Source organism: Eschrichtius robustus, chromosome X (assembly GCF_028021215.1).
Source record: "Eschrichtius robustus isolate mEscRob2 chromosome X, mEscRob2.pri, whole genome shotgun sequence".
Lineage (NCBI taxonomy): Eukaryota > Metazoa > Chordata > Mammalia > Artiodactyla > Eschrichtiidae > Eschrichtius > Eschrichtius robustus.
In genome coordinates this window covers 59,361,962-59,434,050 of record NC_090845.1, presented here as the reverse complement: position 1 = coordinate 59,434,050, position 72,089 = coordinate 59,361,962, and positions in this window count along the sequence as shown.

The following is a 72,089-nucleotide window of genomic DNA, read 5'->3' as shown; positions in this document are numbered from 1 at the left end:
AATATGAATGTAAGAATCTACACCTTAAAGTTTTAATTCTGTGTCAGTTGTTAACAGTATCTGATAAGGCCCTTTTCAGCAAGCCTCTAAGGCAGTTTTTTTCCGGTGTCTTTTCCAAAAGATTACATCTCAAGTTTGAAGATCATGTAAAGACTTATTTTCATGCATGTTTTGGAAATGGAGCTCATACTTGTTGATGATAAAGCTGGAGATATCACATGAGTCCCTTGAAGTAATTACATCTGCTTGCAATATAAAATTCATGGGGTGGCCTATTGCTATTTTATAAGGAGATTACCTGCAGATCCCAGAGGGGGTTGATCTTCTATACATTAAAGGTAAGGGCAATACTTTAGGGTATGAGATTTCAAGGATTTCTGAGAATATCTTTAATTTTAGTTTTAGAATTCCGTTAGTCCTCTATTTTTCCTAATGATGGTGGATGAAAAGGCCAGTGACTATTCTGGGTAAAAGTTAAAATTTTACAGATTTTCCTGATAATAGTTCAGTAAAATGAATATCTCTGTTGTAGATAAATGGGAATTCCCTGGGATGGAAAAAGGAAATCAAGCAGATTTGTTGGGGTTGTGGAGCTGTTCACAGGGTTGTAGCTCTCCAGTAAGGAAAAGATTTAACCAACCCTAAGAATAAACAAAAAACAACTGAATATATTCATAACCTATTGCAGAAAACATTTGTATGAAATCAATTTGGAGGTGTTTAAAGGGCCTTTGAGGCTTTGGTTTCTGTCCATGTCCCACCTTTCCAGTTTTACCAGGATTGAGTTGTTGGCATGTAGGGCACATTTTGGGTCTTCCTTGGCAATAACTCTAACATTGCCCCACCAATGATGCTTTAATGTTGTTGCCAGGTTATCTCTGCTATTATAAGTAATGACATGAAGCATTTTCACTAAATTCCATTTTAAATTATTTGATGCTATCAGTTGGCCATCCTGAGAGTGCCAATTATTATCTTTGTGCAAAGAGCATCCTGACTTTTCTCATTTCATTTTCTCTAAATCAGGGACTTGTCTCTGACCATTAATATACAGCCTCTTTGAATTTTTCCAAGGTCTCTCTTTTCTGTGTGATTACAGGAGTAATTATCTTGGTTAATGCTACTTGTTTAGCATAGTGGTCCTCTGAAGCATTACCATAAGATTCTGAGTCTTTGTACTTTGAGTGGCCTTTTATTTATTATAGCAATGTCCTTAGGTAACAGCAAAGCATCTAGAAGTTCTTCAAATTGCCATCCTTTTTTTCCTTAGGTTTTTATCAAGGTTAAAAACCTCTTTGTTACCAAATCATCCCAAATTGGTGGACTACCCCAAAAGCACATCTGCTATCAATATAAATATTTGCTTTTACTTTCTTCCAGCTGACAGGTTTGGGTAAGGGCAATTATTTAATCATCTAAGATGAATTAATTTCTGGGAGCAGTCTATATTTTGAGTGACTTTAGGTGTGTGATGACATTTTTTAAAATGAACAAGTGAAACTAAGTCAGTGCTATCCAAGGGACTCTCTAATAGAATGATTTAAGACTATGCTCGAAGCACTGAGAGTTAACAGAATAATTTGGTGACAAAAAGGAACCTCTACTAATTTGGGCATTTTAGAGGAAAAATCTAAATTATAATTTTCTTCCTTTGATACATTATTTAACAAATTGTAGTAAAAGCTCTATGAATATAACTTTATTTATATGCATTTAGGCATACACAGGTATAAGAACAAACAAATAAAGTAATAGTGTAAAGCTTTAAGTATAGCTTTAAATTTTAACTAATTAGTTGGTCTACTTAAAGTAATATATGTCATCTTAAATTATCATTTGAATGATCTTTAATAACTTTTATACTAAACAGAAAATCACATCTCTTATTCTGCTCACATACCTCTAACTGCGATTACTGTACCTAGTACAATTGTTTACATTTATTAACATCTTTAATTAAAGTAAACAATTTGCTCTTTTTTCTCGAGACACAAAAAACCCTAGAGAACAGAAAGTTAAAAATCATCCAGTTACTTTTTCCATCTACATTTATCTTCTATTGTTCAAAAAATTTGAGAGTCAAGAACAGATATATACACAATATTATCCAAAACCATTTGTATATTTTGTTAATCTACTGACATTTTAAGAAATGGAGAAAAATAAAATTTAAGTTTAGTAACCAGTGTTTTTGTATTTTTTTCTTTTTAGCAACTGTTCAAGCATTTAGAGATTATTTACTAATTTACTTAGTAAGGTTAATTAATCTAGAAATTACAGTTTAGTTAATGCATTAAATCTTTATTAATTGTAGCTTTTAAAAATTAAACCCTTTAAATGACATCCATTACAATTATTTTTAGTTAAATACAATTTTAGAAATATAATTTTTATTTTTAAAGAAGTTATGGAAATAATGAAATATTATTTAACTCATAAAACTAGGTGCAGGCTATTTAGGAAGTTTAAATCATGAGAAATTTAACCTTAGTTCTGAACAAACCAAAATATTATGGTAACATTTTATTTTTGGTAAACTAATTGTTGATAGCAGAATCATGTGAAAACTTATGTCTTGAAATTGAAGCCTCTTCATATTACTTAATATCTATAGTTAAAATGGTTATTATATAAAAATGTACTTTTTATTGTCCACAAAAAAAAGCATAATCGTTTTGTTAATAATTTTTCTTTCCTTTGACAAGTTTTACTGCTTATCGGAACTAAATATTCCTAGAGTATGTACATAACAATTAAATAATTTTAGTCAGTTAATCTTTAAAGTCTCATAAGAGAGGGAAAGAGGAGAGAAAATGATACAGAAAGATGAGGAGGAGCCAGATTTAGACAAATAGTTATGTTTTCTCTGTAAAGTAAGAGAAGAAAGTTTAGATGTAGAAAAAGATATTTTTGACATGTACACATAATAGAGAGAGTATCATACAAATTTTGATGTAATTTGGGTTCTTGAGAATTTTATCAAGTTATATAACTAAAAAGCCTGCACTTATTAACCCCCAACATATGGAAATGAAGGAGATATTTCCCCTGCTAAACAAAATGACCTATATCTTTTAGACAAACACATTTCTTATGAATTTTTTTATTTCTGGTATGTAAGTTTTCTTTAAAATGTTAAGCCGAATGTTGAAGTTCATGTAACGGGATGACTTTCTAGTCAAATTTTTGTTTACATATCGTATCTGCAATTTTAGGCTTTAAATAATCAACAAAAAAGTGGGAAAAACATTAGGAATGTCAACATCAGAAGCTAATCCTAAGTACTATTTAGGAGACAGCCTCTCATATTTTGCAATAGCCTTAGCTAAATAATATTTTAGGGGAGCAGTTTTTGAGTCTGAATTGCATTTAGAAGCCCCTTCATACCAATTAAAGAAAGTAGACTATTGGACAGTCAGAGTTTGGTTTCCTTTTTGTTTTAAGCATCTTTCAAAGAACATTTGTCCATATCAAATTTCTCCCAAAGTGACCACTGTAATTCCAAATTTTCCTTGGTGAGATTGTGCCAGATTGCAAGATATGCATATTAGCATTCTAGTTAGAAAACAAAGGAAGCAGGTGTTTGGCCTGAAGGTGGTGCAGTTTTAGATGGAAAAGGCTCCACAAGAACTACACCATGTCCATAAGAAGGTACTTGTATGACCTGTGTATCCAGAGCTTGGTCAATGACCAGGAGTCATTGATCAAGGGCTGGACAAAACGTCCCGATTTTGGACAGACTGAACTAAATACCAGAAGTTCTCAAGGACACAAAAACAAGACTGAAGAAGTCCTTGTAAGGTTTTGAAATGGTGACCTGGGGTAAAGTTTGTCCAAAGGACACTGGTTTGAGAAAAAATTTTTTCTGAACTTCTCAGCCCTAAGGCTAGCATAAGGACAGACTTATTGGACCAGTACTCCTCCTCTCCCTATAGACTTTTCCTCTTATAAGCAAGCAACAGCCAAGACACTAGACAAGAATACAGACAGAAAAGGGGGCATTAGACAAACAGATGTTAGATGCTAGAAAATATTTCACAAAAGAACAATACAAATCTAATCAATAACCAAAATATCAAAGAGGGACATATTCCTAGGAAAACAAAATAAACCCAATGTTGAAAGGCTTCAGTGAAATAGTGGAGCCCAATTTAGCATGGATTTATCGCTCAGTCAACAGCATTTGGAACATTGTTCCGATAGAGACACAAGTGATCTCAAATGTACAGATTGTTATATATCAATACTAAAAGTCTCAGTCCAAGGGAATGAGTATCTCAGGGAAATCTTTATTGGTGCCTCAAATTCTGTCAATGCGCTTCAACCAAAGACCACCAGGGACACCTTGTAGTTAAACAAGTTGGGTTTGTTACTCATTGGAGCAAGAGAGAACACACACCATGTAGACCCATGGAGTATCTCAGTAAAATGATCTTAGAAAGAAACTATTATAAGACATGGTTTTTTTGTGTGATTTTGGAGAGGGTCAAAGCAAGTGGAGGTTTGCTTTAGATGTTATTGAAAATATGGGGGGCAATTTTATGATTGGGTAGGTTATAGGTGACACAGTCACCTTGATTTTGTCCCAGACAAAATTATGACAGAGCCTTGTTTTGCTTCATTTTGCCTTGGTCTCAGAGTAATCTTGTCTGGGATGGTATCCTATAAGATTGTTTATATCCAACAGGAGAACAAAATGGCCTGGCTGTGAGTGTCTGACTAGCTTGTAATAATATTGAGGTTGAATTGTGAATACGAAATCAGTTATGGACATCAGGGGCAGTTTTTTTCTTGATCAGTGTCAAGTATTATTCAATGCGCTGGCACACAGAGGTTAAAGAAAAACAAATAAAAACACCCCGATGTTCCCATTTTCATGGAGCCCAAATTCTAGTGGTGGAGATAGGGAGAAAAATAATGCTGGGTAAGGAGAAGACAGAATGATAAGGTTGGGGTACTATGTTAAACAAGGTAGTCAAGGATGGCCTATTTGACAAGACTACATTTGAGCAGAGATGTGAAGAAATTGAAAGAGACATGTATATTAAAGATGATTCTAGGCAGAAGGAAACTGGGATGATCTAGGCAAAGGCTCTGAGGAGGACACACACGTGGTGAGGAAGAGAAAGCATGCCAGTGTGGTTGGAGCACAGTGAGGGGGAAAATAGTAAGAGATGAGGTCAAAGAGTTTCTATGGACATTTTAATGACTTTGGCTTTTCTCCTCAATGAGTTTAGAAGACATTCACTTTTCTGAGCAGAGGAGTGACATGATTTTTGTGTGTAAAGGAATGGAAGACACTTGATTTTGTTTATAGACTGAGGGAAAGGAATAAGTGGAGAGAAAGTCTGGGGATAAAGGAGAGATGGAGAGAATGAGAGAGAGAGAGAGAGGAGCTGTGAAATTTTCAGAGATGCTTTTTTTTTCTAGCTGAGGATGTTCCTTTATATTCCTAGTTTATTGAGTGTTTGTACCATGATAAGGTGACAGATTTTTGCCAAATGTTTTATCTGTATATATGGAGATGATAATGTGGTTTTTGTTTATTATTCTATTGATATGGTATATTACATTAATTGATTTTGGGGGGATGTTGAACCAACCTTGCGTTCCTGAGATAAATCCCATTTGATCATTTTGTATAGGTTTTTAATGTTTCTGGATTTGGATTGTTAGTATTTTTGCATTTATATTTGAAGGATATAGTGATCTTAGTTTTCTTATCTTGTGATGTATTTGCTTTTGGTATCAGGGTAATACTGGCCTCACAGAATTAGTTGGAAAATGTTCCCACCACATCTATTATCTGGAAATTTATATGTATTATTTTTCAACTTTTGATAGAACTGAATGGTTAAGGTATCTGGGCCTGGGCTTTCCTTTGTAGGTAATTTTTTGATTACCAATTCAATCTCTTTACTTGTTATAGGTCTATTCATGATTTCTATCTCTTCTTGAATGAATGTTGCTAGTTTGTGTCTTCCTAAGAATTTATCCATTTCATTTGTTTTCTAATTTATCGGCCCACAATTTTTCATAGCATTCCTACTTTTAATTTCTGTAAGACCATTAGTAACCTCTCTTTCATATCTGGTTCCAGTAATTTGAGTCTTCTCACTTTTTGGGGGGTCAATTTAACTAAAGCTTTGTCAATTTTGTTGACTTTTTTTCAAAGAACCAGATTTTGATTCCATCAATTTTCTCTATTATTTTTGCATGTTCTATTTCGTAAATTTCTTTTTTTAATCTGTATTATTTGGTCCATCTTGCTTTAGGTTTAATTTTTACCATTATTTTTCCAGTGTCTTATTGTGGAAAATTAGGTTATTGATTTGAAATCATTTTTCTTTCTTAATATAGGCATTTACAGCTATAAATTTCCCTCAAATGGTTTATGGTATTGTTCAAGTCTTCTATTCACTTGTTGATATTCTGCCTAGTTGTTCTATCCATTATTGAAAGTGAAGTATTGAAATCTCCAACTATTATTGTTGAATTGTATATTTTTCCCTTCATTTCTATCAGTTTTTGCTACATGCATTTTAGTGTTCTATTGTTAGATGCATATATACTTATAATTGTTATATATTCTTGATGGATTAGCCCTTTTATCATGATAAAATGTCCCCTTTTATGTCTTTAACACTTTGTTTTAAAGTCTGTTTTGTCTGATATTAGTGTAGTCACTTCAGTTTTCTTGTGGTTGCTGTTTGTGTGATATTTCTTTTTCCATTCTTTGACCTTCACTATATTTCATTTTTAAATCTGTAGTATTTCTCCTGTAGAAAGCATATAGTTGGATCTTTTCTTAATCCATTCTAATAATTTTAGTATTTTGAATGGATTATTTAATCCATTCACATTTAATATTATTATTAATATACCTGGATTTACATCTGCCATTTTACTTGTTGTTTCTATGTGTCACATATCTTTTTTCTTTCTCTATTTCTCCTTTACTGCTTTATTTTGAATTAAGTGAATATTTTCTAATGTATCATTTTAATTTATTTAATGATATTTTTATTATATATTTTTGAATTATTTCCCTAGTGGTTACTGTAGAGCTTAACGTATACATTTATACTGATCAGAATCAACTTCAGATTTTCTTCATTCCAGTGTGATATAGAAATATGCACATATATCTCTATTCCCCATTATCCCTAATTTACGGTATTATTGTAATACATATCACATCTATAAATGTTGCAAATTCAATAATACATTGTAAAAATTATTACTTTATATAATTTTATGTCTTTTAAAGAAATTGAAAGAAGAAAGGAGAATAAGAATATATTTTTATCTTTATGTTAACCTTCTTATTTATTATTTTTGGTTCCCTTCATTTATTCTTTTGTGTTTGAATTGCCATATAGACTCATTTAATTAGCAAAATACTCCTTTTTCTCCACACCCAACCTTCTTTGTGCTGCAATTGGCAAATATGTTACAGTTCTTCATGTTATAGGCACCGAAAATACATTATATACATATTATTTTATACAATTGTTTCCTAAATCAGTAAAGGAAAGAAAGAGGAAATGATATGTATTTATATTATCTTTTATAATTACAAAGTTTCCTTTACTAGTGCTTATCATTTTTTTAAGTGAATTTGAATTACTATCTGGGGTCACTCACGTTCAGACTAAAGAACTTGCTTCAGTAATTTTTTTTTAAAGCATCTTTATTGGAGTATAATTGCTTTACAATGGTGTCTTAGTTTCTTCTTTATAACAAAGTGAATCAGTTATACATATACATATGTTCCCATATCTCTTCCCTCTTGCATCTCCCTCCCTCCCACCCTCCCTATCCCACCCCTCTGGGTGGTCACAAAGCACCGAGCTGATCTCCCTGTGCTATGCCGTTGCTTCCCACTAGCTATCTATTTTACATTTGGTAGTGTATATATGTCTATGCCACTCTCTCACCCTGTCACATCTTGCACCTCCCCCTCCCCATATCCTCAAGTCCATTCTCTAGTAGGTCTGTGTCTTTATTCCCGTCTTGCCACTAGGTTCTTCATGACCTTTTTTTCCCCTTAGATTCCATATATATGTGTTAGAATACTGTATTTGTTTTTCTCTTTCTGACTTACTTCACTCTGTATGACAGACTCTAACTCCATCCACCTCACTACAAATACCTCCATTTCATTTCTTTTTATGGCTGAGTAATATTCCATTGTATATATGTGCCACATCTTCTTTATCCATTCAGCCAATGATGGACACTTAGGTTGCTTCCGTGTCCTGGCTATTGTAAATAGAGCTGCAATGAACATTTTGGTACATGACTCTTTTTGAATTATGGTTTTCTCAGGGTATATGCCCAGTAGTGGGAATGCTGGGTCTTATGGTAGATCTATTTTTAGTATTTAAAGGAACCTCCACACTGTTCTCCATAGTGGCTGTATCAATTTACATTCCCACCAACAGTGCAAGAGGGTTCCCTTTTCTCCACACCCTCTACAACATTTATTGTTTCTAGATTTTTTGATGATGGCCATTCTGAAAGGTGTGAGATGATATCTCATTGTAGTTTTGATTTGCATTTCTTTAATGATTAATGATGTTGAGCATTCTTTCATGTGTTTGTTGGCAATCTCTTTATCTTCTTTGGAGAGATGTCTATTTAGGTCTTCTGCCCATTTTTGGATTGGGTTGTTCGTTTTTTTGTTATTGAGCTGCATGAGCTGCTTGTAAATCTTGGAGACTGATCCTTTGTCAGTTGCTTCAATTGCAAATATTTTCTCCCATTCTGAGGGTTGTCTTTTGGTCTTGTTTATGGTTTCCTTTGCTGCGCAAAAGATTTTAAGTTTCATTAGGTCCCATTTTTTAATTTTTGTTTTTATTTCCATTTCTGGAGGAGGTGGGTCAAAAAGGATCTTGCTGTGATTTATGTCATAGAGTGTTCTGCCTATGTTTTCCTCTAAGAATTTGACAGTGTCAGGCCTTACACTTAAGTCTTTAATCCATTTTGAGTTTATTTTTGTGTATGGTGTCAGGGAGTTTTCTAATTTCATACTTTTACAGGTATCTGTCCAATTTTCCCAGCACCACTTATTGAAGAGGCTGTCTTTTCTCCACTGTATATGCTTGCTTCCTTTATCAAAGATAAGGTGACCATATGTGCGTGGGTTTATCTCTGGGCTTTCTATCCTGTTCCATTGATCTATATTTCTGTATTTGTGCCAGTGCCATACTGTCTTGATTACTGTAGCTTTGTAATATAGTCTGAAGTCAGGGAGCCTGATTCCTCCAGCTCCATTTTTCGTTCTCAAGATTGCTTTGGCTATTCGGGGTCTTTTGTGTTTCCATACAAATTGTGATATTTTTTGTTCTAGTTCTGTGAAAAATGCCAGTGGTAGTTTGATAGGGATGGCATTGAATCTGGAGATTGCTTTGGGTAGTAGAGTCATTTTCACAATGTTGATTCTTCCAATCCAAGAACATGATATATCTCTCCATCTATTTGTATCATTTTTAATTTCTTTCATCAGTGTCTTATAATTTTCTGCATACAGGTCTTTTGTCTCCTTAGGTAGGTTTATTCCTAGATATTTTATTCTTTATGTTGCAGTGGTAAACGGGAGTGTTTTCTTAATTCACTTTCAGATTTTTCGTCGTTAGTGTATAGAAATGGAAGAGATTTCTGTGCATTAATTTTGTATCCTGCTACTTTACCAAATTCATTGATTAGCTCTAGTAGTTTTCAGGTAGCATCTTTAGGATTCTCTATGTATAGTATCATGTCATCTGCAAACAGTGACAGCTTTACTTCTTCTTTTCCGATTTGGATTCCTTTTATTTATTTTCTTCTCTGATTGCTGCGGCTAACACTTCCAAAACTATGTTGAATAACAGTGGTGAGAGTAGGCAAACTTGTCTTGTTCCTGATCTTAGTGGAAAGGGTTTCAGTTTTTCACCATTGAGAACAATGTTGGCTGTGGGTTTGTCATATATGGCCTTTATTATGTTGAGAAAAGTTCCCTCTATGCCTACTTTCTGCAGGGCTTTTATCATAAATGGGTGTTGAATTATGTCAAAAGCTTTCTCTGCATCTATTGAGATGATCATATGGTTTTTCTCCTTCAATTTGTTAATATGATGTATCACGTTGATTGATTTGCATATATTGAAGAATCCTTGCATTCCTGGGATCAACCCCACTTGATCATGGTGTATGATCCTTTTAATGTGCTGTTGGATTCTGTTTGCTAGTATTTTGTTGAGGATTTTTGCATCTATGCTCATCAGTGATATTGGCCTGTAGTTTTCTTTCTTGGTGACATCTTTGTCTGGTTTTGGTATCAGGGTGATGGTGGCCTCGTAGAATGAGTTTGGGAGTGTTCCTCCCTCTGCAATATTTTGGAAGAGTTTGAGAAGGATAGGTGTTAGCTCTTCTCTAAATGTTTGATAGAATTCACCTGTGAAGCCATCTGGTCCTGGGCTTTTGTTTGTTGGAAGGTTTTTAATCACAGTTTCAATTTCAGTGCTTGTGATTGGTCTGTTCATATTTTCTATTTCTTCCTGGTTCAGTCTCGGCAGGTTGTGCATTTCTAAGAATTTGTCCATTTCTTCCAGGTTGTCCATTTTATTGGCATAGAGGTGCTTGTAGTAATCTCTCATGATCGTTTGTATATCTGCAGTGTCAGTGGTTACTTCTCCTTTTTCATTTCTTATTCTATTGATTTGAGTCTTCTCCCTTTTGCTCTTGATGAGTCTGGCTAATGGTTTATCAATTTTGCTTAACTTCTCAAAGAACCAGCTTTTAGTTTTATTGATCTTTACTATCGTTTCCTTCATTTCTTTTTCATTTATTTCTGATCTGATCTTTATGATTTCTTTCCTTCTGCTAGCTTTGGGGTTTTTTTGTTGTGCTTTCTCTAATTGCTTTAGGTGCAAGGTTAGGTTGTTTATTTGAGATGTTTCCTGTTTCTTGTGGTAGGCTTGTATTGCTATAAACTTCCCTCTTAGCACTGCTTTTGCTGCATCCCATAGGTTTTGGGTTGTCGTGTCTCCATTGTCATTTGTTTCTACGTATTTTTTGATTTCCCCTTTGATTTCTTCAGTGGTCACTTCGTTATTAAGTAGTGTATTGTGTAGCCTCCATGTGTTTGTATTTTTTGCAGATCTTTTCCTGTAATTGATATCTAGTCTCATAGCATTGTGGTCAGAAAAGATACTTGATATGATTTCAATTTTCTTAAATTTACCAAGGCTTGATTTGTGACCCAAGATATGATCTATCCTGGAGAATGTTCCATGAGCACTTGAGAAAAATGTGTATTCTGTTGTTTTTGGGTGGAATGTCCTATAAATATCAATTAAGTCCATCTTGTTTATTGTATCATTTAAAGCTTGTGTTTCCTTATTTATTTTCATTTTGGATGATCAGTTCATTGGTGAAAGTGGGGTGTTAAAGTCCCCTACTATGATTGTGTTACTGTCGATTTCCCCTTTTATGGCTGTTAGTATTTGCCTTATGTACTGAGGTGCTCCTACGTTGGGTTCATAAATATTTACAATTGTTATAGCTTCCTCTTGGATCGATCCCTTGATCATTATATAGTGTCCTTCTTTGTCTCTTGTAATAGTCTTTATTTTAAAGTCTATTTTGTCTGATATGAGAATTGCTACTGCAGCTTTCTTTTGATTTTCATTTGCATGTAATATCTTTTTCCATCCCCTCACTTTCAGTCTGTATGTGTCTCTAGGTCTGAAGTGGGTCTCTTGTAGACAGCATATATATGGGTCTTGTTTTTGTATCCACTCAGCCAGTCTGTGTCTTTTGGTGGGAGCATTTAATCCATTTACATTTAAGGTAATTATCGATATGTATGTTCCTATTCCCATTTTCTTAAATGTTTTGGGTTTGTTATTGTAGGTGTTTTCCTTCTCTTGTGTTTCTTGCCTAGAGAAGTTCCTTTAGCATTTGTTGTAAAGCTGGTTTGGTGGTGCTGAACTCTCTCAGCTTCTGCTTGTCTGTAAAGCTTTTAATTTCTCCATCAAATCTGAATGAGATCCTTGCTGGATAGAGTAATCTTGGTTGTAGGTTTTTCTCCTTCATCACTTTAAATATGTTCTGCCACTCCTTTCTGGCTTGCAGAGTTTCTGCTGAAAGATCAGCTGTTAACCTTATGGGGATTCCCTTGTGTGTTTTTAGTTGTTTTTCCTTTGCTGCTTTTAATATATTTTCTTTATATTTAATTTTTGATCGTTGGATTAATATGTGTCTTGGCGTGTTTCTCCTTGGGTTTATCCTGTATGGGACTCTTTGTGCTTCCTGGACTTGATTAACTATTTCCTTCCCCATATTAAGGAAGTTTTCAACTATAATGTCTTCAAATATTTTCTCAGTCCCTTTCTTTTTCTCTTCTTCCTCTGGGACCCCTATAATTCAAATGTTGGTGCGTTTAATGTTGTCCCAGAGGTCTCTGAGACTGTCCTCAGTTCTTTTCATTCTGTTTTCTTCATTCTGCTCTGCAGTAGTTATTTCCACCATTTTATCTTCCAGGTCACTTATCCTTTCTTCTGCCTCAGTTATTCTGCTGTTGATCCCATCTAGAGTATTTTTAATTTCATTTATTGTGTTGTTCATCGTTGCTTGTTTCCTCTTTAGTTCTTCTACGTCCTTGTTAAATGTTTGTTGCATTTTGTCTATTCTATTTCCAAGATTTTGGAACATCCTTACTATCATTACTCTGAATTCTTTTTCAGGTGTACTACCTATTTCCTCTTCTTTTGTTAGGTCTGGTGTGTTTTGACCCTGCTCCTTCATCTGCTGTGTGTTTTTCTGTCGTCTCATTTTGCTTATCTTACTGTGTTTGGGGTCTCCTTTTCACAGGCTGCAGGTTCGTAGTTCCCGTTGTTTTTGGTATCTGTCCCCAGTGGCTAAGGTTGGTTCAGTGGGTTGTGTAGGCTTCCTGGTGGAGGGAACTAGTGCCTGTGTTCTGGTGGATGAGGCTGGATCTTGTCTTTCTGTTGGGCACGTCCACGTCTGGTGGTGTGTTTTGGGGTGTCTGTGGCCTTATTATGATTTTAGGCAGCCTCTCTGCTAATGGATGGGGCTGTGTTCCTGTCTTGCTAGTTGTTTGGCATAGGGTGTCCAGCACTGTAGCTTGCTGGTCGTTGAGTGAAGCTGGGTGTTGATGTTGAGATGGAGATCTCTGCGAGATTTTCGCCGTTTGGTATTACGTGGAGCTGGGAGGTCTCTTGTGTACCAGTGTCCTGAAGTTGGCTATCCCACCTTAGAGGCACAGCCCAGATGCCTGGCTGGAGCACCAAGAGCCTTTCATCCACACGGCTTTTGGGAGGTCTGACGTCTTGTGCCAGCGTTCAGTGGGTGTTCTGTAGGAGCAGTTCCACATGTTGATGTATTTCTAATGTATCTGTGGGAAGGAAGGTGATCTCCACGTCTTATTCTTCCGCCATCTTGCCCTATCCCTTCAGTAATTTTTGAAAACCAGATTGTTAGAAATAAATTCTCAGTTTTTGTTTATCTGGGAATGCCTTTATTTTGCCTTCAGTTTGAAAGAGTAGTTTTGCTGGGGTAGGTTTCTTGACTGACTTTTTTTTCCCTTTTGTACTTTGAATGTGTTATCCCACTGCATTTTGGCTTCTATTGTTTTTGATGAGAAGTCAGCTGCCAACCTTACTGAGATTCCCTACACATCCAGGAAGTTCAACTATTCCAAGTAGGATAAACATAAAGATACCCACAAATAGACACATCATATTAAAAATGCTGAAAGCAAAAACCAAGAAGAGAATCTTAAGAGCAGCAAGAGAAGAATGTATCTTATAGTGAAGTCTTCTTTTACACATGGATATCCAGCTTTCACATGTACAAGGGATGCTCAGTTAAACTCGTCAAATTCATTCTCATATTTAGCTATTACATTTTGCAGTTTTAAGATTTCCTTGTGACTGTTTTTATGAATTTCAAATATCTGAGGAAATTCTCCTTTTATCTATTTTATTCACCTACTCCTCTCTTTTTTTGAACTTAATAATTGTAATCATTTTAGTGTTCTTGTCAGTTAACTCTAATACTTGGACCATCTTTGGGCATATTTTTAATGTCTATTCTCTCCACTTTTAGTCATGTGCTCCTTTGTTTTACCTCAAAGCAATTCTTTTATAGTGAATGCCAGATATGGTATAAAAATATTGTTGAAAGTCAAGTTGGGATTATCTTCCTTTAGAAAAGCTTCAGCCTTCACTCTATTGGGTAGATAGATAGCATTGTGGCTGATGACCTTAATCCAATCAAAAACTATGCTATGTTACCTATGGGCTGCACTTCTCCTGGTAAGGCTCAGTATTCATTGGGTTTGCTGCAGGACTTCAAGGGCTTTCAACACAGTGCCTGGTGTAATTTGTATGGCCACTCTTCTAGTGGATCCTTAACTATAATTTTTGATTAATGTTAGTGCCATAACTCAGTGCTTTACTTTTTAGGATCTCATAGGATTTTGCCTCCTGCCCCAAGTATCCCTAGTATTTATCAGTTATACGAGGGGATACAGGCCATACATTTGAGATCTCTCAGCCTCCACCAAAAACTCTGCTAGTTTCTACATCCCCCAGCAGCAGCCCACACTACTGACAATACTGGATTGCCAGCTTTTCACCCATGCCCAGAATAAGCAAATACTACCAAGGTAAAAGTGGCTATAGAATTTTGCTCACTTCTTTAAGGTAATATTATCTCTGTATTTTTATCCCCCCCTAGTTCTTGTTGCCTCAATAGTTCTCTGTTGCATTCAAATAGAATTTTTTTTTTTACCCAGCTTTTCTGGTCATTCTAGATAGAAGTACTAGATTCTATGGTCTGCTGTATGCAGCTATGAATATGACCCAGTGTCTGCTCCATTCTTTTCTCTATATCTTTTCTTTACTACTAACTTTTGCTCCCTAATATACTCTACTCTCTCCTAACTTTGGCTTGCAGTTAGCTTGTCATAGCCCTTCATGGTTCATCCAGGCTTTCTTCATCATGATCTTTCAGCTTTAGTTCCTGTTGCTAACTGATTTCTTCTCTTGGGACATCCTAATTCAAATTCCTGTGAGAGAACTTAGTTGGCTTAGGTCATTTTTTGATGCCAGATTACATCTGTAATGCCTCATCTTTGGCTAGCCTATGTATAGATTGTCTTCCCTTAGTTAGGTGGCCACCTCGGTTCAATTAGTTATGGCTAAGGTGGGGAGGGGGCACATTATGTGATCCAAAGCATGGATACCTAATAGGACTTTGGAAGGGCATCTTCCCTTAGAAAACACTATGTGTGTGTGTGACAGATATTACAATTGACATGTGTAGGACAGAGCCCTAGCCTGCCAGTTTATCCTAGATCCCAATATCCATAGAAAAGGAAACATAGTAGCTTTCCTTTTGAAATGTCCTGATACCAAGACTACAGGGCATCTGTCATGTCAACAAGAGGATCTAGTGCAGGGATGTTGACAGCTGTGTGTAGGTTGGGCTAGATGTGGGAGAAGGGCTAGGAACTAAGCTGCCTTCTGTTGCTCTGAACTGTCATATCACTAGTTTTGCCAAATACTAGTGCTCAGTCACCAGACTTGTGTGGGTGAGGAAAGTAGATAAATATGATTCATTTATTCATTCAACAAATACATACTAAGAACCTACTGTATTCCAGGCACTGTTCAGGTGCTGGAAAACAGCAGTGAATAAAGCAGGCTAAAATTCCCTATATTTATGGAGTCTATATTCCGTTAAAAACTCCATAAGTATATATGGTGAATGAGAATAGTAGCAATTATTGAGCGCTCACTATGTGTTTGTTATCATTCTAAGCATTTACACGTATTAATTTATTTGTCTCATATTGGATAGATACTAGTATTATCATTATAATTATTATCCCCATTTTAGAGTTGAAAACAACTAGTAAGCAGCAGGGTTGGAATTCATGGTCAGGCATGGTGGCTGCAGATGCTCTACCTTAAGCACAAGGCTTAACTGACTGAATCATAAACTACAATATCCTGTACCTAGAAGTTCCCCAACTCTTGTCTGTGATGGAGAGGTAAATATATATTTATTCATTCAGTCATTATTTGCCAAATGCTTTATAAGTCCCATTTCATTTGGTCCTCACAACAACCCATGAGTAATGTACTGTAATTCCAATTCTATAAACCTAGAAATGGAAGCTTAATGTCTGGCCCAAGGTCATGCAGCTAGTAAGTGACAGCATTTAGATTTGAACTGAAATCCTATTATTCAAAAGCCAATAATTCTCTTTTCACTAAACAGTGCTACCTTCTATAGCTGTCATTTTACCTGAGAGAGACTGGGAATTAAAACTTTCTGAATTGAATTGAAGCAGCAATTGGAATTGGCTGAGTTATCAGGAGGACAGGTGGGAAAGGGACATGTGCTTACTACTCTGACAACAAAAAGGATGAGATGTGTTGTGGAGTGGCTTTGCATCACCAATATTCACAGATATGCTTAAGCCATGTTTTTAGACCAAAGAAAGGTGTATCTTTTTGTCTGTTTCTCTGTGGTCACAGGATGTAAGTAGGGGGGGCACAAGGTATTCTGAATCGCATTGACTGCCCTCAGCCACCAAGTTCCCTTTCTCTTCCTTCCCACAGGCCCTAAGTACTTGGCTTGATTTTCTCTCCTCTAAACTGCCCCTACCACTCTGTCCCTCAAGACACCACTCCCCACAGAGTTGGCAGTGTAGTGAGCCTTCCCCTCCTTTGCTGCTCTCCCTTAGAGAAGACCTTTGTGGTTGTAGGATTTTACAGTTATTCATTCCAAGTGTGTGGGTGGGCGGTTGGAAAACAGAGGGTTAGCATGGGAGAACATCCTGAGGTGAGGAAAGAAGGAACACTGCAAGGAAACCAGAAGGAAACTATGCAAAGAGGGCCACAACTTCAAGAATCTAATTACCTTGTTTTAACTGGGAGCTCTGCTTTACTCTCCCTGACTCTTTTGCAATACTCATGGTGGCCTTTTTGCATTCTAGCCCTTTCTTTTTATATCTCTGAGGGAAAGTTCATCAACCACCCTCCCATCACCCTGTGCCTGCGGTTAAGGTCAACCTCTTTCTCCATGAAACAGAAGGAGAAAGGGTGATGGGAGAACTAGTATTTATTGAGAACATACCATGTTCTAGGCCATTTGATTCTTATATTAGAGGAAGCTAAAGCTCAGAGAACTAAACTTGCCTAATTTCCTATAGCTAGTAAGTGATATAGTCAGGATTTTGATCCAGGACTTTCTTACCCTAAAGTCTCTACTGTCTTTCTAGTGTGCCATGGGGCCTCTCAGTATTTAGACCTACAAATACATACAGACTAGAAGAATGATTGTCAACTAGATGATAGAAATAGTGATCTTACATTTCTTCACATCTTGTGTGAGATATGAGTGACCTCGTTGGTCTTATTGGGAGAGTGAGGAGACAACCTTCTGGTCCCTGGATGTAACTAAGGGCTATTGTCCTCAGAACTTAGCATTCATAAACCTGATTGGTGGGAAGGAAGTGGGTGGGGTGCAATGAGCCAGGATCTGTTTAAGACCAGCCTCCCGGGGTAGAACAAGAGTTGCTGGACCCAGTCACAGATATTAAGTATAGAGAAGCTGTCAAGCGGTTAGCACTAGGGGAAGGAAGGCTTAAATACATATCAGTGATACTTGTTCAACTTTGTTTTTCCCTTAATATTCACATTTTATATATGAGTAAACTGAGGCTCAGAGAAGTTGTCACTTGCTCATAGGCATACGGCTTGTTAGTGGCAGAGACAGATTTTTAACTCAGCTCTTCCTGACTCTAGGGTTGTATAGCCACTGCTATACTGTACCGGGGAATGTGAGGTAGGAAAGCTTCAGAAGTCCAGTCAATTATACAGATCACTGGCCACTTTATAAGTGGCCACACCCCGACATAACTTATCTAAAGTTAAACCCTTACAACCCAATCCATCTGAAAAGTAAAAGGGAACAAGCCTGGCAGGAAATACGGTTTCTTAGGTTGCAGAAGTTGATTGCCACTGGTGAAGAGAGCCAGAGCAGGTGCTGGAGTTATCAAAATATGGAACCAAGTAAGAAGCAGTGGAGAGGAGGCACTACTAGGAATTGAATGATTCCTTAGAACCAAATGGGGTGATTCTTTGCTTTATGACCTGGTAGGGGTATATGATGTATAGGTAGGTTGGCTCAGATTAAAGGGCTCAGGGAAAAAAGACACCTTCCCCTCCTACCCTTCACTCTCACTCAATTCCTCTGGAGGATCATGTTTGGGGTGTCACTAAATTTGCCTACTAGGAACTTTAAACGTTTATCTTGGAGTTATTGAGTTGGTAATTGGCAGCTTCACTCTCCTACTCATAGCCAATGAACTGGAGATTTGGCGCAGCCCAACGATACTCACAGAAGTCCAGAAGTCCTTCCACAACATGGTCCAGTGTCTCATATTATATTTATGGGGCTGGGTGTGCCAATATGGAGTAAAAAGCAAAGTCCTTGTTGGGCTAGGCAAAGGAGGAAGTGATTGAAAATGGGATGAATCAGTTGGATATTTAGATCTGAGATCTACAGGATTGAGGACTTCTAAAAACTTTACACAATCCTAAATAATGAATCTCCATGGTTGCATTGAAGAAGGAATTTTGGTTAAAAGAGAATAGACAGCTACCCTAGGCAAATTCTTCAGTGGGAAAATAGATGAATTCATTATTATGTCTGTAGGAGCTGTAGCAAATATTCATCACAGTGCATCTAGCTGTCAATTTCCACATGATGAGCTGTGGACAGGTGGAACAAGAAGTGGTAGGGATGAGTGTATGTGAAGAGAAATCACAAACACTAGGATATGTATTTAGAATTAGATCATTTTTTAGAATAGAATGGTGCTGGCACAAGCAAATGGGAGTCTAAAGCAGGAGCTAACAAGAATAATTAGGATAAGGTTTCCACCACCAACAGGATGGCATCATGACCCTTGGCAGGTAGCAAGCTCATAATTAAGTTTGTCTTAACCTTCAAGTATGCCAGTGCTGAGTGAATGAGACTCCACCGATAGTCCCCTTTGAACTATAGTTAGGGCTTTTAAAGGGTGGACTAGAACTCTTAATCTCCCAACTTTGTTAATAAAGAGGAGTAATGGGATGAAACTAAATTACATTTAATAGAAATGTAAAGAACAGCATTTAAATTCAAATAATCAATTGCTCAAAGACCAATATGGGTAAGACTTGGATTAGTAGTAGCAGATTTGAAAGAGACTTACGAGTTTTCTTTGACTAGAGTTATAGTTTCTTTAACTTATAAGCTCATTGAATGTTCTGTGGGCAAGGTTGTCAAAAGGGCCAATGTCAACCTAAGCTGCATTAATAGAAAAATAGAATCTAGAGCCAGGGAGGAGATGGTTCTGTTTCCTGTGCCCTGTGCCCTGCTAAGACCAAAGTAGAATATATGTTAAGTTCTGGGCTGTCCACATTTCCCAATTAATTTGTGTTTTCTTTTGAGGTAACAGGAACGCCAAAACCAAGTCAAAGGCAGAATAAAAATTTGTGTGGGAAAACCAAAGTCCAGAAAGCCAGAAGTGTTCCCAAACTGAAAGTATACACGAGAGACAAGGTTTGGAGCTGGAAAATCAGGGCTGGTATGATAAAATCGTGCACAAAGGAGTTGGGAACAATGCCCATTGATGTTTTTATTGATTGACTGAGGCATAGCAAGTGGGTTGTTGAACCTACTTAACTCCAAAGCTATAATAGTCACTAAGCTGGGTTATTTTTTCAGGGAATATGTTGAAATACAAGTAAAAATGGGTAGGTAGAAATTCATAGTAAGGATAAAAGCAGAAGACAGAGCCCATAGATCCACTAAATTGAGAAAAAGGGAAGAGCCTGATGTAGGCACCCATGACTGGCTTTGGGAGATATCCCAGGGGCTCCAGATCTAGCTGGAGGTTAGTATTTGGGGACTATGTAGGAGCCCAGTGCCAACCATTGTGCCAGAAGATACCAGCCTGAGAGGGGAACTTGGGAAACTACATAGGATTGAGCTTAAAGATGGATCTATCAGAGGGCTCAGATGTTAGGGATCTGGAAAGGTCTGCATTTATGCAGGGGTGGTGATGTCAGTTGTGAAGTTAACTCATTGCTCCTTTCTATACCTGTAAAAGGTGGATATTTGTAAACCCAACGCAGACTATCAGGTCTCAAATGAGTGAGTGTCCTGAGCCCATTACTCTGGAAAGCACACACTCCCGGAGGCTGGGATCTTAGACCCAGGACATTTTGCATATATCTTTTGGAATCCTGGGACAATTAGGAACCTGTCTGAGAGCATCTGGGGCCCAAAATAAGAATCTTCAGACTTTACCACCTCTGACCATTTGCATGGAATTGGGAAGTTAAGAGGAATTAAATACATCTGCCAAGGGCTTGTCCTGAATCCTCTGACTCATTCAGTTGCAAGGGAGATGAGTGTGTGTTTTGTTTGTATGTGGAGAGGAGGGCTTGTGTAGAACAGAGACCACAATGACAGAGAGATAATCACAATGATTACAACAAAGATATATGCACATTTAGGGCTAATTTTGCCCTATAAAAGCAGGCTTGCATGGAATGGAGGAGAAAGATGAGCCTACATAGAAATGCATATGACCTTTTTATGCATAGCAACAACTCCCACTAGTGAATATGATCCAATCAATGTCATAGGCTTCTTTCACTGATATTAGCATTACCTCCTCTTTGCGGAAGAGAGGGGGCAGAGGGATAAGACAAGGGTGGAAACTTTTCCTCTACATAAGTACTCATCTGCACTATTCAATGCTTGAGCATACCAATGTTCAGAGGCATTACGTAAGTTTCTAAGATCAGAGTTAATAGGTATAGTTAGTCTTCAAACACATGTCTGTGTTATTCTAGACCCCAAAGTCTTAAACATGATGCTATACTTCTTTCACTGGGTCTGAGGGTGTCAGATAGGAAAGAGAAGTCCTGAGAAATCCAGGGGACGACCAAGATTTGCAGTTAGATCAATAAAGGGAGGGGCAGAGATGGTTGTCAGAAAGACCAGAAAACACTCAGAGGTACTAAGGGCTTTACATATGTTATTTCTAAGTTCCACTGCAACACAACAAGGTAGGTGTTAGTTAGGATAACTAACTCTTCTTGTGTGCCTGGGATTTATATGGTTTTAGCTCTGAAATTCCTGTGTCCAGGAAACCCCTCAGTCTCAGGTAAACCAAGACTGTTTGTCATCCTGTTAAGTCACTTTACAAATGAAGACCATGAGTCTTATAGAGGTGAATAACTCGTTCAATGCCATGAAATTAGTAAGAAACATAGAAAAGACTATCAACTCCAACAGCCAAGTCTTTTGGATTCAATATGCTGTCTCTCCAGTAGTTCAAGAAGGCTAAAGAGGTGGTCTGGTAGAGTTTGGTTGGCTTTGACATCATTTATTCATTTAGTAAACACTCATTAAACACCAATCATTATAAAAAGTGCTGGAAATGGCTTCAGGGGAGAGACAGACAGTAAACTGATTATAGTAAATTAAATAAAAACATCACATAATGACTATATGGACAAGACACCCTAGCAACACAGAGAGAAAGTCTGTATTCTTCCTGGAGGGATCAGAAAAAGGCTTCTCAAAGGAAGTAATATTTGAAGTGAGTCTTGAATGATAACTAGGAACTTATCAGGAGGGTGATTCAGTCTTAGGGAATCCTAGAAAGAAGAGGAAAAGGCAAAAAAGAACATGGAAATTTCTGGAATTTTCACAAAACTGAGAGCAGGGTGGGAAAGGAAGTGATAAGAGGAGAAATTGGAGATGTAGGAAAGGATAATTTATCCATTTCACAAATATTTACAGAGTATTTATTGTGTTCCACACACTATTGTGAGCACTAGGAATAGAGTAGTGAGCAAGACAGGCAAAGTCCTTAATCTCATGGAGCTTATGGTCTAGTGTAAGAAGATAAGCAATAAACAGACAAGAAAATAACAGATAGTTATGAGTGTTGTGCAAAGAATAAGATTAGGTGATATGATAGGTGGATCTTGACTTGAGTGGTCCAGGAAGGCCTCTCTGAGGAGATGACATTTAAGCTGAGACATAAATCATGAGAAGAAACCAGGCATGAGACATTAAGAAGGAAGAGCATTCTGGGCAGAGGAAACTGCTTAGGGAAAACCCTAAGATGGGAATGAACTTGGCATGTTTGAGGAACAGCAAAGAGAGATAGTAGGGCAAAGGGTTAGCAGGGGGTAGGAACAGATTATTTAGAGTCTTATATGTCATTTTCTTTGAATAAGATAGTAAATCATTGGAGGTACTGAGCAGATGAATACCATGGTCTGATTTGGATTTTAAAATGACTACTATGGCTGTCATGTGGAGAATAGGCTGTAGGGAGGCAAGAATGAAGCAGTTAGGAGGTTACTGTAACAGTCTAAGTGACAGATTATGGTGGCTCAGCCAAGTGTGGTAGTTGTAAATGTGGAGCAAAGTGCACAGATTCAAGACGTGTTTCAGAGGTCCTTGTAGACAGAACTTACTGATGGACAAAGAGAGTAAAGGAAACAGGAAAAGCAAGGATGAATCCAAGGCTTTGCCCTAAGCAACTGTGTGGTGTCACGAAGTGCCTCATGTTTCATGTTCAGTTTGGACTTCATTCTAAAGACAGTAGGAGTTTTGAAGATGTTTAACAAGGGAAGCAATATGGTCAGATTTGTGTTATAGAAAGAATACTACAACTAGGTGAAGAGTGGATTGGAGAGGCAAGAGACAAGAAGCCAGGAGCTCTTGTCTGGCATATGCAATAGGCAATTGCAATAGTCCAGAAGATAAATTATGCGTCTGAATTAAGACAGTGGCTATGGGAATAGAGAGGAAGGGATGGATTGCATATCTCCTAGACAAGTGGAAACCAGAGGACTTATCAACTAATGATAAGGGGTTGCTGAGTAAGGCAGAAATAGGTTTGAGACCCAGATCCACCACTTACCAGTTGTGTGAATCTGTGTTGTATAAATGATGAAGGAATAATTGTGATTTTAGGCAAACTTTACCTCTCTTGCCTTAGTTTTACACCTGTAAAGTAAGGATATGCTACATCAACGTGTTGTCATGAGAATTAAAAGTCTATCTATGAACTGGAAAAAAAAATGGAAAGAAGAAAATAAAGTGAGCCCCTTGTAGGCAGCATATAGTTGAAAAAAACTTTTTGTAATGCCACCTTTGTCCCCCACCTGTGAGCCTAATACATAGTAAGTACTCATAAATGTCTCTATCCAATGTGGGGCAGGATTATGCAGACAACTTATGAGGAGCTCAGTGTCTATGGGACACGTACCACAAGGGGAGAGGCAGGTTATGCCCTTGGGATGATTATTTAATGACTATGAACTGGTCCTCAGATATGTCCCTTACCAACTTTTCATGCTGTTGCTTGACTGGGCTTTGCAGAAATCCTCACCTAGTAAATTTATCCTTTGGATAAGCCAACCACAAGTGTGCTCATTTTTCTGAGGTGGTTATAGAGAACTTCTACTACTTAATCAAAACATGTTAAGATTAGATTGGCCCTAAAAACTCTTTAGGTAAGTTGTTAAAAACGTTTTTTACTGGTTAATCCCTTTGTTCCAATGCAGTTTTAGTTGGAACCTCCTTATACTACAGATAACAGCAGAGTTGCTCTGGTTGAAGTGAAGTGTGATGGGCCCAAAGTACTGTAGATCACAGTTAGAAAACCATTTACTTAGAACTTGTTGCTAGATCGCTCTTCTCCATATATCATTTAAGGAAAGTAAGTTCCAGAGAAGTTAAGTGACTTAATTAGCTAAGATCAGACATCTAGAAAGTGATATAGTCAATTCTATTCATTTGCTCCTCTACCAGCTGACTATTCCTCATTAATATGAAGCTTAGCTTGGCCCTCAGTTTAGCCGGCTGCCTCCCTGAGCCCCAGAGAGCAGATATCTGCTACTAGAAGATTGATTTTTAGGGGTTAGGAAAGATATGGGGGCTAAAGCACTGAGTAGGAAGGGAGAGATAGAATCTTAGCATCTGTCCTAATACTTGGGGATGGTCCTAGAAAGGAAGGAATCTCTATTCAAGACAAGAGTGTATTAACATGTCTCTGTTGTGTGAGAGTGAGAGAGTGAGAGTGAGAAACAGGAGAGGAGAGGAGAGGAGAGAAGAAGGCAGGAGAGAGTCCAGACACAAGACTCTAAAATCCTGTCCTCAATCAGCCTATGAGGTCCCAGAAGGAAATTGCCTAGGGGGAAGTGTGAAAAAAAGGAAGACTTGATGACCAAATCTTACTGTTGAACTCTAGTCCTGTTGAGATAGGCTAGACCTTATAGAGCCAGGAGAGCTCTATTTTTTCTCTAGAGTAGGCAAGTCTATGTGGCCTCCCTGATAGTTCCCACGTGGCTTTCTGAAAGATAGGCAGAGCAATTGATCCTCCAATGAGATGGCTATATGTTTTTTGAAAGAGGAAGCTGCAAAGCTGGAAGAGTCAAGCTTGATGGGCACTTAAAGCAATACTTCTCAACAGCTGATCTGCAGATTCTCCTTAAAATGATGGCATGTGTTTTAACTCTCTCACATTTTTTTGGATCCATGGGAGGTAATAGAAGTTTCCCTAGATTAATAGGGAAACCAAGGCCTTGGATGATAGAACACTAGTCAGCTGAAGTACGTATCATATTTGGAGAGAAAGTCACTTTCACATTGGGTCAAAAAGAGACACAATGACATGGGTTACTTGGGACTCATGCAAAAACAAAACAAAACAAAAGAGTTGAAAATAATAACAAATATTAAGGTTTCCTGTAAGTGAAATACCAGAAATGAAAGTGTGTGGGAACTATAGCCAAACACCTCTGAGATTATCCTTTAGCCTGTCATGACTCCCTAGCTGAAGTGGCCCATAATAAGGAATATGAGCTCTTAAAAATGATGTAATTCAAACGCCTAGGACCACATGAATATTCCTAGGATATTTCAGGCACTGTACTAAGGGGAGGAGACACTAACTGGCTAACACTGATAGGTAGACAGGGTATTATGCAGTATTTGCCATTTTTCCTGTTGATAAGAAACACATGGGAGGCCCTTTAAAGACCCTTTAAGGAATTCCTCCCTGGGGATTCTGATAAAAGAAAACAGGGCTTAGGAATGTGCATCACAATAGGCATCTTGGGTGAAATACTATTGTAGGGAAAAGAGTTTGAGACTGGAAAGTGAGATAGACAGGGATATCAGTTCTGGCTTCATTGCTAACTAGCTGCACATGTCTGAGTAAATAACTTTTCTGAGCTTCAGATTTCTCATCTATAAAGTGGATGTAATTATAATTGACTTTCCTACCTCACAGAGCTATTAGGAAGATATCATGCAATAATGTAAGTAAAAGCCACTTTACTAGAATTGTTAGAATGAAATGATGATGATGATAATGATGATGACGATGACTGTAGCAGTGGAAAAGATGTCAATAGATCTGTAGCATAATTTGTGTAGGCTCACTAAGTGAGGGGTTTGTTGACAGCAGTGAGAGCCCGGATTGCAGACAAGTCATATTATCAAGGCTCTATCTGACAGGAGTGGGTAAAAAACAGTTGGTAGTAGCCCTGGAGGGCATGACTAGACAGAACGGGGGTCACTCAGAGCAGAGTCTAGATTCAATAAGTAACTGGATTAAAAACTGTCGAAACCAAAGCAGGAAGGAAGACTAATCCCACCCCCCAACCTGCTTATTGAATTTTCCTCCCCAGTTCCAGAATTAGGTGAGGCAGGCAGAAGGAATTCATGACTTCAGCTAGAAGTGGCTGGGGGAGGGCGGAAGCTCACAGCTATCAGGATTTGATAGTCTCCTTCAAAATATTCACGCTCTATGCTCTGACTGCATTTACTCTGGGAGTTTGATCTTGATTTACTTTCCCAAGTGTGTTTCCCTACTGAGAGGAGAATAAGCTGATATAAGTTCTCATCTTGCTCAGGAGTGAGATATTGCTCATTGAAAATTAATAAATAGACTCTGGCTTATAAATTAGTCTCTGGTGGCTCGGTGAACATAAATCAATTCCTCGGGGTCCGATTCATCCCCAGGAAAGCTGTTGCAATGGTGTTTATGAATCTGTAAGTAAGTCTTAAATGGGATCTCTCAAGATGGAATGGGCTATCCAAAGGTAAACTATTGGGTGGGCCAAAAAGTGCCTTCGGTTTTTAAGTAAAAATAAAAGACACATTTTTCATTTTCACCAAGAAATTTATTGAACAATGTATTCACCCTTTTGTTGCACTACCTTCTGCCATTATTCAGGTAACTTCATAATTTTCCAGGGAACTGAAATTTTTTCCATTAAGAGAATTTTGTAAAGACCGAAATAAATGGAAATCTGAAGGTGTAATGTCTGGTAAATATGGCAGATGAATCAGAACTTCCCAGCCAAGCTGTAACAGTTTTTGCCTGGTCATCAAAGAAAGACGCAGTCTTGTGTTATCCTGATGGAAGACTATGCGTTTTCTGTTGACTAATTCTGGATGCTTTTCATCAAGTGCCACTTTCAGATGGTCAAATTGGGAGCAGTACTTGTTGGAATTAATCGTTTGGTTTTCCAGAAGGAGCTTATAATAGAGGACTCCCTTCCAATCCCACCATACACACAACATCACTTTCTTTGGATGAAGATCGGGCTTTGGTGTGGTTGGTGGTGGTTCTTTTCGCTTGCCCCATGATCTCTTCCATTCCACATTGTTCTAGAGTATCCACTTTCATCGCCTGTCACAATTTGTTTTAAAACAAATTTAAAATCGCATGAGGAAATATGGTCAAGAAGAGGTTTTTTCCGCTTAACTTATGTGGAACCCAAACATCAAAGCGATTCACATAACCAAGCTGGTGCAAATGATTTTCAGTGCTTGATTTGGATATTTTGAGGATGTTGGCTATCTCCCACGTGGTATAACGTTGATTGTTCTCAATTATTGTTTTCATTTGATCGCTATCAACTTCAACTGGTCTACCCGACCATGGAGCATTGTCCAATGAGAAATCTCCAGCACGAAACTTCACAAACCACTTTTGACATGTTCGATCAGTCACAGCACCCTCTCCATACACTGCACAAATCTTTTTGTGTGTTTCAGTTGTGTTTTTACCTTTCTTGAAATAATAAAGCATAATGTGCCAAAAATATTGTTTTTTTCTTCCATCTTCAATATTACAATGGCTACACAAAAATTCACCAACTTTGATAAGTCTTTTTAAATGCACACTGATATGACAGCTGTCACATACAATATAACAAAATTGTTTTGAATGATGTTAAAGACAACTAAGTGCTACTAGAACCATCTTACAGAAAAAAACGAATGAACCTTTTGGCCTACCCCATAGCTTAGGGTCAGTTCAACCATGGCTTGACCACCATACTGTGCTCAGTGGTAGGCATGTCTCAGAAGCATCTGAGAGGGCATCTGAGAAATTATATCAAACTAGAAGCATCATGAAAATTCACTTGGAAACTCATTTTAGTATCAATGGTGTGTACTCTTTGTGGGTATTGTTTGAAAACTGTTGTACAGTGGAAAATAAGAATTGATTTTGAGGGTAGAATATACCATGTTATAACTATATGACCTTGGGCATAGCGTTTGTTTATAACCATAAATGTTTATTTTAAATTTACACAGTACTTCTTCCTGTGTGGAGGAATACGTTCCTAATAAATCAACCTTCCTGAAGTGACAACAATAAACTCTGGGCCAAATGCAATAAAACAACTACCCAAAGTCTCTGGGGAACAAACAAAAGCAATTATATTCTGTAGGGGAATCTAAACTTGGAGGAAGTGATCAAATGGGGTAGGTTTCCCATTTTTATTACTTTGAACTGAGGGAGGCCAAAATTGTGGCACAGCACAGGATAGAGAAAATTCTTATGAAGGACTGCTGTCTTTCTGGCTAGAAAGACTAGGGGAAGGAGCTCAGGGTATAGGGCTTCCAAAGACTGAGGGGGAACCCAAAAAGAAAAATCCAGAGAAGAATCCACATTCTGTGTAAAAACTCTGCCAAGTCACTGGCTGAACCATGCAGTTTGAAACCGGTCTTGACTGAGATCTTAGCTGCCTCCCACAGCAGGCGTGACAGCTTGAAATTTGACTCTAACCAAATTTGAGTAATCTTCTGATAACTATTAGTAATAATTTGAGTCTAGCCAAGTTAATTGGTGGCCTAAATATTCAACACTATTAAGAGGCATATAAGAGAATCCAGAGCTCTACAATATAACATTTACCATGTCCAGGAAACAAGCCAATATTATTCTACATATAAAGAGCCAGAAAAGTATGAGCCACTTTCAGAAATAAAGGTGGCAATTCCAAGATCACCTGTATGTTAGAATTATCAGACAAGGACTTCAGAGCAGCTGTTAAAACTGTGTTTGGTGAGTTAAAAGAAAATACAATGAATGAAAATGTAGGTGGTATTAGCAGATATTAGAAATGTAAGATAAAACTAAATGATAATTTCAATGGAAAAACACAAATTTTGAAATAAGAGTTACTATGGAGCCAATAGCAAATGGAGATGATATAAGAAGAACTGAGTGAACTTGCAGACATATCAATTGGAATGGTCCAATTTGAAAAATAAGAAAAAAAAATAAACAAATTTTAAAAATGAAGAGATTCTCAGTGACCTGTGGAACAGTACAAAATTTTAACAGATGGGAATGAGAGTACTAGAAAGAGAAGAAAGAGAAAATGGGACCGAAAAAGTTATTTGAAGAGAAAATGGCTGAGAACTTACAAAATTTGGCAAAGGAAATCAAGTTACAGATTCATTCACCACACCAGACCACAAAGAAGATAAATATGAAGAAACCATGCTTAAATACATACGAGTCAAACTTCTACAGATGAAAGATAAAAAGAAATCTTGAAAGTAGCCAGTGCAAAATGACACCTTATATACGGGGGAACAATTCAAATCATGATATACTTCCATCAGAATCATTAAAGTGCTGAAAGAAAAGCTGTCAGTTTAGAGTTCTATATCCAGTAAAAATAACCTTCAAGAATGGAGGTAAAATAAAGATATTCTCAGATAAAGGAATTCTGAAATAATTAATTGCTAGACTACATAAAAGCTATATAGGATTCTTTAGGCTGGAGAAAAATCATGCTCGAGGGAAACCCGGATCTTCCAGACTAAATGAAAAACATCACAAGTATAAATAGGTGAATATCAAAAACTATTTTTTCTCTTAATTTTTAAAAATATCTTAATTTCTTTAAAACACACCTTACTGTATATGTACGTGTAACATTGTCTGAAGTGTACAACTTATGTAGATTTATATACATATGGTATAAAAGATTGAGGATTGCTGTGGTGATGTATGTATATGGTTGCAAGTTTTATATTTTCTGTGAGGTGGAAAAATATTAACTCCAAATACATGGTGAAAAGTTAGTTATGCATATCACAGTCCTTAGGGCACCCACTAAAAAAATGCAAATATGAATAGCAAAAAACCAATAGATACAATAAAATGACTCTCTAAAAGATATTTACATTGAAAAAATTCATAAATCCAAAAAAAAAAAAGACAGGAAAAGGAAATAGGACATAAACTAGAAGAGAGAAATAGGAAAAAATAAGAATAAAATAATACACTTAAACCCAACAATTTCAATAATTGCATTAAATGTTGATAGGCTAAGTGCTCCAACTGAAAGATAACGATTATCAAAATGCATTAAAAAAAGCAAACCAAACTACAAGAGGCACACTATAAATGTAAAGACACAGAAATGTTGAAAGTAAATGGATGCAACTGGTTATACCAGGCAAATAATAAGCATATGAAGGCTGAAATTGCTATATTAACATCGATAAAATAGACTTCAGAATAAAAAATATTACCCTAAAAGATAGCTATTTCAAAAAGATAAAAGGGTCTATTCATCAGGAATAAATAAGTATCATAAACATGAATATGATTAATAAGAAAGCCTCAAAGTACATAAAGGAAAAACTGACAGAGTCAATTGGACAAATAGGCAATCAAACCATTGTAGTAAGAGGTTTTAACACCCTTTTCTCAGAAATTTATAGTAAAAAGAAACAAAAAATCAGTAAAGACATAGAGGATCTGAACAACACTATCAAACACCTTGACACTTATATTTATATAATGGACTATGCAAAATCTTCTGACTACATATTCTTTTCAAGTGCTCATTGTGCATTCACCAAGAGAGACCATATACTACTGGTTCATAAAACAGTCTTTATAAATTGAAAGAGATTGAAATCATTTAGAGAATGTTCTCTGACCATAATAGTGTTAAACTACAAATGTTATAAGATAGCTAGAAAGACAATACATAGTTAGAAATTAATCAACATAGTTCTAAATAAAAAAGAAATCACGAAGAAAATTAGAACATAGTTTGAATAGAACAATGAAAATACTGCATATCAAAATGTGTGGGATGCAGCTAAAAGCAGTGCTTATATGGCAATTTATAACTTTATATGCTTAAATTGGAAAATAAGGGATGCCTGAAATTAATGAACTAAATCTTCACATTGAGAATCTAGAAAGAGAGAAACAAAGCAAACCTAAACTAAGAGAAAGAAATGAAATAATAAAAATAAAGACAGAAATAAATAAAATACAATAAAGGCAAAAGATAGAACAAATTAAGAAGGCCACTAGTTATTTCCTTCAAAAAATTCAACAAATTGATAATACCCTAGCTAGACTAAACACGAAAAATGAATATCAGCAATGAAAGCAGGATTACTAATACATTTCTTACAAACACTAGTATAAAATAATATTATGGACAACCTTATTCAAAAAACTCAGCAATTTAGAGGAAATGAAGAAATATATTTTTAAAAAACTCACCAAAATTGATATATTAAACACAAAATCTGAGTAGTTTTATGTCTATTAAAGAAAGTGGATTTGCTTTGTAGTATAGTCTGAATACAAGGAGCCTATTTCCTCCAGCTCCGTTTTTCATCCTCAAGATTGCTTTGGCTATTCAGGGTCTTCTGTGTTTCCATACAAATTGTGAAACTTTTTGTTCTAGTTCTGTGAAAATGCTATGAGTAATTTCATAGGGATTGCATTGAATCTGTAGGTCGCTCTGGGTAGTATAGTCATTTTCGCAATGTTGATTCTTCCAATCCAAGAACATAGTATATCTCTCCATCTGTTTGTATCATCTTTAATTTCTTTCATTAGTGTCTGATAGTTTTCTGAATACAGGTATTTTGTCTCCCTAGGTAGGTTTATTCCTAGGTATATTATTCTTTTTGTTGCAATGGTAAAAGGGAGTGTTTCCTTAATTTATATTTCAGATATTTTATCATTAGTGTATAGGAATGGAAGAGATTTCTGAGCATTAATTTTGTATCCTGTCACTTTACCAAATTCATTGATTAGCTCTAGTAGTTTTCTGGTGGCATCTTTAGTATTCTCTATGTATAGTATCATGTCATCTGCAAACAGTGACAGTTTTACATCTTCTTTTCTGATTTTGATTCCTTTGATTTCTCTTTCTTCTCTGATTGCCATGGCTAAAACTTCCAAAACTATGTTGATTAATAGTGGTGAGAGTGGGCAAACTTGTCTTGTTCTTGATCTTACAGGAAATGGTTTCAGTTTTTCACCACTGAGAACGATGTTGGCTGTGGGTTTGTCATATATGGCCTTTATTATGTTGAGGTAAGTTCCCTCTATGCTTACTTTCTGGAGGGTTTTTATCATAAATGGGTGTTGAATTTTGTCAAAAGTTTTTCTGCATCTATTGAGATGATCATATGGATTTTCTCTTTCAATTTGTTAATATGGTGTATCACATAGATTGATTTGCATATCTTGAAGAATCTTTGCATTCCTGGGATAAACCCCACTTGATCATGGTGTATGATCCTTTTAATGTGCTGTTGGATTCTGTTCACTAGCATTTTGTTGAGGATTTTTGAATCTATGTTCATCAGTAATATTGGCTTGTAGTTTTTTTTTTTTTTAGTGGCATCTTTGTCTGGTTTTGGTACCAGGGTGATAGTGGCCTCATAGAATGAGTTTGGGAGTGTTCCTCCCTCTGCTATATTTTAGAAGAGTTTGAGAAGGATAGGTGTTATCTCTTCTCTAAATGCTTGATACAATTTGCCTGTGAAGTCCTCTGGTCTTGGGCTTTTGTTTGTTGGAATATTTTTAATCACAGTCTCAATTTCAGTGCTTGTGATTGGTCTGTTTATATTTTCTATTTCTTCCTGGTTCAGTCTCAGAAGGTTGTGCATTTCTAAGAATTTGTCCATTTCTTCCAGGTTGTCCCTTTTATTGGCATAAAGTTGCATATAGTAGCCTCTCATGATCCTTTGTATTTCTGCAGTATCAGTTGTTACTTCTCCTTTTTCATTTCTACTTCTATTGATTTGAGTCTTCTCCCTTTTGTTCTTGATGAGTCTGGCTAATGGTTTATCAATTTTGTTTATCTTCTCAAAGAACCAGCTTTTAGTTTTATTGATCTTTGTTATTGTTTCCTTCATTTCTTTTTCATTTATTTTTGATCTGATCTTTATGATTTCTTTCCTTCTGCTAACTTTGGGGTTTTTTTGTTCTTCTTTCTCTAATTGCTTTAGGTGTAAGTCGAGGATGTTTATTTGAGATGTTTCTTGTTTCTTGAGGTAGGATTGTATTGCTATAAACTTACCTTTTAGAACTGCTTTTGCTGCACCCCATAGGTGTTGGGTCGTCGTGTTTTCATTGTCATTTGTTTCTAGGTATTTTTTGATTTCCTCTTTGATATCTTCCCTGATCTCTTGGTTATTTAGTAGTGTATTGTTTAGCATCCATGTGTTTGTATTTTTTACAGGTATTTTCCTGTAATTGATATATAGTCTCATAGTGTTGTGGTCAGAAAAGATACTTGATACGATTTCAATTTTCTTAAATTTACCAAGGCTTGATTTGTGGCCCAAAATATGATCTATCCTGGAGAGTGTTCCATGAGCACGTGAGAAGAAAGTGTATTCTGTCGTTTTTGGATGGAATGTCTTATAAATATAAATTCACTCCATCTTGTTTAATGTATCATTTAAAGCTTGTGTTCCATATTTATTTTCATTTTGGATGATCTGTCCATTGGTGAAAGTGGGGTGTTAAAGTCCCTTACTATTATTCTGTTACTGTCGATTTCCCCTTTCATGGCTGTTAGCATTTGGCATATGTATTGAAGTGCTCCTTTGCTGGGTGCATCAATATTTACAACTGTTATATCTTCTTCGTGGATTGACCCCTTGATCATTATGTAGTGTCCTTCCTTTTCTTTTGTAACAGTCTTTATTTTAAAGTCTATATTGACTGATATGAGTATTGCTACTCCAACTTTCTTTTGCTTTCCATTTGCATGGAATATCTTTTTCCATCCCCTCACTCTCAGTCTGTATGTGTCCCTAGGTCTGAAGTGGGTCTCTTGTAGACAGAATATATATGGATCTTGTTTTGGATCCATTCAGCCAGTCTATATGTTTTGGTTGCAGCATTTAATCCATTTACATTTAAGGTAGTTATCAATATGTATATTTCTATTACCATTTTCTTAATTGTTTTGGGTTTGTTATTGTAGGTCTTTTCCTTCTCTTGTGTTTCCTGCCTAGAGAAGTTCCTTCAGCATTTGTTATAAAGCTGGTTTGGTGGTGCTGAATTCTCTTAGCTTTTGCTTGTCTGTAAAGGTTTTAATTTCTCCGTTGAATCTGAATGAGATCGTTGCTGAGTAGAGTAATCTTGGTTGTAGGTTTTTTGCTTTCATCACTTTAAATATCTCCTGCCACTCCCTTTAGAGTTTCTGCTGAAAATTCAGCCCTTAACCTTATGGGGATTCCCTCGTATGCTATTTGTTGCTTTTCCCTTGCTGCTTTTAATATTTCTTTCTTTGGACTCTCTGCACTTCCTGGACTTGATTGACTATTTCCTTTCCCATATTAGGGAAGTTTTCAACTATAATCTCTTCAAATATTTTCTCAGTCCCTTTCGTTTTCTCTTCTTCTTCTGGAACCCCTATAATTCAAATGTTGGTATGCTTAATGTTGTCCCAGATGTCTCTGAGGCTGTCCTCAATTCTTTTCATTCTTTTATCTTTATTCTGTTCTGCAGCAGTTATTGCCACTATTTTATTTTCCTGGTCACTTATCCGTTCTTGTGCCTAATTTATTCTTGCTATTGATTCCTTCTAGCGAATTTTTAATTTCATTTATTGTGTTGTTCATCATTGTTTGTTTGCTGTTTAGTCCTTTTAGGTACTTGTTAAACGTTTCTTGTATTTTTTCCATTCTATTACCACGATTTTGGATCGTCTTTACTATCATTACTCTGAATTCTTTTTCAGGTAGACTGCCTATTTCCTCTTCATTTGTTTGTTCTGGTGGGTTTTTACCTTGCTCCTTCATCTGTTGCATAATTCTCTGTCTTCCCATTTTTGTTTAACTTACTGTGTTTGGGGTCTCCTTTTTGCTGGCTGCAGGTTTGTAGTTCCCATTGTTTTTGGTGTCTGCCCCCAGTAGGTAAGGTTCGTTCAGTGGGTTGTGTAGGCTTCCTGGTCTAGGGGACTGGTGCCTGTTTTCTGGTGGATGAGGCTGCATCTTCTCTTTCTGGTGGGCAGGACCGTGTCCAGTGTTGTGTTTCGAGGTGCCTGTGAACTTATTATGATTTTAGGTAGCCTCTCTGCTAATGGATGGGGTTGTGTTCCTGTCTTGCTATTTGTTTGGCATGGGGTGTCCAGTACTAGATCTTGCTGGTCGTTGCATGCTCTGGGTCTTACTGTTGGGACAGAGATCTCTGGGAGAGCTCTCTCTGATTGATATTACGTGGCACCATGAAGACTCCAGTGGTCCAATGTCCTGAACTAGGCTCTCCCACATCAGAGGCTCAGGACTGACACCCGGCCAGAGCATCAAGAACCTGTCAGCCACACAGCATAGATAACTGTGGTCAGAGTATACTACAAAGCTACAGTATACAAGATAGTATGGTACTGGCATAAAAACAGAAATATAGATCAATGGAACAGGATAGAAAGCCCAGAGATCAACCCATGCATATATGGTCACCTTATCTTTTACAAAGGAGGCAAGAATATACAAATGAGAAAAGACAGCCTCTTCAGTAAGTGGTGCTGGAAAAACTGGACAGGTGCATGTATAAGAATGAAATTAGAACACTCCCTAACACCATACACAAAAATAAACTCAAAATGAATAAACACCTAAATGTAAGGCCAGACACTGTAAAACTCTTAGGGAAAAAAGATAGGCAGAATACTCTATGACATAAATCACAGCAAGATCCTTTTTGACCCACCTCCTAGAGAAGTGGAAATAAAAGCAAAAATAAGAAATGGGACCTAAAGAAACTTAAAAGCTCTTGCACAGCAAAGGAATCCATAAACAAGACCAAAAGACAACACTCAGAATGGGAGAAAATATTTGCAAATGAAGCAATTGACAAAGGATTAATCTCAAAAATATACAAGCAGCTTATGCAGCTCAATATAAAAAAAACCAACAGCCTAATATAAAAATGGGCAGAAGACCTAAATAGACATTTCTTCCAAGAAGATATACAGATTGCTGACAAACACATGAAAGGATGCTCAACATCACTAATCATTAGAGAAATACAAATCAAAACTACAATGAGGTATCACCTCACCCTGGTCAGAATGGCATCATCAAAAAATCTGCAATTAATGCTGGAGAGGGTGTGGAGAAAAGGGAACCCTCTTGCACTGTTGGTGGGAATGTAAATTGATACAGCCACTATGGAGAACAGTATGGAGGCTCCTTAAAAAACTAAAAATAGAACTACCATATGACCCAGCAATCCCACTACTGGGCATATTCCCTGAGAATACCATAATTCAAAAAGAGTCATGTACCACATTGTTCATTGCAGCTTTATATACAATAGCCAGGACATGGAATCAACCTAAATGTCCATTGACAGATGAATGGATAAAGAAGATGTGGCACGTATATACAGTGGAATATTACTCAGCCATAAAAAGAAACAAAACTGAGTTATTTGTAGTGAGGTGGATGGACCTAGAAACTGTCATACAGAGTGAGGTAAGTCAGAAAGAGAAAAACAAATACTGTATCCTTACACATATATATGGAATCTAAAGAAAAATAAACAAGGGATTCTGAAGAACCTAGGGGCAGGACAGGAATAAAGATGCAGACGTAGAGAATGGACTTGAGGACACAGGGAGGGAGAAGGGTAAGCTGAGGCGACGTGAGAGAGTGGCATTGACATGTATACACTACCAAATGTAAAATAGGTAGCTAGTGGGAAGCAGCCGCATAGCACAGGGAGATCAGCTCAGTGTTGTGTGACCACCTAGAGGTGTGGGATAGGGAGGGTGGGAGGGAGACACGAGAGAGGGGTTATGGAGACATATGTATACGTATAGCTGATTCACTTTGTTATACAGCAGCAACTAACACACAATTTAAAGCAATTATACTCCAATAAAGATGTTTTTTTAAAAAAGCGGATTTATCATTAAAAACTCATTCATATATTTTCACTGTTGAATTCTATCAAACATTTAAGGAATAAATAATACCAATTTATTACAGAAAAGTTTTCAGACAATAGAAGATGAGGAAAGATTTCCCAACTCATTTTATGAGCCCACTATAACCCCAATAAGAGAGGTGATAAAGACCTTAGAAAAAGAAAAAAGGAGGAGGAGAGGGGAGGGGGAGGAAAGAAGGGGATGGTGGGAGGAAAGGTGGAAAGGAGGGGAAAAGGGAAATTACAGATCAATAAAACTCGTGAACATAGATCCAAACATCCTTAACAAAAAATTAGCAAATCAAGTCCAACAGTATGCACAATGGCAATACACCTTGACCAAGTGGGGTTTATCCCTGGAATACAGCTGAAATTGACCTGGGGACCAGGAGAACAGCTTTTCTATAATACAACCAAAACTGTAAAGAAAGATCCACGTGGAGTCTGATAGGAAGGGAGGAGAAGCAATCTGGTGAAAACCCAACTTCTCGTGGGAAACACAGAAGAGGAAGGGAATATCACAGGCTTGGGAATACAAGGTTGACTTTGCATTTTAAAATTCAATGTAATTCACTATATTGATAGAATAATGAGAAAAAACATAAAAATTATTTTCATAGATAGAGAAATAGCATTTGACAAAATTCAAGACCCATTCATGATTAAAGTCCCTCAGAAAAATAGGAATAGATGTAACTTCTCCAATCTGAGGGAACTATTAGTGAAACTACAGCTTAGATTATTCATAATGATGAAATACTGAGGACCTCTCTCTTGATATCAGAAAAAAAAAGAATTTCCACCCTCACCACTTCTCTTCAAGGTTGTACTGGAGGTCCTACTCATCATAATAGTGCAGTGGAAAAAAGGCATAAACTTTAAAAAGGAAGAAGTAAATCTTTCCCTGTTTGCAGATGACATAGTGCTTACATAGAAAATCCTAAATAATCTACATTTAGAAAAGCCTAGTACAACTCATAAGATTTAGCCCTGTCACAGGAAAAAATGCTAATATGCAAAAATGAATCACATTTTCATATAACTGTGTTAAACAATTTGAAAATGAATTATTTTAAAAAGATAAAATTTAAAATAGCACCAAAACCGCAATACACTTAGGACTTAATTGAACATAGGAGGTTCATGAACTCTTACTAAAAATATGCAGTGTTGCTGATAGTAATAAATGAAGGACTAAAGAAATGTGGAGATGTACTATTTTATGAATTGAAAGCCTCAGTAGTATTAATATGTTAATTCTTGCCAAATTGTTTTATAGATTCAACATAATTTGAATAAGAATTTCAGTCAGTTTTTGAAGAAATTGTCAAGCTGATTCTAAAATTTATATGGCAATGCAAACAACCTAGAATAATTAATTTCAAATATGGAAAAACAAAATCAAAGTTGGAGAATTTACATAATCTGATTTCAAAACTTAATCTAAAGCTAAAATAATCAAGGCAGTGTGGTAATGGTGAAAGGATATAGAGATCAATGTAATAGAAGAGAGTCCAGAAAACATACGTTCTCTCTCTGTCTCTCTCTGTCTCTCTCTCTCTCTTTTTTTTTTTTTTTTTACAAAGGTGCTAAGGCAATTCAATTGGGAAAGTAAAGTCTTACCAACAAATGATTCTGGCGTTCTGGAACAACTGGACATATGTATGGGAAAATGAACCTCAACTCTTCACACTATATACAAAACTTAACTGAAAGTGGATCACAGACCTAAATATAATAACTAAAATTACAAATCATTTAAAAGAAAGCATAGAAAAAAATCTTTGTGACTTTAGGGTAGGCAAAATTTTCTTAGATACAACACCAATGTATGATCTGTAGAAGAAAAAAACCTGATAATTAGGAGTTCATCAAAAAAAAATTCTCCTGTCTTTGAAAGACACTGTTAAAATGAAAGCCACACACGTGGAAAATATATTCAAAATAGCAAATGACTTGTATCCAAAATATATAAAGAGCTCTTACAACTTAATAATAAGAAATGAAGAAACCAGAAGGAGAGATCAAAATGGCAGAGTAGGAGGACGCTGGGTTCAACTACCCTCACAAACACATCAAAACTACAACTATATATAGAGCTGAAATTGGCCTGGGGACTAGGAGAACAGCCTTTCTATAATACAACCAAAACTGTAAAGAAAGATCCACGCGGAGTCTGGTAGGAAGGGAGGAGAAGCAATCTGGTCAAAACCCAACCTCTTGTGGGAAACACAGAAGAGGAAGGGAATATCACAGGCTTGGGGATCCTTCATGGCAAGTGAGGGGTCCAAGCCACATATTAGGCACCCCAGCCCTTGGGTCCAACATTGGGAAGATGAGCCCCCTTAGCTGGTTTGAAAACCAGTGAGGCTTACTGGAGGGCTGTAAAAATCTAAAACTCTTGTCTTGAAGTGCACTTGCACAGACTTGCTTACTCCTAGTCACAGAAGAGAGGCAGCAGATTGAAAACTACCTGGGGCTCTGGCCAGCTTGCCAGGACCACCCCAGTGCACTCTCCAGCCTGTACTGTGCTCATGCTTCAGACCCAATTGCTCTGGTGCCTCTCTTGACTAAAGTGGAGGCTGTTGTTGCCAACAAAAGTGCACACACTTGGGGCAAATGGAGACAGCACAAATCCCAGCCCTCCCTCTGGCTAGGGTGGAGGCAGCCATTACCAACCATTCTTTGGTACACAAACTCAGAAAGGAATGAGGCTAGCTCCAGGACAGAGACCACCATTGCAAGAGTGTCTTAGTGCACACTTGGGAGGGGATGGGGCCAGCCCAGTGGTGTGGCACCAATGCCTCCAGTCCCAACCCAGCCTCTAACCAAGGCATGCACACTGGGGAAAGTGTCAGACCTGCACAGAAGTGCAGTCCCAAGCCCTCAGACCCTGGCCACATCCCAAACTGAGGGAGAGACTGCCATCACATGCTGGAGAAACTCAAGTCCCTCAGGGATCTTGCTCCAGACCCTTAGGCCCTGCCCCTACCCCAGATAGGACAGTGACAGCCATTGAGCATAGAGGAAGCTCTGGATTACACCTAGCTCTGGTTCTAGCCCCTCCAACTCCATCCCTACCTCCCACAAAGGTTGTGGCTGCCACAACACCCCAGGGGAAGACGCAGCCTGTTCTCACTTCATCCAGCTCTCCCAAAAATGCCATTGGGCACCAGCAGACTGCATAGGGTTGCCCCTACACAAGGACACACCTTTAAGACCAGTAGAGATAACTGTTTCACCTAATTTCATATAGATACAAAAAGTTAAACAAAATGAGAACACAGAGGAATATGTTTCAAAAAAACAACAAGGGAAAAAAACTGAAAAACCCCTAATGAAACAGAGGTAAATAATTTACCTGATAGAGAGTACAAAGCAGTAGTAGTAAGAATGCCAACTGAAATGGGGAAAAGAATAGATGAACACAGTGAGAATTTTAACAAAAAAAATATGTATATATAAAAGAAACAGTCACAGCTAAAGAGTACAATAACTGACATGAAAAACACACACGGAATGAATAATAGATTAAGTAATACAGAAGATCACATAAGTGATTTTGAAGATAGAAATGATAGCTGTTGGGAAGCAGCTGCATAGCACAGGGAGATCAGCTTTGTGCTTTGTGACCACCTAGAGGGGTGGGATAGGGAGGGTGGGAGGGAGGCTCAAGAGGGAGGGGATATGGGGATATATGTATATATATAGCTGATTCACTTTGTTATACAGCAGAAACTAACACAACATTGTAAAGAAATTATACTCCAATAAAGATGTAAAAAAAAAAATCTTAAATACGTGATTACAAAAAATAATAAAAAATAATAAAAGGAAGAATATTAAAATAAATGTATCCACATCCTTATGTATATTTTATGAATAGAAACTTTAAATGGGTTCCATTTCTGTCATTTTTAATTTTTTAATTTTATTGGAGTATAGTTGATTTACAATGTTGTGTTAGTTTCTGCTGCTCAGCAAAGTTAATCAGTTATGCATATATGTATATCCACTCTTTTTAGATTATTTTCCCATATAGTTCATTACAGAATATTGAGTAGAATTCCCTGTGCTATACAGTAGATCCTTATTAGTTATCTATATTATATATAGTAGTTTGTATATGTCAATCACAATCTCCAAATTTATCCTCCTCCCCCTTTCCCCCCTGGCAACCATAAGTTTGTTTTCTACATCTGTGACACTATTTCTATTTTGTAAATAAATTCATTTGCACCAGTTTTTAGATTCCACATATAAGCGATATCTTATGATATTTGTCTTCTCTGTCTGACTTACATCACTCAGTATGACAATCTCTAGGTCCAACCATAGCATTATTTCATTCTTTTTATAGCTAAGTAATATTCCATTGAATATATGTATCACATCTTCTTTATCCATTCCTCTGTCGATGGACGTTTAGGTTGCTTCCATGTCCTGGTTATTGTAAATAGTGCTGCAATGAACATTAGGGTGCATGTATCTTTTCGAATTATGGTTTTCTCTGGATATATGTCCAGGAGTTGGATTGCTGGATCATATGGTAGCTCTATTTTTATTTTTTTAAGGAACTTCCATACTGTTCTCCACAGTGGCTGTACCAATTTACATTCTCACAGTGTAGGAGGGTTCTCTTTCCTCCACAGCCTCTCCAGCATTTATTGTTTGTAGATTTTTTGATGGCCATTCTGACTGGTGTGAGGTGATATCTCATTGTAGTTTTGATTTGCATTTCTCTAATAATTAGTGATATTGAGCATCTTTTCATTTGCTTTTTGGCCATCTGTATGTCTTTGGAGAAATGTCTATTTAGATCTGCCCATTTTTGGATTGGGTTGTTTGTTGTTTTTGATATTGAGCTGCATAAGCTGTTCATATATTTTGTTGATTAATCCCTTGCTGGTTTCTTCATTTGCAAATATTTTCTCCCATTCTGAAGACACACAGACTTAAAATGAGGGAATGGAAAAAGATATTCCATGCAAATTGAAGCTAAAAGAAAGCTGGGGTAGCAATACTCATATCAGACAAAGGATACTTTAAAACAAAGTCTATTAAAGACAAAGAGGGGCATTATATAATAAGGGTATCAATATAAGAAAAGGATGTAATGTTCATAAACATACATGCACCTAGTATAGGAGCACCTACATATATAACAGAAATATCAACTGACATAAAGGGAGAAATTAACAATAATGAAATAAAAGTGGGGGACTTTAACACCCCACTTCCATCAATGAACAGATTATCCAGACAGAAAATCAGAAAGGAAACTGTGGTCTTAAATGACACATTATACCTCTTGGACTCAAGGGATATCTACAGGACATTCAATCCAAAAGCAGCAGAATACACATCATTTTCAAGTTCACATGGAAGATTCTCCAGGATATATCACATGCTAGGCCAAAAAAGAAGTTTCAATAAATTTAAGAGGATAGAAATTATATCAAGCACTTTTTCCAAAAACAACAATATGAAACTAGAAATTAATAATGGGAAGAAAAATGGGAGAAACACAAACACGTGGAGAATAAACAACGTGCTATTAAAAACCAATGGGTCAACAAAGAAATCAAACAGGAAATCAGGAAACACATCAAGAAAAATAAAAATAGAAACACAACTTTCCAAAATCTATGGGAGATAGCAATGACAGTTGTAAGAGGGAAGTTTGTAGCGATACAGGCCTACCTCAAGACTTAAGAAAAATATCAAACATTCTAACCTACCATGTAAAGGAATTAGAACAAAAAGAACAAAAAAAAAAAAGCCTAAATTCAGCAGAAGAAAGGAAATAATAAAGATCAGAGAGAAAATAAATAAAACTGAGACAAAAGAAAAAAGAATAGAAAAGATCAATGAAACCAAGAGCTGGTTTTTTTAAAAGATGAAATTGATAAGCCTTTAGCCAGGATCATTAAGAAAAAGAGAGATGACCCAAATAAACAAATATGAAATAAAAGAGGAGAAATTACAACCAATACTACAGAAATACAAAAAGCATAAGAGAATATTATGAACAGTTATATATCAACAAATTGGACAAACTAGAAGAAATGCATAAACTCCTAGAAACATATAACCTTCTAAGGATGAACAGGAAGAAATAGATAATCTGAACAGACTGATACTAGTACTGAAATTGAATTAGTAATCAAAAAACAAACACAACAACAAAAGTCCCAAAAAACCAAAGTCCAGGACTGGACAGCTTCACAGGGGAATTCTAGCAAACATATGAAAAAGAGTTAATACCTATCCTTCTCAAACTATTCCAAAAAATTAAAAAGGAAGGAGTATTCCCAATTTTATTCGATGAGACCACCATTATCCCTGATACCAAAACCTAAGACACTACAAAAAAGAGAAAATTACTGGCCAGTATCCCTGATGAATATAGATGCAAAACTCCTCAAACAAAATTTTAGCAAGTCAAATTCAACAGTATATAAAAAGGATCATACAATATGTTCAAGTGAGATTTATTCCAGGGATGCAAATCAATCAATGTGATCCACCACACTAACAAAAGAAAGGATAAAAACCACATGATCATCTCAATAGATGCAGAAAAATGATTGGACAAAATTCAACACCCATTCATGATAAAAACTCTCAGCAAAGTTGGTCTAGAAGGAACATATCTCAACATAATAAAGGCCAATTATGACAAGCCAACAGCTAACATCAAAATCAGGAACAAGAAGAGGATGCTTACTCTTGTCATTCCTATTTAACAGAGTATTGGAAGTCCTAGCCACAGAAATGAGACAAGAAAAAAATAAAATTCATCCAAATTGGAAGGGAAAACTAAAACTGTTGTTATTTGCAGAAGACATGATACTACATGTAGAAAACCCTAAAGTCTCCACCAAAAACTCTTGGAACTAATAAAGGAACTCAGTAAAGTTGTAGGATACAAGGTTAATGTATATAAATCTGTTGCTGTTCTATACACTAATAATGAACCATTGGAAAGAGAAAGCAGGAAAAAAAATCCCGTGTAAAATTGCATCACAAAGAATAAAATACCTAGGAATAAACTTAACCAAGGAGGTGGAAGACCAATACTCTGAAAACTATGAGACATTGATGAAGGAAATTAAAAATGATACAAAGAAATGGAAAGATATCCAGTGTTCATGAATTGGAAGGATTCATGTTGTTAAAATGTACATGGTGCCCAAAGTAATCTACACATTTAATGCAATCCCTATCAAAATACCCACGACACTTTTCACAGAACTAGAACAAATAATCCTCTAATTTGTTTGGAACCACAAAAGATCCAGAATAGCCAGAGTAATCTTTAGATAAGAGAAGGTTGGAAGTATTACACTCCCTGACTTCAGACTATACTACAAAGCTAAGTAATTAAAACAGTATGGTACTGGCACAAGAATATACACAAAGATCAATGCAACAGAATAGAGAGCCCAGAAATAAACCTATGCACTTATGGTCAATTAATCTACAACAAAGGAGGCAAGAATATACAATGAGGCAAAGACAGTCTCTTTAATAAGAGGTGTTGAAGAAACTGGGCAGCTACACATAAAAGAATGAAATTAGAATGTTTTCTCATACCGTATACAAAAATAAACTCAAAATGGATTAGATACCTAAATATGTCTGGAAGCCATAAAACTCTTAGAATAAAACATAGGTAGTACACTCTTTGACATAAGTTTTAGCAATATTTTTTTGGATCTATCTCCTTAGGCAAGGGGAATAAAACCCAATAATAAACAAATGGGACCTAATTAAGCTTAAGAACTTTTGCACAGCAATGGAAACCATTGACAGAACAAAACGACAACCTACTGAATGGGAGAAGATATTTGCAAACTATATGTCTGATGAGGGGTTAATATATAAAATATACAAATAGCTCTTACATCTCGATATCTAAAAAACAAACAACATGTTTAAAAAAATGGGTAGAAGACTTGAATATTCATTTTTCCATAGAGGACACAAAGATTGCCAACAAGCATGTGAAAAGATGCTCAACTTCACTAAGCATCAGGGAAATGGAAATCAAAACCACAATGAGATATTAACTCACATCTGTCAGAATGGCTATCGTCAAAAAGGCAACAAATAATAAATGTTGGTGAGGACGTTCAGAAAAGATACCCTAGTACACTCTTGTGGAAATGTAAATTTGTACAGTCACTGTGGAAAACATTATGGAGGTTCCTCAAAAATTTAAAAATAGAACTATGATAGGATCCTGCAATTCTACTTCTGGGTATATATTTGAAAAAAAAAACCAAAAAGACTCATTTGAAAAGATAAATGTTCATATGTTCATAGCAGCATTATTTACAATTGCCAAGATATAGAAACAAACTAATTATCCATCAACAGAGGAATGGATAAAAAACGATGTGATTATATATATATATAATATATATATATATTCCATTGTGTATACACACACAACAAAATGGAATGCTACTCAGCTATTAGAAAGTTGTGATTTTATATATATATATATTCCATTGTGTATACACACACACACACAGACACACACACACACACACAAAACGGAATGCTACTCAGCCATAAAAATGAATATAATTTTGCCATTTGTAACAACATGGATGTACTTGGAGGGCACTGTGGTAAATGAAATAAGTCAGACAGAGAAAGACAAATACGGTATGATATCACTTATATGTGGAATCTAAAAAATAAAACAAACTAGTCAGTATAAATAAAAAGAAACAGACCCATTAGTCAATATAACTAAAAAGAAACAGCCTCACGGATACAGAGAACAAACTTGTGGTTACCAGAGAGGAGAGGGATTACGTGATGAGCAAGATAGGGGTAGAGGATTAAGAGGTAAAAACTACTATGTATAAAATAAACAACCTACAATGATATGTTGTATAGCACAGAAAATATAGCCAATATTTTATAATAACTATAAAAGGAATATAACCTTTAAAAATTGTGAATCACTACATTGTACACCTGAAAATTATATAATATGGTACATACTCAATTAAGAAAAAATATATGAAATGCCAATAAACACTTGAAAGGATGCTCATCATCACTCTCTCAGAAAAATGCAAATTAAAACTACTAGTAGATAGAGTTTACTCATTAAAATGTCTAAAATTAAAAAGACCAAGTATACCAAGTGTTGGTGATGATGTAGAGGAACTGAAACTCTTATATACTGCTGGTGGGAATTAAAATACTATAACCACTGTGGAAAACTAGAACTTTTAAAAACTTGTTATTTTAAATAATTTTATACACTCATAAAGTTGCAAAAATAGTACTGAAGATTTCATGTACCCTTCACCGAACTTCTCCCCAGTATACAATTATCAAGGCCAAGAATTGACATTGGTATAATACTATTAACTAACCACAGACCTTATTTGAATTTCACCAGTCTTTTCCTCTTGTGTGTGTGCGTGTAATACTAGTTTTTTTTTTTTACCACATGTATAGATTTGTTTAATTACTACCATGATGAAGAACAGAATTTTTTATCACCCCCAAAATCCTCCCTCAAGCTATCCCTTTCCCCTACTTCAATCCCTGGGAACAACTGATCTGTATTTCATCAGTGTAATTCTGTCATTTAGAGAATGTTACATAAATGTCATGAGACAGAATGTAATCTTTTGATACTAGCTTCTTTCACTCAGCATAATTCCAGTGAGATCCATCCAAATTGCATGTATCAATTGTACATTCCTTTTTACTGCTGAGTATTATTACATTGCATGGATGTACTACAGTTTATCAGTACATATTAGATATTATTATCCTTCCAGACCTTTTTCATGCGTTTACAGACATATATATTTACATGTATGTGGCACACATAGAGATTTGTCATACAAATCCCCCTTTGATAGAACTTGCTGCTGGCAGTATATTTGACTGACAGCTCCAGCTGCAGCACCTTTGGATCCAATGCAGCATGAAAACTGAAACCATGCTTCTTCCAGGCTGCTCTAAGCCAAAGATTGCCATGATAGAGATACTAGAGGTGAGCCAGTCCTGTTTGATGTGTGATCTCTCTAACAGACAAGTGTTGCTCAGGGACTTGCCATTGGTCTGGCCAAGACTTTCTCGTATTTTCATTCTCTCTCTCCTTTTACACTTGCCAGACCTGCATAAAGTCTGAAGGCTGTCCCTGACTATTCCTGATACATCTACCTTTATCCTTCACAGGAGTTTCCCTAAATGAATCTCTTGCACATCTAATCGTTTCTTGGCATCTGCTTCTATGAGGACCTGAATGAACACAATCTACAAATATAATCTTTGGTTCTGTGGTTTTTTTTTTTAAAAAAACATAAATGGTGTCATGGTGTACATATTGTTCTATAACTTGGCTTTTCAATCAAAAATATGTTTTCCAAGTTAGTATCTCCTCCTTTTTAACTCTTGCATGATATTCCTTGCTACAGATATGCCATAGTTTATTTTGCCATTTCAGTATGATTGTTTCTAGATTTTCCCTATTACATACAATAGTGAAACCAACATTTTTGTACATGGTTCTTATACATGCTTCTTTATGAACAAATATTTCTCTTTTAGTCATTTAGAAGTGGTATTACTTCATTAAATGGTACATAAAATTTTTATTTTAATAGACACAACCTGCCTTCCAAAAAGGCCTGTATGAATTTATATTTTCATCAACAATGCATGAGAGTATTTTTTCCTACACCTTCATCAGTATTTTATATTATCATTATTTAAAATTTTTGCCATTTTGATGGGCAAATAGGTCTCATTTTAATTAGATTAGAATTGCCAATATTATAAGTGACACTTGAGCATCATTTCATATGTTTATTGGCCATTTGGATTCCCTGTTCTGTGAATGGCTTATCTTCTTTCTCCATTTCCAAATGGATTGTTTCTCTTTTCTGTTTTGGTTTGTAAGTGTTGTTTTTATATTACAGATATTAATTCTGTGGAAATATTTTTTCCAAATCTATCACGTTTTATTTTGTTTATGTTGTTTTTTGTTGTAAAATGTTTTTGCATTTTGATGTTGTCAGATTAAGAAATCTCTTCCTTTAAAGTTTTGTACTTTATATCTTATATAAAAAGAAGTTTCATACTCCAAATTTACAAATATTTGCTAAAATAAATAATTGTTTTCCACATTAAACTATTTAGTTAATGTGAAATTTACTTTTGTAACTAATATCAGATAGGGATCTTTCTTTTTTCCAATAATATGCCCAATTGTTCCCAATCTATCTATTAAATTCAACCATCATTTCCACACTAATATGAAATACCATCTTTGTCATATATCACTTCATATCTTTATCTATGTTTATGGCTATATATCTATAGTCTGTTCCTAGGCTCCATTCTGTTCCATTGATTTGTCTCTTCTTGTGCTGATTATACTTTTTCAATAATTATAGCTTCATAACACGTTTTGATATCTGGTGGGGAAATTTTTTCTTTGTTACTTTATTTTGAATAATATTTTAGCTATATAGGTGCATTTCTTCTTCAAAATAAATTTTAAAATGAGGTTTTTAATTTCTGTTTAAATGAAACATATTAGATTTCATTGAGATCCCTTTGAATTTACAGAGCAGTTTTGAGAGAATGGTCACCTCTTGAATATTGAGTCTTTTTGTCTATGAAATGGACATGTCTCTCCACTTACGTTTTTTATATTCTTAAGTAATGTTTCATTGGTTTTTATTCCATATATGTCTTACACATTTCTGGTCAGGTTTATTCCTAGATATTTTGTAGTTTTGGTTGGCATTATAATCATTATATATTTTTTCTGTCACATTTTCTGATTGGTAACTACTGATGTATGTTTATTTTATATCTGAGCTCTATTATTACACAGTGGCTGATCAGGTCTATGTTATGCAGTTTCTTAAACCCTCACATACTCCTCACATACTTGGGTGAGTCACGTTCTATCAGTCAACTGGCAGGTCAAAATCCTGACTCAGGTCCTTTTAGCCCTCTTCTGTAGTAGGCTGGATCCAATTTTCTTTCCTGTGTAAAGAAAACTGAATTTCTGTTTTTTCTGAGAATGGTCAATGGCCAATAGCATCCTCTTCCTACCCTCATTCATGTAGCACTTTACCCCCACTGGATCCCTTTAGATCCCAATGTTTATTATGTTTACGTGGACGCTCACTGCCTTGGATTTTTCAGTGCTGGTCTTTTTCTGGGAAGTAGATGCCTACTGCTGCTACTGTTTTATGTTCTCTGTCTCATCCTTATCTGGAGTACTCTCAGCTCATTCCATCATGCTGTATGTCTAAAGTTTTTGACACAAAATAGATGCTCTGGAAGTGTTGGTTCTCTTCATATTAAAAAATAAAGTAAAATATAATCCTAAACAGCACTCAAGTACCCAAATGAAGCAGATTTCCTAGTTTCCTGTCTTATAGGACCTCCACATTATGTGAAGAGTAATAGTGGCATTCTCTAACCCCTTGGGGGAGTCCAAAGTTTCTCTTATTTCTCTCTTTTTTTTTTAACCAAAGAGACAACAGCAAAATAGACTCATTTAGGACACAAAAATATTCAGGAAATCAAGGACATATGAATTAACCAGAAACTCTTTCTTTGGCCTCAGTGTTCAGGGGCCGAACTAGCAGTTAGAGCAATAAGATCCAGAAGACCACAATCTCTGTAAGATTCTGAGGGCCTTCTGAGGGATAAGGGCATAGGACAGGCTTCTTAGCCCTGTATCTGGTCCCTGACAGCCCAATCTGATTCAGCCTGACCTTGGTGATAGGAAGCAACACTGGGGTTTGGGTCTAGACCCCTGACATGGAATAAAAACTCTATGTTGGCCTAAAGTGTCTGTCTGTCCTCTGAGCATTATGTTCTTTGGGGATTTAGTATGATGGCCTGCAGCTGTTCAAGAATCAGAGTTTTAGAGTCCCAGCCAACATCTCTTCCCATCAGAGACACAACTAGAGTCAGAGCCAGTATCTCTTCTAATTGTTGGCAGATGTGGGCAGATATTCATTTTATTTTTAGTGTTTAACTCGAAGTTCTGAAATGTGAAATGTGTTCACTGTAGCTTGGAAAGGGTCACAGATATTGAGAGCCCAGCTCTTCAGATCCCAGCCCAGTTCATAATAAGCCCCCAAACCCCACACTTACTCTTACCTGTGATTCTCCACTGCCTATGGACAGACGTTCAAGATGTTGCCTGAATCTCTGGGTAAATTCTATTCCAGGTCTCTCCATCACTGTGCTCCATATGTCCACTAACTCTTCCATTACTAACTGCTGGATATTTTGGAATCAGCTGATCATTTGGATCAACACCTGTTGCTGTTTTCTGTATTTTCTGGGTATCATGTACTCTGAAGAACTAGACTTTCTGTTAGTACCTGCCAGAGAGAGGGAGAAAGCAAAAAGAATGGACTTTGAGTTAGATTGATCTCAGTTTAATTAATTGTTCTGTTATTTCAAAAATATATATTTTATGGGTTTTGGATATGTTTACCTTATGGGAAATTTTTTAAAGTACAGAAGAGTACAAGAAAAATAGAACAAACATCTCTTTATTAATCATGCAGAATTGGCAATTAATATTTAAATAATTAATGTTACTATTTTCCATTTTATCATATTTGTTTCAAGTGTTTTCTGTTTAAAGAAGTATATTATTATAGGTAAAATTAAACCTCCCTTTCTTCCTATCCTCATTCCCATTTCACTCCCTTCCTCCCTAGAAGTAGCTGTGATCGTTAGTTTAATGCATGCTTTCCTGGTTTTTTTTTTTTGTTTTTTTTTTTACATTTTTCTATATTTACAGCTATGTATCCATGAACAATATATGGTAATGTTTTGTGTGTGCTTTAGAAATGTACATCAATGTTATTATATTATATTATATTATATTATAGAGATCAACTGATATTGATGTGTTTTTATGTTGACTGGTTATATGTGTTTAAAAATGTATAATGCGTTTCTTATTCTATATAGTCTATCAAGTACATATACCACATCTATAAATGAACATTTAGGTTTTCTCCAAATTTTCTCTAATACAAATGTTACTGCAATAAACATCCTTGTATATGTGTCCCTCTGTACAAAAATTAGCTAGGGATTAAAGAAATACAATCACTGGGTCCTAAGGTATGTTGATTTTCAATTTTTCCATCTACAGTCAAATGGATTTCTTAAGTGATTATAGCAGTTTTCACCTCCACCAGGAGTGTATAAAAGTTTCTATTTCCTCACATTCTTGCCAACACTTAAAATGATAGTCTTTACAATTTTTGTCCATCTAATAAGTGAGAAGTAAATCTTACTGTTTTAATTTGTATTTTCCTGACCACTAATGTGGTTGAGTATTTTCTCATATGTTCATTAGACATACAGTTTTATCTTCTGTGAAGTGTTGATTCATTTCCTTTGGTGACTTATTTCACTTTTTGAAAAGTCGATGAACAGAGGAAAAAAAGATAACATGGCATAAAATGATATACAATTAAAAGTAATTCTGACTTCTCCCTCTAACCCCAGTCACCCAGTTTCCCTTTCTTGATGCAACTGTTACCAGATTTTGTGTATCCTTCCAGAGAGCTATGTATTCACACACATACACAATATTTTTTTCTTTACAAATATTAACTTAATTTTACATTTTTCTATACCTTGTAATTTTAACTTAATATATCTTGAAACTCTTTCTGTGTAAGGCTGCCTTGTGTTTTTTAAATTTAATTTAATTTTTGTAAACTAATTTTTATTGGAGTATAGTTGATTTACAATGTTGTGTCAGTTTCTCCTGTAAAACAAAGTGAATTAGTTATACATATACATACATCCACCCTTTTCAAGATTCTATTCCCATATAGGTCAATACGGAGTACTGAGTAGAGTTCCCTGTGCTGTACAGTAGGTTCTTAATAGTTATCTGTTTTATATAAAGTAGTGTGTATATGTCAATCCCAATCTCCCAATCTATCCCTCTGCCCTTTTCCCCCTTGGTAACCATAAGTTTGTTTTCTACATCTGTGACTCTATTTCTGTTTTGTAAATAGGTACGTTTGTACAATTTTTCAGACTCCACATATAAGCTATATCATATGATATTTGTCTTTCCCTGTCTGACTTTCTTCATGCAGTATGACAATCTCTAGATCCATCCATGTCTCTGCAAATGGCATTACATTGCTCTTTTTATGGCTGAGTAGTATTCCATTGTATGTATATACCACATTTCTTTATCCATTCCTCTGATGATGGACATTTAGGTTGTTTCCATGTCCTGGCTACTGTAAATAGTGTTGCAATGAACATAGGGGTGCATATATCTTTTTGAATTATGGTTTTCTCTGGGTATATGCCCAGGAGTGGAATTGCTGGATCATATGGTGGCTCTATTTTTAGTTTTTCTTTTAAGGAACCTCCATACTGTTCTCCATAGTGGCTGTGTCAATTTACATTCCCACCAAAAGTGCAAGAAGGTTCCCTTTTCTCCACACCCCCTTCAGCATTTATTGTTTTTGTAGACTTTTTGATGATGGCCATCCTGACCAGTGTGAGGTGATACCTCATTGTAGTTTTGATTTGTATTTCTTTGATAATTAGTGATGTTGAACATCTTTTTATGTGCCTACTGGCCACTTGTATGTCTGCTTTGGGGAAATGTCTATTGAGATATTCCACCCATTTTCTGATTGGGTTGTTTGTTTTTTTGATATTGGGCTGCATGGGTTCTTTGTATATTTTGGAGATTAATCCCTTGTCAGTCACTTCATTGGCAAATATTTTCTCCCATTCTGTGGTTTGTCTTTTCATTTTGTTTATGGTTTCCTTTGTTGTGCAAAAGCTTTTAAATTTAATTAGGTCCTATTTGTTTATTTTTGTTTTTATTTGCTTTACTCTAGGAGGTGGATCAAAAAAGCCCTTGTACTTTTATAGCTGTTGCATTGTATTTTACTGTATGCTGTGAAGGCATTTTTAACTGATTCTTCAAGTAATAGATAATTTTGAGGAATGTTTATGTGATAATTAATAATGTACTTGAACACATAAAACAAAATTTCAGTAGAGATAAAAACTAAGACCTGGAATAGCCAAAGGAATCTTGAGAAAGAAAACGAGCTGGAGGAATCAGGCCTCCCTGAATTCGACTATACTACAAAGCTACAGTCCTCAAAACAGTATGGTACTGGCACAAAAACAGAAATATAGATCAATGGAACAGGCTAGAAAGCCCAGAGATAAACCCATGCACCTATGGTTACCTAGTCTATGACAAAGGAGGGAAGAATATACAATGGAGAAAAGACAGCCTCTTCAATAAGTGGTGCTGGGAAAACTGGACAGCTACATGTAAAAGAATGAAATTAGAACACTCCCTAACACCATACACAAAAATAAACTCAAAATGGATTAAAGACCTAAATGTAAGACCGGACATTATAAAACTCTTAGAGGAAAACATAAGAAGAACACCCCTCAACATACATCGCAGCAAGATCTTTTATGACCCACCTCCTAGGGTAATGAAAATAAAAAAAGAAAAAATTGGACGTAATTAAACTTAAAAGCTTTTGCACAGCAAAGGAAACCATAAACAAAACAAAAAGACAATCCTCAGAATGGGAGAAAATATTTGCAAACGAAGAGGCTGACAAGGTATTAATCTCCAGAATATACAAACAGCTCAATATCAAAACAACAAGCAACCCAATCAAAAAATGGGCAGAAGATCTAAATAGACATTTATCCAAAGAAGACATACAGATGGCCAAAAGGCACATGAAAAGATGCTCAACATCACTAATTATTAGAGAAATGCAAATCAAAACTACAAGGAGGTATTACCTCACACTGGTCAGAATGGCTATCTTCAAAAAATCTACAAATGACAAATGCTGGAGAGGGTGTGGAGAAAAAGGAACATTTTTGCACTGTTAGTGGGAATGTAAATTTATACAGCCACTATGGAGAACAGCATGGAGGTTCCTTAAAAAACTAGAAATAGAACTACCACATGACCCATCAATCCCACTACTGAGCATATACCTTGAGAAAACCATAATTCAAAAAGAGTCATGTACCACAATGTTCACTGCAGCACTATTTACATTAGCCAGGACATGGAAACAACCAAGGTGTCCATCAACAGATGAATGGATAAAGAAGATGTGGCACATATATACAATCGAATATTACTCAGCCATAAAAAGAAACAAAATTGAGTTATTAGTAGCGAGGTGGATGGACCTAGAGTCTGTCATACAGAGTGAAGTACATCAGAAAGAGAAAAACAAATACTGTATGCTAACACATATATATGGAATCTAAAAAAGAAAAAAATTGTTCTGAAGAACCTAGGGGCAGGACAGGAATAAAGATTCAGACGTAGAGAATGGACTTGAGGACACGGGGAGGGGGAAGGGTAAGCTGGGACGAAGTGAGAGAGTAGAATTGACATGTATACACTACCAAATGTAAAATAGATAGCTAGTGGGAAGCAGCTACATAGCACAGGGAGATCAGCTTGGTGCTTTGTGACCACCTAGAGGGGTGGGATAGGGAGGGTGGGAGGGAGATGCAAAAGGGAGGGTATATGGGGATATATGTATACATATAGCTGATACACTTTGTTATACAGCAGAAACTAACACAATATTGTAAAGCAATTATACTCCAATAAAGATGTTAAAAAATAAAAGACACATGCACCCCAATGTTCATTGCAGCAGTATTTACAATAGCCAGGAAATGGAAGCAACCTAAATGTAGAAGATGTGGTACATATATACAATGGAACATTACTCAGCCATAAAAAGGAACAAAATTGAGTCATTTGTAGAGACGTGTGTGGACCAAGAGACTGTCATACAAAGTGGAGTAAGTCAGAAAGACAAAAACATATATGGTATGTTAACCCATATATTTGGAATGTAGAAAAATGGTACAGATGAACCTCTTTGCAAAGCAGAAAGAAAGACACAGACGTAGAGAATAGGTATGGACACCAAGGGGGGAATTGGGAGATTGGCATTGACATATATACACTACTATGTCTAAAGTAAGTAATTAATGAGAACCTGCTGTATAGCCCAGCGAAGTCTACTCAATGCTTTGTGGTGACCTAAATGGGAAGGAAATCCAAAAATAAGGGATATATGTATATATATAGCTGATTTATTTTTCTGTACAGCAGAAAGTAACACAACATGGTAAAGCAACTATACCCCAATTAAAAAAAGAATAATGAGAACATTAGGTTAGAGAGGTTAATTAACTTATCCCACACTGCAAGCCTAGTAAGTGGTATAGAGCTGAATTTAGATCGGGCAATCTGCCTTCAATGATGATACTCACAATACCCATTCCGAGAGTTCTTAGTGTGTGTGTGTGTGTTTGTGTGTGCAATTATACTGAAATGTAGTTATCAAAATGTGCTATGAGGACACACAGTTTGGGGTTTAACTGATTCCGCAGGAATGGGCTCTACCACCAGAAATGCCCAAGTATAGCTAGATATACGTTCTACAGCTTCAGGGATATCTTAGCCAGGTGAAATATCTAAATTGATGCTATAATTTTATGGTTCCAATTTTAACAATTTCCTGAACAGTACCATATCTTCACACAAACATTTCTCATATTTTCATAAATCTATCATATCTCCACATAAACAATTCCCTTATATTTTCATAAATCTGCACAAAGTCTTTCTATAGTTGAAACATTTAATAATGTACTATATATAAAGTAAATAGATAATTGTCACCATTCATTCCCCAGTTAATATTTTTAGTAAATCCAGGTATATAAGAATAAAAAAAGAAGAAATACAAATTTTAATATAATTCAGTTTTTGACGGGTCAAGTAGACAAATGTTATTAAGGCTACAAGGCTTTGTAATTACTAATAACCAGATATTGAAATTTTTACCCCATCAATAGAGACCAAATCTTATTTTCCACCACTCTTTGAACATTCACAAAAATTTTACAAATATGAAGTTTCAATATTTTCAGAGCAAGTCTGAAAGGTTTTGAAATAACTAACAAATTTGATTTAATTTAAATATAGAATAAGTTTACAATATTTAGTTAACCATTCATTTTTTAAAAATTTTTATTGAAGTATAGTTGATTTACAATGTTGTGTTAGTCTCTTCTGTACAGCAAAGTGAATCAGTTACACATAAACATATTCTACTCTTTTTTATAGATTCTTTTCCCATATAGTAGTTTACCATTCATGAACATGTTCTATCTCTCCATTTACTTAGGTCATCTCTAGGTGATCACAGTTTTCTCTATAAGAACCATAAGTATTTCTTATACTTATTTCTGAGTACTTTATTTTTATGGTGTTATTGTGATTTTAAGTTATGTTACTCTTTTTTTGTTTTTAATTTGCAATAATGGTTTTTAGGAAAGCGATTATCTTTTACATTTTGTGGCTATATATTGAATATTTTATTAATATGATAGTTGTTCCTCTTAGAACACATCTTTATTCTTTTTGAATCTGTTTATCTCTTATTTGTTTTATTGTGATATTTTATCAGCAAAAACCTGTGGAATAATGTTGTCTATTAGTGGTGATATTGGACATCTTGGTCTTCCTGACATTAGTGGATATACTTCTAATGTTTCACCACTAAGATTTATCTTTGTTGTAGGTTTACTTGGATATTCTTTCCTGGCTTTGATGAAAATGATTTTATTATTTCAACTTTATGCTTCATATGCCCTGCAAGTTTCTTGAACGACATTTTTTCAACTTATGGAAGTTCCGTTATAATGTTAGATTGCCAAGATTTTTTTCTGTGAAATAATAGATGTGAGATTTTTATCAACCACATTTTCCACATCTGTTGAGATGATCATATGATATTTTGTCCTTTAATCTGTTATAGATAGACATCCTCATTTTCTGTCCTTGTATTGCTGAGATAAACCTCACTTAGTTATGCTCTATTATACTCTTAATATGCTGCTGGACATAATTTGCAAATATTTTATTTAGATTTTTTTTCCATTTGTGTTAATAAGCAGCAGTATAGCATATTGGTTAGAAATATGGACTCTGTAGTCAAAATACCTGAATTTGAATTATGGCTTAATCATTTAATAGTCCTGTGATCTTGGACAAATTACTTATTTCCTTTCCTCATTTGTAAAATAGGGATAATAATAGTTCTTATTCTGTATGGTTATTAAGAAGATTAAATGTATTCATATATGTTCTAGTTATCTCTTACTGTGTAACAAATCCAATATGTATATGTCTGCATTGGTTAAAACCTATTTAAGTGCCAATTTGTGTTCCTGTTATCTTTTTTTTTTAACATCTTTATTGGAGTATAACTGCTTTACAATGGTGTGTTAGATTCCGCTTTATAACAAAGTGAATCAATTATACATATACATATGTTCGCATATCTCTTCCCTCTTGCATCTACCTCCCTCCCACCCTCCCTATCCCACCCCTTTAGGTGGTCACAAACCACCCAGCTAATCTCCCTGTGCTATGTGGCTGCTTCCCACTACCTATCTATTTTACGTTTGGTAGTGTATATATGTCCATGCCACTCTCTCACTTTGTCACAGCTTACCCTTCCCCCTCCCCATATCCTCAAGTCCATGCTCTAGTAGGTCTGTGTCTTTATTCCCGTCTTACCCCTAGGTAATTCATGACCTATTTTTTTTTTCTTAGACTCCATATATATGTGTTAGCATACGGTATTTGTTTTCTCTTTCTGACTTACTTCACTTTGTATGACAGATTCTAGGTCCATCCACCTCACTACAAATAACTCAATTTCGTTTCTTTTTATGGCTAATAGTCCATTGTATATATGTGCCACATCTTCTTTATCCATTCATCTGTTGATGGACACTTAGGTTGCTTCCATGTCCTGGCTATTGTAAATAGAGCTGCAATGAATATTTTGGTACATGACCCTTTTTGAATTATGGTTTTCTCAGGGTATATGCCCAGTAGTGGGATTGCTGGGTTGTATGGTAGTTCTATTTTTAGTTTTTTAAGGAACCTCCATACTGTTCTCCATAGTGGCTGTATCAATTTACATTCCCACCAACAGTGCAAGAGTGTTCCCTTTCCTCCACACCCTCTCCAGCATTTATTGTTTCTAGATTTTTTGATGATGGCCATTCTCATCGGTGTGAGATGATATCTCATTGTAGTTTTGATTTGCATTTCTCTAATGATTAATGATGTTGAGCATTCTTTCATGTGTCTGTTGGCAATCTGTATATCTTCTTTGGAGAAATGTCTATTTAGGTCTTCTGCTCATTTTTGGATTGGGTTGTTTGTTTTTTTGTTATTGAGCTGCATGAGCTGCTTGTAAATTTTGGAGATTAATCCTTTGTCAGTTGCTTCTTTGCAAATATTTTCTCCCATTCTGAGGGTTGGCTTTTGGTCTTGTTTATGGTTTCCTTTGCTGTGCAAAAGCTTTTAAGTTTCATTAGGTCCCATTTGTTTATTTTTGTTTTTATTTCCATTTCTCTAGGAGGTGGGTCAAAAAGGATTTTGCTGTGATTTATGTCATAGAGCGTTCTGCCTATGTTTCCCTCTAAGAGTTTGATAGTGTCTGGCCTTACATTTAAGTCTTTAATCCATTTTGAGTTTATTTTTGTGTATGGTGTTAGGGAGTGTTATAATTTCATACTTTTACATGTACCTGTCCAGTTTTCCCAGCACCACTTATTGAAGAGGCTGTCTTTTCTCCACTGTATATGCTTGCCTCCTTTATCAAAGATAAGGTGACCGTATGTGTGTGGGTTTATCTCTGGGTTTTCTATCCTGTTCCACTGATCTATATTTCTGTTTTTGTGCCAGTACCATGCTGTCTTGATTACTGTAGCTTTGTAGTATATTCTGAAGTCAGGAAGCCTGATTCCTCCAGCTCCGTTTTTTACCCTCAAAACTGCTTTGGCTCTTCGGGGTCTTTTATGTTTCCATACAAATTGTGAAATTTTTTGTTCTAGTTCTGTGAAAAATGCCAGTGGTAGTTTGATAGGGATTGCACTGAATTGGTAGATTGCTTTGGGTAGTAGAGTCAGTTTCACAATGTTGATTCTTCCAATCCAGGAACATGGTATATCTCTCCATCTATTTGTATCATCTTTAATTTCTTTCATCAGTGTCATAATTTTCTGCATACAGGTCTTTTGAATCCTTAGGTAGGTTTATTCCTAGATATATAATTTTTAATTAATTAATTAATTAATTTATTTATTTATTGCTGTGTTGGGTCTTCGTTTCTGTGTGAGGGCTTTCCCTAGCTGCAGCAAGCGGGGGCCACTCTTCATCGCGGTGTGCGGGCCTCTCACTATTGCGGCCTCTCGCTGCGGAGCACAGGCTAGAGACGCGCAGGCTCAGTAGTTGTGGTGCATGGGCCCAGCCACTCCATGGCATGTGGGGTTTTCCCAGACCAGGGCTCGAACCCGTGTCTCCTGCACTGGCAGGCAGACTCTCAACCACTACGCCACCAGGGAAGCCCTATTCTTAGATATTTTATTCTTTTTGTTGCAATGGTAAATGGGAGTGTTTTCTTAATTTCACTTTCAGATTTTTCATCATTAGTGTATAAGAATGCCAGAGATTTCTATGCATTAGTTTTGTATCCTGCTACTTTACCAAATTCATTGATTAGCTCTAGTAGTTTTCAGGTAGCATCTTGAGGATTCTCTATGTATAGTATCATGTCATCTGCAAACAGTGACAGCTTAACTTCTTCTTTTCCGATTTGGATTCCTTTTATTTCTTTTTCTTCTCTGTTTGCTGTGGTTAAAACTTCCAAAACTATGTTGAATAATAGTGGTGAGAGTGGGGGCAACCTTGTCTTTTTCCTGATCTTAGTGGAAATGGTTTCAGTTTTTCACTGTTGAGGATGATGTTGGCTGTGGGCTTGTCATATATGGCCTTTATTATGTTGAGGAAAGTTCCTTCTATGCCTACTTTCTGCAGGGCTTTTATCATAAATGGGTGTTGAATTTTGTCAAAAGCTTTCTCTGCATCTATTGAGATGATCATATGGTTTTTCTCCTTCAATTTGTTAATATGATGTATCACATTGAATGATTTGCGTATATTGAAGAATCCTTGCATTCCTGGAATAAACGCCACTTGATCATAGTGTATGATCCTTTTAATGTGCTGTTGGATTCTGTTGTTTAGTATTTTTTGAGGATTTTTGCATCTATGTTCATCAGTGATATTGGCCTGTAGTTTTCTTTCTTTGTGACATCTTTGTCTGGTTTTGGTATCAGGGTGATGGTGGCTTTGCAGAATGAGTTTGGCAGTGTTCCTCCCTCTGCAATATTTTGGAAGAGTTTGAGAAGGATAGGTGTTAGCTCTTCTCTAAATATTTGATAGAATTCACCTGTGATGCCATCTGGTCCTGGGCTTTTGTTTGTTGGAAGATTTTAAATCACAGTTTCAATTTCAGTGCTTGTGATTGGTCTGTTCATATTTTCTATTTCTTCCTGGTTCAGTCTCGGCAGGTTGTGCATTTCTAAGAATTTGTCCATTTCTTCCAGGTTGTCCATTTTATTGGCATAGGGTTGCTTATAGTAATCTCTCATGATCCTTGGTATTTCTGCAGTGTCAGTTGTTAATTATTTTTCATTTCTAATTCTACTGATTTGAGTCTCTCCCTTTTTTTTTTTTTTCATGAGTCTGGCTAATGGTGCATCAATTTTGTTTATCTTCTCAAAGAACCAGCTTTTTGTTTTATTGATCTTTGCTATCATTTCCATCATTTCTTTTTCATTTATGTCTGATGTGATCTTTATGATTTCTTTCCTTCTGCTAACTTTGGGATTTTTTTGTTCTTCTTTCCCTCATTGCCTTAGGTGCTAGGTTAGGTTGTTTATTTTAGATGTTTCCTGTTTCTTACGGTAGGATTGTTTTGCTATAAACTTTCCTCTTAGAACTGCTTTTGCTGCACCCCATAGATTTTGAGTCGTCATGTCCCCATTGTCATTTGTTTCTAGGTATTTTTTGATTTCCTCTTTGATTTCTTCCGTGTTCACTTCGTTATTAAGTAGTGTATTGTGTAGCCTCCATGTGTCTGTATTTTTTTCAGATCTTTTCCTGTAATTGATATCTAATCTCATAGCGTTGTGGTCAGGGAAGATACTTGATACGATTTCAATTTTCTTAAATTTACCAAGGCTTGATTTGTGACCCAAGATATGATCTATCCTGGAGAATGTTCCATGAGCACTTCGGAAAAATGTGTATTCTGTTGTTTTTGGGTGGAATGTCCTATAAATATCAATTAAGTCCATCTAGTTTAATGTATCATTTAAAGCTGTGTTTCCTTATTTATTTTCATTTTGGATGATCTGTCCGTTGGTGAAAGTGGGGTGTTAAAGTCCCCTACTATGATTGTGTTACTGTCGATTTCCCCTTTTATGGCTGTTAGTATTTGCCTTATGTATTGAGGTGCTCCTATGTTGGAGGCATAAATATTTACAATTGTTATATCTTCTTCTTGGATCGATCCCTTGATCATAATGTAGTTTCCTTCTTTGTCTCTTATAATAGTCTTTATTTTAAAGACTATTTTGTCTAATATGAGAATTGCTACTCCAGATTTCTTTTGATTTGCATTTGCATGGTATATCTTTTTCCATCCCCTCACTTTCAGTCTGTATGTGTCCTTAGGTCTGAAGTGGGTCTCTTGTAGACAGCATATATATGGGTCTTGTTTTTGTATCCATTCAGCCAGTCTGTGGCTTTTGGTGGGAGCATTAATCCATTTACATTCAAGGTAATTATCGATATGTATGTTCCTATTCCCATTTTCTTAATTGTTTTGGGTTTTTTATTGTAGGTCTTTTCCTTCTTTTGTGTTTCTTGCCTAGAGAAGTTCCTTTAGCTTTTTTTGTAAAGCTGTTTTGGTGGTGCTGAACTCTCTCAGCTTTTGCTTGTCTGTAATGGTTTTAATTTCTCCGTCGATTCTGAACGAGATCCTTGCTGGGTAGAGTAATGCTGGTTGTAGGTTTTTTTTCTTCATCACTTTAAATATGTCCTGCCACTCCGTGCTGGCTTGCAGAATTTCTCCTGAAAGATCAGCTGTTAACCTAATGGGGATTCCCTTGTGTGTTATTTGTTGTTTTTCCCTTGCTGCTTTTAATATGCTTTCTTTGTATTTAATTTTTGATAGTTTGATTAATATGTGTCTTGGCGTGTTTCTCCTTGGATTTATCCTGTATGGGACTCACTGTGTTTCCTGGACTTGATTAAGTATTTCCTTTCCCATATTAGGGAAATTTTCAACTATAATCTCTTCAAATATTTTCTCAGTCCCTTTCTTCTTCTCTTCTTCTTCTGGGACCCCTATAATTCGAACGTTGGTGCATTTAATGTTGTCCCAGAAGTCTCTGAGACTGTCCTCAGTTCTTTTCATTCTTTTTTCTTTATTCTGTTGTACAGTAGTTATTTCCAATATTTTATCTTCCAGGTCCCTTATCCGTTCTTCTGCCTCAGTTATTCTGCTATTGATCCCTTCTAGAGTATTTTTAATTTCATTTATTGTGTTGTTCATCGTTACTTGTCTCCTCTTTAGTTCTTCTATGTGCTTGTTAAATGTTTCTTCCATTTTGTCTATTCTATTGCCAAGATTTTGGATCATCTTTACTATGATTATTCTGAATTATTTTTCAGGTACACTGCCTATTTCCTCTTCATTTGTTAGGTCTGGTGGGTTTTTACCTTGCTCCATCATCTGCTGTGTGTTTTTCTGTCTTCTCATTTTGCTTATCTTACTGTGTTTGGGGTCTTCTTTTTGCAGGATGCTAGTTCGTAGTTCCCGTTGTTTTTGGTGTCTGTCCCCAGTGGCTAAAGTTCGTTCAGTGGGTTGTGTATGCTTCCTGGTGGAGGGGACTAGTGCCTGTGTTCTGATGGGTGAGGCTGGATCTTGTCTTTCCAGTGGGCAGGTCCACGTCTGGTGGTGTGTTTTGGGTGTCTGTGGCCTTAGTATAATTTTAGGCAGCCTCTCTGCTAATGGATGGGGCTGTGTTCCTGTCTTGCTAGTTGTTTGTCATAGGGTGTCCAGCACTGTAGCTTGCTGGTCGTTGAGTGAAGCTGGGTCTTGGTGTTTAGATGGAGATCTCTGGGAGATTTTCATTGTTTGGTATTACGTGGAGCTGGGAGGTCTGTTGTGGAACAGTGTCCTGAACTTGGCTCTCCCACCTCAGAGACACAGCCTTGATGCCTGGCTGGAGCACCAAGAGCCTTTTATGCACATGGCTCTGAATAAAAGGGAGAAAAAGTAGAAATAAAGAAAGAAAGAGGATAAAATAAAATAAAGTAAGATAAAATAAAGTTATTAAAGTAAAAAATAAAAAATAATTATTAAGAAAAACTTTTTGAAAAAGTAAAAAACAAAAAACCAAAACAAACAAACAAACAAAAACGGACGGACAGAATCCTAGGACAAATGGTGAAAGCAAAGCTTTACAGAGAAAATCTCACACAGATGCATACACATACACACTCACAAAAAGAGGAAAAGGGGAAAAAATAATATATCTTGCTTTCAAAGTCCACCTCCTCAATTTGGGATGATTCATTGTCTATTCAGGTATTCCACAGATGCAGGGTACATCAAGTTGATTGTGGAGATGTAATCCGCTGCTCCTGAGACTGCTGGGAGAAATTTCCCTTTCTCTTCTTTGTTCACACTGCTCTCTGGGTTCAGCTTTGGATTTGGCCCTGCCTCTGCATGTAGGTCGCCTGAGGGCATCTGTTCTTCACTCAGACAGGACGGGGATAAAGGAGCAGCTGATTCAGGGGCTCTGGCTCACTCAGGCTGGGGGGAGAGAGGTGTACGGATGTGGGGCGAGCCTGTGGCGGCAGAGGCCGGCCTGAAGTTGCACCAGCCTGAGGCGCACCGTGCATTCTCCCGGGGAAGTTGTCCCTGGATCACAATACCCTGGCAATGGTGGGGTGTACTGGCTCCCGGGAGGGGAGGTGTGGATAGTGACCTGTGCTTGCACACAGGCTTCTTGGTGGTGGCAGCAGCAGCCTTAGTGTCTCATGCCCATCTCTGTGGTCCGCGCTGTTAGCCGCGGCTCGAGCCCGTCTCTGGAGCTCCTTTAAACAGTGCTCTTAATCCCCTCTCCTCGTGCACCAGGAAACAAAGAGGGAAGAAAAAGTCTCTTGCCTCTTTGGCAGCTCCAGCCTTTCCCGGACTCCCTCCCGGCTAGCCGTGGCGCACTAGCCCCCTTCAGGCTGTGTTCACGCAGCCATCCCCAGTCCTCTCCCTGGGATCCGACCTCCAAAGCCCTAGCCTCAGCTCCCAGCTCCTGCCCGCCCCGGCGGGTAAGCAGACAAGCCTCTCGGGCTGGTGAGTGCTGGTCGTCAACGATCCTCTGTGCGGGAATCTCTCCACTTTGCCCTCCGCACCCTTGTTGCTGTGCTCTCCTTCATGGCTCCGAAGCTTCCCCCCTCCACCACCCACAGTCTCTGCCCGTGAAGGGGCTTCCTAGTGTGTGGAAACCTTTCCTCCTTCACAGGTCCCTCCCACTGGTGCAGTTCCCATCCCTATTCTTTTGTCTCTATTTTTTCTTTTTTCTTTTGTCCTACCCAGGTACGTGGGGAGTTTCTTGCCTTTTGGGAGGTCTGAGGTCTTCTGCCAGCATTCACTGGGTATTCTATAGGAGCAGTTCCACGTGTAGAAGTATTTCTGATGTATCTGTGGGGAGGAAGGTGATCTCCACATCTTACTCTTCCGCCATCTTCCTCAACTCCTCCTGTTATCTTTTGTTGCATAACAAATCAAAAAATTTAGTGGCTTAAGAGAGTGATTATTCTTATTATGTCTTGTAATTCTCTGGGATCAGCTATGTAGTTCTCCTATATGTGGTATTGGCTGAGGTGTCAATCAGCTGGGAGCTCAATGGGGCTGGAATGTCCAAGATGGCTCACTTGTATGACTCTCAGTTATTCTACAGCTGAGGCTATCTTTGGGAGTTCCTACATGTTATCTAACTATGTGGCTTGGCCTTCTCACAGCCTAGAGCCTGAATCTTGAAGAAGAGTTCAAAAGAGAGCATTTCAAAAGAACCAGATGAAAGTTGCAAGGCTTCTTATAACTTCGATTTTGAGGTCTCAGAATATCACTTCCACTGGAGCTCAAGATTTTCTTCCAAGCTCATGGAGGATATTGGCAGAATTTATTTCCTTTTGGTTGTGGAACTGAGTATCCATATTCTTGCTGTCAACTGGGGAGGGAAGGGTTTCTCTATACTCTTAGAGGCCACCCTCAGGCCTTGGCTATGTGGCCCTCTCATAACATGACAGCTTACTTCTTCAAAGTCAGAAGGAGAATCCTTTTTCAGTATGCTATTTCAAAGTCTTATACATAACATAATCGTGAGATTGAATATCTCATCACCTTGCCATATAGCATAACCTAAGAGTGACTATCCCATCATATTCATAGGTCCTGCCCACACTCTTGTGAAGGGCAGGTACACTAAGGACTGAGAATCTTGGAAATTTTCATTTTAGAAATTTTCCTATCACAAAGGGCAAAAGGCATGAACAGGGAAACAATGAGAAATAGAAATGGCCATTAAAGACAGGGGAAATGATAGTAATAAAATAAGTGGATTTAAAATGTTGCCATTTTTCCCTTTGTCAGATTGGTAAAGAGTTAAAAAGACTGATAACTCAGTATTGGGCAGGATGTGGGGAATTTGTTGTTTCTACATACTCTCCATGACAGTATACATCAGTACAATCTTTCATAAGGACAATTTGGAAGTTAAAATTATTATTACTTGTATTTTTATAGTTTGGTATTCATTGAGGCCCTGTTTGTAATAGGAAAACAATTGGAAAGCACCTAAGTATACAATAATGTGGGATTAGTTAATTAAATCAGATTTTCAAATAGATAGACTTTGTAACCATATTTAATTACTTAGGGAAATGTTCATTAAAAAGCAGATAAAAATGTCCAGAATTATCTCATTAAAAAACAATAAGTTTCCCATGTGCTGGTGTTAAGGGCTCCTTGGGATTGGGAGTGGTCAGACACAAGGATATTTCATTTCACATAAGATGCAACTCCTCCACACTTCTCCAACCATTCATTCTCTGAGGGTAGGGTTACATGAGGTGTATGTGAAGAAGTTTGAGTGAAATGGCAGTGGTGGCATCATGCCATATAGAACCAGATATGTGTAATTCTTTGAGGGAACTCAGAACTGTATGTGCTTTCTACTTTGAGAAGCTGTGTGGAACACTAGAAAAAGTATGGGATTAGGAATAAGATGACTTATACTCTAGTTTATTTCACTCACTTGTTATGATATCTTTGACATTTCTTTTCACCTCTGTGAGCCTCAGTTTGCCCACCTATACAATGAAAAGGTTGGACTATATCCGTGTTCCTCAACCCTGACTGCACATTAGAATTACCTGGGACTTTTTAAAAATACTGATGCCTGGGGCCCCGCTCATGACCAATTAAATATGAATTTCTGGGGATAAAGCTAAGAGGACTGATATTTTTGTAAAGGTTCACCTCCGTCCCACGAGATTCTGATGTTTAAGTCAGGGTTGAGAGCCATCCAACTAGCTGATTTCTACAGACCTTCCCACGTCTGATATTTGAGATCCTATGATTCTTCGAGAGGTCAAGACCTGGCATTGAGGTGGTTCTGCCAGTTCTACCCCCAAAAAAGGACACAGAAGTTATACGTGGATCATGGGATTCAATGAGAGAGCTATACAGCCAGCTCCCAAGTACTGGTGGGAGAGCAAACACTGGATAGGATGGAACTGATGTTAATAGGTGTCCTCAACTTTACCTCTCATGGATTTTCACCTCTCTCTGTGCCCAAGTTCTCTAGATTTTTCAAGATGCTAAACTTAGAAAGCTTTGGCCACTTCTGATCTCACCCCTCTCTTTAGGTCAGTTGAAGTGTGACCAAATCCTTTTCCCTTTAGCTCAGCTATAAGTGGGTTGGAACATTTTAAAAGGGATATTTAAGATGAAACAATTACAAAAGCAGAGAGGCCATGGTGTTCATGGAGAACAAGGTTTTTAGTTCTCATGTAACCACTGCACAGACTAGCTGACTCATAGCATATAAGGCATCTGGCCCCAATTCTGATTCTTTACCTCAAAATCGAAATTGATTTGTGTTGTTGCCCAAGATGTCCAGACTTTAGCCCAGGTAGGTTCAGGCAGGCTGTTATTCTAGATCTTCAGGTTATCATCCCTGATTCTCAGAGAGTTCCTTTTATCTGAGGCATGTGACACCTTCTGGTCCTGAAGCTGCCCTGGACCCAAGACTACCCCTACACCTAGGAGACATGCTTCCCTTACCTGAGAGCTGGGTAGATGACCTCTACTGACTGGGCATCCATATCCTGCTACACTTCCTTTGGAGGGCCCAATGGACTCATTTCACAAAAGTCTGATTATATGCCTGGGACCAGATCTTTCAATGAATATCAATTTGCCTGATGTGCATTCCCTTCCCTGTGTTAAGAATCTGCTGTCCCTCTGTGAAACTGGATTCCACCTGTTGATTGTAGCTGATGCTGGCCTTGTAATCAAGATAACTTTGCATGGAAAGATCCAAACGTTGGTGGGGTACCTTGAGGAGAGCTAGCCTGCCCATGGTGGTTCTAAAGCTGTCATTCAGAGAAAAGTCACAGAAAAGGCAGCACAAAGTGCATTCTGAAAAGGGTCAGCAGTCAAACCTAGGAGGTCATATTCTTTCATCAGATTCAATGAACAAGAGTGATATCACCAAGATGATGACATAGGTCATTTCTAACTTTATTGACCCTCACACACACACACAAAACCCAGCTAACAACTATTCATGGAAAAGACACCACTGAGAAAATACTAGAACATGGGGGGGAGGATGAAGCATTCCCCCTGTACCACAGAGACCAAGACAGACTACATTAAAAGAGTAAGATGAATGGCTACGTGCTGACCACGTTGCCCCTCCCCCAGGCCAGTGCAGCAACACACTGAGAGATCTCCTCTGAGCCTATAGTTCCTCCAGTGGGAAAATAGAGCTCAGTGTGGACATCTAGCTTACCCAAGATTGTAGGTTGCTTCCTGGTAGCCCCCACTCTGGTCTCACCCCATGGGGATTATAAGGGAAGCTGAATGACTTGACCACTAGGAATCTGATTGTGACAGAGAAGGGGGAAGGGGCTTGCAACAAGCAACACTTGGATCTTGGCAGACCAATCTTATACCTGCAGCAATCAAGTAGTAGTCCCAACCAGCAGTTTTTCTCATATGCAGATCCAAGACAGTGGCACAGTCTGAACATGGAACTTGGTGGCATGAAGGTCTGCCTGGTTTGGGTCTTCCCATGAAGAGCCTTGCTAGTCCTGTAGCCTGGTCTTCCCCGACTCATGCAGGATAGCCCAGTCCACTGATGAGTGTAGCTCCTGGTGCCACTCAACCAGAAAGCCTGGTTGGAACACCTGAAAATCTGGGTAGCACAGCAGTACTTGAGCAGAGCTGATCATCAGCAGACCAAAATCAGTGGCCCTGTTTGGCCACAGAACTGGGGCTTGAGTAGTCTTGATTTAAGACCACAAACAAAAAGTGTTGCTGGACTTGGAGCCAAGTTTCCTGCTATGCCTAGGCAGGGAAACTAATTCATACCCTTGCCTATTGCTAAATACAGACTTCAGTCTATCCAACCAGGGCACCTAACCAAAGCACACGAGTAGCTTCATGGCTCATGCAATGGCTGTGCTTACACTTGAATAGAGAGCATAGCCCATGGCTTTGCCCATGTGCAGAGTAAAACAAGTGGTCTTGTCTGGCCAGGGAATTCAGTGCATAGTCTTTCCTGATTTGGGGCTCCAAACAACAAGCTGTGCAGCCTTGGGGCCCAAGGCACTTCCCTGCCAGGGCAGGGAAGCTTATTCATAACCCCACCTATTACTAAGTATAATAGAGTCCCAACCACCTAGTAAGCTTAACCAGAGGACCCACGCAACCACAGAGCTCATTCTATAGGTATCTTTGGTAAGAAACCAAGCCAGCAATTCTAATTTCACCCAACTCTTCTCAGCCTGCAGCACTCCCCCAAACTCAGAGCTCAGGCAGTGACCTTGCCCCAAAATAGACCCTGATAGCAAGCCCTACTTGCCCAAGAGCATTACCAGCACACACGTCCAGAAGACCAAACTGAGCTAACTGGTGAAGAACTATCTCTGCCAAAGTGAACCTATAAAGTCTGGAAGAGGAGACCACTTACTCAAATGAGCAGATACCAGTCTAAGGAATCAAGGATCACAAAAATATCAAGTAAAAATGACACCATAAAAGAAAACTAATGAAGCTCCAATAGCTGACCCTAAATAAATGGAGATCTATGAACTGTCAGACAAAGAACTTAGAATATATCTCAAAGTTTAGTAAACTACAAGAACACTCAGACAACCAAATCAAATTAAGGAAACAATGCATGAACAAAGCAAGAAGCCCAGCAAAGAAATGGAAACCATCACACACACACACACACACACACACACACACACACACACCAAAGAGAAATTGTAGCATAGAAAAATACAATGACTGAACTAAATAACTCAACAGAAAGCTTCAGAAGCACACTTGACCGTGCAGAGAAAGAATCAATGATCTAGACATAGGACATTGGAAATTATCCAGTCAGAGGAGAAAAATAAAAAAAGATGAAAAAGAATGAAGACAGCCTATGGTATTTATGAGACACAATCAAAAGAACAATATCCACATTTATAGGAATTCCAGAAAAAGAGAAAGGGACAGAAAGTGTATTTAAAGCAGAAATGGCTGAAAATTCCCCAGACTTGGAGAGAGAAATAAACATCAAGGTTCATGAGGCCCAAAGTTTCCCAAATAAACTGAACCTGAACAGAAATACACCAAGACACATTATATAATACAATTGTCAGAAGTCAAAAAGACAAAGAAAACAATTTTGAAAGCAGTAAGAGAAAAGAGAGAAGCTACATACAAGGGCACCACCATAAGACAATGGGCTGATTTCTCAACAGAAACCTTTCATGCCAGAAGATAATAGAATAATATATTCAAAATGTTGAAAGAAAAAATGTCAGCTGAGAATTCTATACCTGGCAAATCAAGCAAATGGAGAGATAAGAATTTCCTGAACAAACAAAAAGGTAAGGGAGTTCATCACCAACAGATATGTCTTACAAGAAATGCTAAAGTGAGTTCTCTGAGTGGAAGTAAAAGGGTGTTAACATCATAAAAACATAAAAAGTAGTGTAAAACTCACTGGTAATGGTAAATATATAGTCAAAGTTAGATTCTGTAATTTGGTAATGGTGGTGCATGATTTACTTACAAATCTAGTTTAAAAGTTAAAAAATAAATGTAGTAAAAATAAACATAACTACAATAATCTGTTATTGGATACAAAATAAAAATATGTAAGCTGTCATATCAATAACATAAATGTGAAGAGGAGGAGAAATAAAAGTGTAAACTTTAGGAATGCTATTAAAGTTAGGTTGCTATCAGTTTAAAATAGGGTGTTATATTTTAAAATATTTTATGTAAGCCTCATGGTAGCCATAAGGGAAACCCCTCTAGTAAGCACACAAAAGAACATGATAAAGAAGTTAAAGCCTACTGATACCAAAAGACATTAAAACACAGACAAAAGAACAGCAGGATAAAGCAAGGAAAAATGGATCTACAAAACATCCACAAAACAATTAACAAAATGGAAATAGTAAATCCTTACTTATAAAATGATTACTTTAAACACAAATGGGTTAAATTCTGCAATCAAAAGACAGAATGGCTGAATGGATTAAAGAATGATCCAGTGATATGCTGCCTAAAAGAGACTCACTTTAGTCTTAAAGACATATATAGACTGAGAGTGAAGGGATGGAAAAAGATACTTTAAGCAAATGGTAACCAAAAAAAAGTGGGGTAGTTATACCAGGAAAAAGAGACTTTAAACTAAAAATGGTAAAAAGAGACAAAGAAGGTCATTATATAATGATAAAGGGGTTAATCCATCAAGGAGATATAATAATTGTAAATATTTATGCACCCAGCATTGGAGCACACAGACATACAAAGCAAAAACTAACAGAACTAAAAGGAGAAATAAACAGTAACACAATAATAGTTGGGGGAGTTTAATACCCCACACTCAACAATGGATAGATCACCCAGACAAATAATCAGTAAGGAAACAGTGGATTTGGACAGTACTCTAGACCAAAAGGACCTAACAGATATGTATGTAGAACATTCAATCTGACAGCAGCAGAATACACAGTCTTATCAAGCACTAATGCAAAATATTCTAGGATAGACCATATGTTAGGCCACAAAACAAGCCTTAACATATTCAAAAAGATTGAAATAATACCAAGTATCTTCCCTAACAATTTCCAGTTTCTAGTGTGGAACTATAAATCAATAACTGGAAGAAAACTGGAAAACTCATGAGTACATGGAAATTAAACAACACTTTCTGGAAGAACCAAAGGATCAAAGAAGAAATTAAAGGGGAAACAAAAAAGTATCTTGAGACAAACAAAAATGGAAACACAAGGTAACCAAACTTATGAGCTATAGCAAAAGCAGTTCCAGAGGGAAGTTCATAGCAATAAATGCTTACATAAAGAAACCAAAAGTATCTCAAACAACCACCTTCTGTGCTTCAAGGAACTAGAAAAAGAAGTACAGCCCAAAGTAAACAGAAGGAAGGAAATAATAAAGATTAGAGCAGAATTAAATAGAGAACAAGAATACAATAGAAAAGATTAACAAAACTAAGATTTAAAAACATGAACAAATTTGACAAGCCTTAGCTAGACTAACCAAGGAAAAAAGAGATAGGACTCAAATCAACAAAATTATAAATGAAAAAGGAGACATTATACCTAACACCACAGAAATAAAAGGGATCCTAAGAAGATACTACATCTATACACCAACAAGCTGGAAAGCCTAGAAGAAATGGAAACACTCTTAGAAACACAGTATCTACCAAGACAAAATTAGAAGAAATAGAAAAATCTGAAGAGACCAAATGTTAGTAAGGAGATTAAATCAGTAATCAAAAATTTCCCAACAAAGAAAAACCCAGGACCAGATGGCTTCACCAGTGAATTTTACCAAATTTTTAAAGAAGAATCAATGCCAATCCTTCTCAAGCTCTTCACAAAAGTTGAACAGGGAGAACACTTCCTAACTCATTTTATGAGGCTAGTATTATCCTGATACCAAAGCCAGTAAAGGGCACTACAAGAAAATAGATCTACAGGCCAATATTCATGATTAATATAGATACAACAATTCCCTATAAAATATTAGCAAATAAATTTAACTGAACATTAAAAGCATAATTCACTATGATCAAGTGGGATTATTGCTGG